General features: G+C 43.9%; 1 protein-coding gene across 1 annotated transcript; it reads right to left on the reverse strand.

Annotated features, from left to right (window-relative positions):
* Window positions 1–6,916: 6,916 nt before the first annotated feature.
* Window positions 6,917–23,181, reverse strand: GPR132 (G protein-coupled receptor 132). Its single transcript, XM_048949446.1, has 2 exons — window positions 22,616–23,181; window positions 6,917–10,769 (listed from the first exon to the last, which is right to left on the reverse strand). The coding sequence occupies exons 1-2, from the start codon at window positions 22,737–22,739 to the stop codon at window positions 9,628–9,630; spliced, it is 1,266 nt and encodes a 421-aa protein (XP_048805403.1). The 5' UTR covers window positions 22,740–23,181; the 3' UTR covers window positions 6,917–9,627.
* Window positions 23,182–72,089: the final 48,908 nt, after the last annotated feature.

Raw genomic sequence — 72,089 nt, forward strand, 5'->3', positions numbered from 1 at the left:
AGCAAATCCATTCCTAGGTAGAAATTTGTCTGCCTCAGGCCACCAGCCTCAGGCCTTAGGTTCTAATCTGTCTACAAGAAGGCATTAGGGCTGACATGAGCTAAGAAATGAGCAGAGAATGAGATAAAAAGAACTTTAGCAGGCTCTGTTAGGATAGAACAAAGGGAAATGATTTCAAACTGAAAGAGGGCAGATTTAGACTGGATATAAGGAAAAGGTTTTTTATTACTGTAAGAGTGCTGAGGCACTGGCATGGGTTGCTCATAGAGGTGGTGTATGGCCTGTCCCAGAAGCTACTCAAAGTCAGGCTGGATGGGGCTGTAGGTGTCTCTGTTCAGTGCAGAGGAGCCAGATTAGATGGCCTTTTAAGGTCCCTTCTAACTCAAATCATTCTGATTCTCTGATCTGACTAAGAAACCCTATGTGCTAAAACCTCCATGACTGTTATCAGCTAATAGCTCTCTGGAACTGATAACAAATTGTTAAGAATATGTATTAATATGTTCTGACTGCAGAAAATGAAATATAGAGGAAACAGGAGAAAGAAAAACTGTTAGGCTTGTACTAATCCACAGACTTTGTTAGCCTGCCTTTCTAACATGGTCATATTGGAGTTGAGAGCTCTTCACAGAAAACTGTAGAAGTTAGTAGCCATCAGTTTCCTCTGCTGATCAAAAAGACGAGAAAGATGGAGTGCCTTCATATTACATTACTTGTCGCTGGTCCTCAGCCACCAAGACGTCACAAAATAAAAATAAGTGTCTTCATCAAGATTTGCATCTGTCAGCTGGTTCAGAGGAAGTGATTTCAGCAGTGGGTGGTATGCAAAACTACACAGGCTGAAGGAACTACAGACTGAGATGTTCCAGCCATAAAACACAAGTAATGCATATTGTATGCAGGGGACAGCAATACTACATGCTTCATGTTGGTGGTAGAATATTTGCACTAGGAACAAAACACAGATGATAAAAGTTTTCAAAAAAAGAGACTTTTAAGGTGATATCTAGCAAGGTAGCACTACTGTGATAGAAACCTTCATGGCAAAGCTCAGTGCTTTGTATCAAACAGCAGAAGTCTCCAAGTTACGCAGTAGCAGTCAGCAAAAATGGATTTTAAAGTGCTGAATGCTGTTTGGGGTTTTATTTTAAGGCTTTTGAGCCCCCTTCTGGATTATCATGGCAGTTCTGCTCCATGTCTTTGAGGGGCAAGATTGTTTTGTTGTTGCAAACAGCAAGTAGGTGTGCTCCTCTCATAACTGGAGCAGCACACCTATTTGCTTTGTAACAGGGGTTTTATTTTAAACATGCATTTTGGAAATTTGAATTACATGTTGTCTGGTGCTGCCTAAAATATGTTCCATATCTAAGCATAAATACCATGGGGTATGACAGTTGCTATAGTAACTAAGCATCTACAATTAAATAGCACCCCAAGCTCATAAAACATGTGCAGCCTGTCACTACACAAGGTATTGCTGTCTTTGCAGCAGGCTAAGTACCGTATTTTCTTCTTGGAGTTAGTCTGATACTGATGATGTGTTTGTGCGGTGCATATGAAGGTCTTTTCTTCTTCACTAGCTCTACCTTCCTTTGAAAACTGCAGCTACTGTAGGAACAAAATAGCCTGAAGCAGTTGCAAGCTGAAGAAGTTAATGAATAATTCCTTTTTCAGATATCCTTGAACATACGTTAGAGGATGGCTTTCAGATCCTTCAGGTCAGATTTGAGGCTTGCACCTTTGCAGTTCTGCATCTTTTGATATGGCAGCGTTATTCTCTTGGACTCAGCCTTTTGGGAGGCGTTGTGCCCTTGTGAGAATTCGTGTCCCTGAAAATTACAGTGACAACAGGAAACCAATTTCTGCAGTACTGGCAAACTGGAGAGTTATAATTGAAGAGCATGGGTAGAACTAACAGAACTTTTTAGAGTATTTAGCTCAGTTTGCCTTGTTGTTTTGTGGCACTGGGCATAGTTCTGCTAGATGGGACCCCAATAAAAACCATTAACAGCAGTTGTAGTCTGACATTTTCCAAAGCAGACATAGGATTTTCCTCTGGCCAACCATTACTAAGAAGAGTAGAACTCTAGAGGTAAGAGAGCTGTGGATAAGCTGGTACAGAAGTAGTGCTTTATCTGCAAGTTAAATTGACCCTTCCCTGACTGGCAGAGTAAATGAAGGCTGTGATACATGCTCAGATTGTTTCCCAGTTTTGCTTTATAGTCTGAATTGATAGGTTAAACTGTAAAACATTCTGTATCCACAAATTATTGCCAATGTTGATTTGATGGTGGCTTATCTGAATTACAGTTTGTAAGAAAAAATACATCTTAAATTAAATACAAAGATAACAATTATAATTTAGAAAGGGTATGCAAAAATGAACATAAAATGTACGTGATCTCATGAACTAGGGCATGGAAAGTCATATTTAAAATGTAATTTTTTAGCTTTTTTTTTTTTCTTTCCTAAGGGAATGCTTGTGAATGCCTGTCTGACTTATCTGGTTAAAGGGTTAACTCAATTAGAGGCAGGAGCATGAACACAGATAAGAGGCTGTGAGTGAGTCTCTTTCTCTGCTCTGGGTCCTGTGCCTTGATGGGAATGACAGCCCTGACTTCTGTAGCAATAAAGGAACGTTAACTCACATCTCCTGCTGCTCTATCAGTAGCCAGTGACAGCCTAGCAATCATTTCAAAATGTCTTAGGTTAACAGAGTAATACATGTTTAATTGGCCTTACTTAATGTGACTAACAAACAGCTCCGAGTGCCAGTCGATGTGCAATAAAGGCACAGGAGCTGCGCGGAGCAGCAGTGCAGGGCAATGCACAGCAGTGCGGTAGGCACAGAGACAGAGGGGCCCCTGAGGCTTTGCTCACAGCATGCTGGGTGTGCAGGTACTGCAGCAGCTGGCTCCGCTGGGTGCAGATTTCCCTCTGTCCCTAACATCCTCTCCATGGGCAGAGCCTGGCAAGCCTTATCACCCTCTGTTTTTTATCGTTTGACACAAGGAAGTTGGCTCTGTTCTTTTCTTTGCATGATATTTCTTGTTTTCACTTCTGTTTTCTGCTTCTCCTTTTTCTTTCTGTACATAGCCACCATTTGAATACGGATTTGTGTTTCTGCCATAGCTGGGTGAGCACCACGAGCCTTTCTTTTTTTCTTTCACTCTGAAGTTCACCACGGGCACCAGGGCAAATAGGTGAGAGCGTGGTGCCCTCTGGTGCCTGCAGTGAGCTCCTGGAGAAACTGCAGCTGGTGCGTCGAAAGGATGTGGGTTTGAGTGCAACAGACCTGGCCGGAATAATAAAAACCAGAACTATAGAAAAGAGAATTAAATCTCGGTGTCATTTCTGAAATCAGAAACTCCTGCTGCATGGCTCGTAGCAGAGCAGTAGGCTCATGATCTGGAGTTGACTGATGTGTTGATTGTTGGAGTACGTTGGGTATAGAAGCTTCATGTTAGCAAGTTTGACCCATGATGATGAAACAATGACAAGTCAGGATTATACATTAACATGGCTTTATGTTACAATGGATACGTCCAAGCTATATTTCTACATCAAAAAGTTTTCCTCCAAATCCAGGTGGTTTAAAATTGATATGAAATGGAAAGCCAGGCCAGAAAAAAAAAAAAAAAACCCTCCAGATTTGCATTCAATTCATGGTAGGAATGCTGATTTCATACATTTGGTTTAACTTTGTGTTGATTTATTTTTAATGGTTTTTGGTATCTCCAGAGAAAACAATGCTTTTCTGGGATTTTTGCTTGTACGGTGTCATTTCTCAGCTTGGAATTTGACTAAGAGGTTCTAGTATCTGAAACTGAAAGGCAAGAAAACAAAGAGACAAAGATTTACTACAGTTTCTAGCTTTTAGTGAAGGAGGAGTATTTCTGGCTCGAAGAGTGAGTGAAGCAGACAGGGCCCACAGCTCTCCTCAGAGCAGGTGGTGCTGTAAGATCACACATCTTCAATTCTGCTTTTCTGGAGCACTGAAGTTAACCTGCTGCCCCTTCCTACCCCCTCGAATCTTTTCCATTGTTACATTATAACCTTTCCGTATCTCCTTTACAGTTCAGTGTACAAAGAAAGTTCCCCCATCCCTTTCTTTTTTTTTTGTTTTTTTTTGTTTCTGACAGGAACTTTAGGTTCATTCTTGGCTTAGCTCTGATCTTCTGCCCTTTGTTGAGAGGCCATTCCCACAGTAAGTCAAGAAAGCAAGAAGTAAGTAATATCCCTGAGATTCTGTTTTAATGTAAAGCATATTTTTCTTCCTTTTTGCACACAGCAATATGCATCCAGTCTGAGTTCAGCTTGAGAAGTATGTTTCTTATCTTTGGGATGCAGCCATTACTACAAGTAATGAAATTAAAGCACATCATTCCATCAAGAGCTATGGACTATGAGTTTTCGTAAGCTTTACTTTGTTTCAGAAAGATATGAAGAAAATAATTAGAGGTAGACAGGAACCATGCATGCAGCTAGATGGAAAATTACAGGATTTTTTTAATACCTTATCAAATGTCCTGTATATAACATATTGTGTAGTCACTGGTAAGTGGAAAGCATACAGTAATAAAACCTACCTGCAGTGGGTAGTGTCATCTCAGTTCTGTCCTCACTATATTTAAGTGAAAAAAAAGCATCCCTTATTCAACCAAATGAGTGCTTTGTCTCAAGCACATTGTTGTTAGATCGTCAGAGACACATATCAGAAATCTGTTAGGAAAGTGCTCCCCAACCTACAAAAACTTTTCTAGGAAGGAAGGAGCTTGAGAGAGGCAGAGTCCACATGGATAGATCTTAAAGCACTGAGGATTTTAAAGATTATTGCCAGCAATCTGCCATATACAGAAGGTGAAACAGCAAGTGCAGTTAGCATTACTGATGGAGAGATGCTACAAGCCTTTTGAGTGCTTGGCCTTGAGTATTTTCAGTCTGGACAACCGCTCTATGGATCCGTGCTACTAACTTTCTCTTACCTTCAGGAGACAACCAAACTCTAAACTCCAAAGCATCCTGTTAAGGAGCAATCCCTGTGAAATCCCCAAGGGCCTAGTAACCATGTCCCTAGCAGGGAGGTTAAAGTTAAATGGAAGTCCTCTCTTCTTTTTTCTTTCTTTTATTATTCTTCCCTGAAGCTTACGAATAAACAGAAGCAATTACAGAGCTTCAAAGCTGCCTCTGAAAGTGCTGACTCAGTAGAATTTGTGTTTCAGTCGCTTATAATCACCTCCGCACAGCTCACTGCCCCTCTGCAGTGAGCACTGACTACGCATACAGCACGCACCTGATCACTCTTTCTAGTATCTCATGCAAGGGGCTGTGTTTTAAGCAGGCAGACAATGCTCAGGGGAAGAAGAGTTCCATTTTACAGAAGGAGAACTGTGATTCAGACTGAAGAATTTGTAAGCAACAGATTTGAATACTTAGGTATTTGCATACTTGTTCAGAACATCTGTGACTTCAGGTTTACAAGGCTTTTCAGGACTTTGTATATCACACAGCATCCTTTTCCCACACTTCTCTTTAATTCGTCGCCTCCCTCAAGAAAGCATTTCAAGACAGACCTTTGATCAAGCAGGGGATGCTTTGTGCTCATAGGTTGTGATGTACGTGCCCCACTACAGACTGAGGCTGCCAAACAGGATGGATTGTCTAATGGTGTACTGAGAAGGCATATTCTGCGGTTGCTCGTGCAGACAATATACATATGATGTTCTGTGAAATTCTCACCACATAACTTATTGCCCCTCCTCAGCAGACTTTCTATCTGCCTACAAGGCTGTTTTTTGTTGCTTTTTTTTTTTTCTTTTTTTTTCTTTTTTTTCCTTTATTATCTCTGAGCATTTCTTACAGGATGGAGTAAGAGGGTGAGACCTTAGAATTTATCAGTGATCTGAAATACAGAGATGAGAAGTGAGTTTAGATTCCTTTCTTACTAATGGCTCTTGAGAACAGCAACTAACATCAATTACCAGGACATCAGCATTAGCCTAATTTGGGATAACAGATTTCCCTTTGTTATTCACATTCCTTTCACTTGAGAACTGCCTGTCAGGAGGTCTTACTGCATCCCTGGTGCAAACAGAATAGAAGAAGCGCCCTCTCCTGTGCAAAGCTTAATTGTGCAGGGAATGAGAAGGAACTCAGCGGTGTGTTAAGAGAATAAAAGAGACGGAGAGGCAGGCATGTATGATACCCTTATCTCTAGACACAACTTGCAGAAGCTCTGCTGGGAGATGCTGCTGCCCATACACTTCCTCTGCACACCAAAGAGGTTCCAAATGTGACTGCATTTCTCTGATACAATCCCCCTACCCTTATTAGTTCCATGAAAATAAGATAGGCAACTTTGCCTTATCTTTCTCTCGAGGACATTTCCTAGAAGACCTATCTCACAGCATGACCTGTAGTAAGGCAATCGATCTTGATGTGAAAATATAAGATTGTGAACAGCCTTGAAACCTTGGTTCTAAGTTTCGTCACTCACTACTGAACAGAACTTCGATACTGAGTTGTAAGTGATAGCAGGGACTGAATGAGAGCAGCTGCAGGTCCACCAGCTGCAGACGAAACTTTGTCATGCTTAGAGTCTGACTTTATTCATATCTGTGTTTGCCTGTTTTACAGAGGAAGAAATTGTACTTGTGAAGCAAAATTTAATACTGAGATCACTTAATTTCTTAGAGAGTAATGGAGAATTCTAAGTGAGTTATTGCCAGCAAAGATGTAATGCAGCATTTGTAGAATTGATGAATAAACAAAAAGACAAATTATCTGCAAAAACTAGTTTGTCCACCTCTAGTTGATATCCAGAAATTATTCACTTCATGCTTCACATCCATGCTTAAAACAAGCAGCAATCCACTTATATCCCATGTACACTATGAATGTCTGAGAGACACAGAAATACAGTCATCTTTTATTATCTTGGTTGACAGCAATAGGAGGTGAGGGAAAGGCATGGAGCTGTGTCAGGGAGGGTCAGCTGGGGGTTAGGGAAAGGCTGTGCCCCAGAGGGCAGTGGACATGGAACAGGCTGCCCAGGGCAGGGGCACAACCCTGAGTGCTGGAGCTCAGGGAGCTCTGGGACACCTAACCCTAATCCACGCAATCAGTTGACCTTTCAGATCTGTTCTGACCTAAGTAATGTTCTTTGGTAGGTCTCCAGCTAGTATCTCAGCGTTGAGATCCTTCCTTTCCTTTATGATATACCGTGTAACAAAACAGTGAGCTCATATGCTTCAATTTATGGCGTGGGAGCACTCAGTGTATCTGATGGGCTGCTCTGACAATGTGGGAATAGCATTTCTTGATGTCTTCACCTGGCCCCTGTAATCCCTTCAGTATACTGTCACAGGATAAGTTAGATTGGAAAGGATCTCTGGGGATTGTGTAGGTCATCTTCAAAGTTAGATCAAGTTGCAGAAGGGTTTATTTCAGAGTGTATCAGAACAACGATTCTCCAAGGACTTATATTAAGGGAAGATTCACAATGATACAGTAACTTGGAAAGGCAAGTGATTTGGACAAGGCAAAAGGATTGCTGATGTTGTGTCAGATCCTGCTAATCCCTGTCCCCTGCATCGATGGCACCGGATTCCAATATTGTTTGATTTAAATACACTTACTTTTTCTCACATGAAAAGTATCAAAGAGATTTCTAAAGTCATCAGGTTGAATGTCCCATTTGCGACCATTTCAATCAGCTCAGAAGTCTGAAGTCTGTCTCGTTGGTTTCTTCCAAATTCACTGCCATTGTTCACCGAAGTTTTACATGTAGGCTATGAAAATCCTGAGGCTGAGGCAGTTTGCATACGTGTCTTCAGAGATTAATCAGCCACCCCCTGACTGACTGGGGCTGTTCTGAGCAACGCCTGCTGCTGATTTTCTTAGCAATGGGAAGTTTGATTTTCAGCAAAGTTACAGATATTCAGCATTCTCCTTTTTACCTCAGAGTGTTTGAGCTCACGTGAAAATAGAAAATTACAATTTGTTGATTAACATCACAACACAACTTGACATTTTTCCAAGAAACAATCTTCTACTACATTCAGAATTGTGCGAACTCCCTTTGGGAGAAAAGACAAACTTTTCATAGGAAGATGTCAGAGGACTCATTAAATAATACAAACATTAAATATGTCATAAATACAATGGCTTGAGGAAATGCCATTTGGGGCACAACACTTCTTCCCCAAAGCTTTTAAGAATGAAGCATAACATGCAGAAATATCTACCACAATTTTAAAATATTAACAAATACTTAAAATAGCCTTGACTAAAGTTAGTTCAATTCAGAAATGTGGATATTAATGCCAATTTTAAACAATTACTGAAATACAACATTGCAGATAAAGCAGAATGGCACTATGGAACACTTTAGAAACTTGTACTGAAATAAACATGCAATTGGTTCAGTACTTTTGTGATGTTTTATTTTGTTTGCATAAAAATATGAGAAGGTTTTTAGATAAGTCTTGCCAGGTGGTATGGTTAGATGCTTCTTATTTGGTGATTTCTAGTTTGAAGGTACAGGATACTGCCATCAGTAGGTTATACACAACAAAAATGGAGGCAGAAACAATGAAATCTGCCCAGCACAGTCTCACTGTGCACCACCAGTGTGTCTCATCCACGAGGAGAAGGGACTGTGTTCTCCATGCTGCCATCCATTCATCCTTGGCAGGAAGGCTTCCTTGGCAAAAAGGCCAAGGATCTCTTGTATAGATCCTGCACACCAAAATCCAGATTGCTACAGAGAGAGAAGCATTATCGTAGTCAGAAATGAAACACAAGTTCAACAAATATTTGGAGATGGCATAAAAACAGTCCCTGATTCCACCTGAAAATGTCTGCAATTTCTAAACATTTCAGCGCATTCCAGAGTTAACACCAACAAAACAAGGAAAATCTACCAACTGTAAAATATCAAGCAGTAGAAGGGTACATTTTTAAGCATTTCAAGACTGTTTGGTGCCGTTTCCTGACAAATACTGTAGAAGTACTGTTTGTACACGTTACCAGGACACTGCTTTGCCCTTTATTCAGTACATGCAAGGTAGATTAAACTGCATACTGAAGCATTAGGAACATTTTCAAGGCTCATGAAAGACTTCCTCATTTTTTATATTTTCCACTGGTTAACCACAAACTTTAACAACAGGATACATGCATGAGAATCTGAACGTGTACCTCCTGAAGAGCTAGTGATTTCAACCAGAAGAATGGGCCTCATGTTGTTCTCCCAGGTTGGGTGTTTCTTTTTGTTCAGCTCAGAAGAAGAAACTGATTCTCAGTTTGTAAGAGTGCAAAAAATAAGCTTTTAAGACTTCAGTTTGAGTGAAAGTCGATTTCAAAGTTTATTCCACATGTTCTTCACCAAGCAAGGTTTTCACTAATGGTACTGATGGGCAAACCTCATAGAAGGAGAGAAACAGAAATAAGTAACATTCCTGTACTGTTTTCAAGGAGCTTCTGGCCCATGTACAGCAAAAAAAAACAAACCCACAACCCTTCCTTTGGACATCAGCATGTAAATATTTGTGTGCTGAGCTGAGCAGTCTGCAACTCACATTGAGAACTTCTTTGCTGTCAGCAGCCAGCTGCAGCTGCAAACTGCTAGCTACCACCTTCTGGGTCTTTGCTATTATGACTGCATATGGTCTCCAGCACCTGTGATGAACTTGCTATCGCTTTGTTTTCTTCCCCTAATACTCCTTCTTGTGATTCTTTCTGCATTTTCAATTTGCTACTGTCAGTCTTATGATTAATGGATGAGTTGAGCCTGGATGAGTTTGATTTCCACCTTCTCAGGCTTCTGTAGAAATCTTTCCTGACATTTTCACTAGTCAGCACATAGATGATTGGGTCAGCAATGCCATTTGCAGTTGATAAACACAGAAATACTGTAAAAACTGAATATATACTTTTTTCAAATGGACACGAGCAATCTTGATGAAACATAAAGTATATGGCTCTTATTAGGAGTACCACATGGTAGGGAGCAAAGCACATCAGGAAAATGACAATGATGGCAATTGCCAGGTACTTCACTTTGGCTTTCTGGTGACAAGTCACGCTGTCACTTATTTTTGTTCTTTGGAAGATTTTGTAGTTGGTGAAAATGAGAATTGTGAAAGGTATGACAAATCCAAATAGGAATCTGGCAAAGCTGAAAGAAGCCAGTGTTTTGTCAAGGGGTAAGGTCTCGAAGCAGTTATTGTTATGTATACTATTCATGTTAAATATTGGACTGTGGATTACTGCAACCACAGCAACAAGAAAACATACTATTATGATTGCCTTTTTGCGTCCTCTTCTGCCTCTTGATTCCAGAGCATACACCAGTGCCACATAACGATCCAGAGAAATACAGCATAAAAGCAGAATGCTGATGTATATGTTGCAGAAAAATATGAATCCTGTTAATTTGCAAACCCGTTCACCCATAGTCCACCGGTGATCGTGTTGCACGTAGATAATCCAGAGAGGCAAGGTACTTAAATACATCAGATCACACAATGACAAGCTGAAAATGTAGATGGCAATTGCATTATTCCTTCGGATTTGTACAAGTGCGAGCAGGGAAGTTAAGCAATTTGCTGGAAGACCAATGGCAAAAACAATGCTGTAAACAGCAATTAGAAGTGTCTTGCTGTCTCCGTAGGGAATGTTCGGGCAAATAGTGGAGTTATCCTTTCCAATTGTGGTACAGGCTGCATGATCCCCCATGATTACGTTTTTTCCCCAGCTGGTGTTTTCTGTGAATCAGAAGACAAGATGGAAAGTTAGTATTTCCATCAGTTCAAAGTGTGTCAGTAAAGGCTGCAGTCCCACAGATGCAAGGACATGGCGGGGTGCTTGTCTTAATCCACTAAGACAGGGGAGTTTTCCAAGACCTGCTGGTGTCCTCCCCAGGGAGCCAGGTTGCAGTTAGTTCCAGGAAAAAGGATCTTTATTCACAAGGAATTTATGGACTATACTATGCCTATCCACTAAGATGGGGACTGACCCTAACCCAGGACGCCTAAGAAATAGGACAGAGCTGCTGATCAGTTACTAAAATCACTTTGCAGAGGAAATTAAGGGCATTAATCTTACTTTTTTTTTTTTTTTCTTCCCAAACTCAATAGTAAAAAATGCAAAGTATAGAGATTTCAGAGATGGGTTTGTAGAAGAACTTAATATTTCTGATCAGGCGGGGGAACATCTGAACTGGGTGGAGGCATTTTTGTGTCAAAAACTGCCTGGCATACAGGAAGCAGAGTCTGGCTGCTGGTGTGTACTCACATATAATTCACACCTCTCTCCTCTTGATGAATAGCAGCAGATGAAGAACACAAACTTGTAGTGCTATACAACATTCACCATCGTAATTCGACAGAACTGCCTACCACACCTATTTGATAGTTCTCGGAAAAAAAAGACAGGAAATAGGGGCAGTTAAAGGAAGTAAACAAGGGAAGAACGTTTACACTTTTAAGAAATGGAGTTGAAGAAAATTAATGTTCCTTTAGCAGGAGTGGCTACTAAGAACACCACCTTTCCAAGGCAACCATGCACGAGAGAAGACCTGGCAGCTGGTTAATGTAGAGCTAGGAGAAACATTTATTGCAAAGTCACATGATGATTTCCACACTAAAATGTCCAATTGATTGAAGAGAGAAACATGGAATATGCCCCAATGGAATTGAGTTGTCTTAAAAATTGTACTTCGTTGTATTTATGAGTTGAAAGTTTCCATTGCATAACATACTTCATAAAAGCAGATCTTGTCTGGGCTAATCCTTTGGACATTCACTGATGGGGTGGACACCTACTCCAATCAGGTAACTGCCAAGAGCAGATGTGTTGATAGAAGTTGAGTCCCATCACCCTGAGGATGGGCATGTGCCTTCCTGATCCACTCTGCATGAGACATTTTTCAACCTGTGTTCATACATGGAAGAAGGTACCTTTTGTCAGCCTATGAACAGTTATTTGTTGTTTGTTTGGTCCAATTTCAAGCAGACCTAGGGGAAGCAGTCTGCTCCCAGTTCAGTGAGGACCTAGATTGTCTCATGCATCTCTGGCAGGGTAGACAAGCTGGTGGGATCTTTCTTTCCCCTCCCTGGGATGCCATAAGAAGCTCTACTCTGAATGCCTAACAGAATGCCTACCATTCAAATGTGAGGGGCATTCAGGTTCCCTGACTTAGTTTAGTTACTGTAGGATGAGTACAGTATGAGAAAACCAACGCAGGCTGCAATAGGCTGTGCAGTACTCACAGCTGTGAGATGTTAGCCATAGCCATCAGCACCAGGAGAGATTCTCCTGGTCCATGACAAGAGGTGCTCATTTGCTACAAGTACCCAAATACAGTCAGAGCCCACTCAGTGACAGCAGCTTCTGACTGAAGACTCATTCCCAATCCTGGCAAGAAGGCAGATAGGGCAGAGGCAACGGTACCTTCCATTCCCAGTACTGGTGGCAGAGAAAACTGTTTCTCAGGGTGATACTTGGAATAGAGACTCTGTATACAGAGAAACTGAGAAAGCGCTGCTGTTGTGGAAGAAGTTTATCAGAGTGTGTGGCCATGCTCTGTGACTACCTTCCTCTTATGGCAAACCACGCTCTGCTTGCTTGCTGACATGTTGATGAATTTAGCAAGTGGTTGCCTCACTAAGCTGGGCCAAAGTATCCTGTTGCTGTCAAGTGATGGAGGGCCACATCTCTCCTTGTCTGAGAGATGGGTTATCTGGTACCCAAGCGACATGCTCAGGTCCTCTCAAGGAGGATTTGAAGTTGCCCTTAGCTTCAAATGCTCCAGCTTAAGGATGACTGAAGAAGAGGATCCTCACTGCTGTGTGTGGGAAAGACGGCACAGTACTCAGCAGGGCTGTTGCAAAGTTTTTAAATTTATTTCCCTTTTTTGCTAGCAGTGAAAGAGTTCTCATAGCTAGTATCATAGCTAGTATCAATATAGAAAATTAGTAGTTGTAAGAGATGGTAGTGACATTAGGTTTTTCTGCCTCTATCACCCTTGGTCAATGAGGCCACAAACCTTACCCAGGCCACAAACCAAACAATTGCATAGAGGGATAAAAACATGTTTTGTCTTCTGGGTCAGCAGAGATTTCTGTGCCAGATCTCACCTGGCATGTGACGTACGAGAGCTTGTCCTCTGCTTGTGTCCAACCAGTATGAGAACTCCAGGAACCCATGTAACACAAAGGCTCCTTAGAGACCTTCACTTCCAAAGTGAAGCACAGCAGATGAATGAAACTGATTCGTAATGGAAATAGCAACAGTCAAGTTGGGAATGTGGCACTGCTGCATGCTGTCTCAGCTACAGACCAACAGTCCAACCTAAGAGTGTTGCACACAAAACCTTTCAGAGAGGTTGAAGGTGTGTTCTCCTCCTCTCCCTCAGGCTTCACGTGTCTCTTGGCCCACTGCTTGTATTCATGCACTCTCCTTCTTGCACTTCCTACATCTGTTCACTGCTGGTTGTGCAAAGGCCTGCTTCCCCCAGAGGTAACTTGCAGCGGCAATGGTGCAGAGCAGAAAGAGGCAGGCTTACTCCATAGACACATGGTTCCCAAAGGGGACTTATTCTGTAGACACAACTCCTATTATTTCTTTCTCTTGCCTCCTTCCTTAGCCTCCTCTCTCCCTACTCTGCTCCTCCCATTCTTCAGGTCCAGCATTCCAGGGTTCTTAGGTCTCTGGCCTCTTCCTGCATCCCTCATATATATATACACACATATATATGTATGTATGCCAGAAGAGGTCCAAGTTGGATATTAGGAAAAATTTCTTCTCAGAAAGAGTGGTTGGGCACTGGCACTGGCTGCCCAGGGAGGTGGTGGAGATACCATCTTTGGAGGTGTTCAAGAACCATGGAGATCACAGAATCATAAAATGGCTTGGAGTTGGAAGGGACCCAGAGGATCATCAAGTTCCAAAGCCCCCGCTACAGGCAGGGCCACCAACCTTCATATCTGGTACTAGCCCAGGTGATACTGAGGGACATGGTTTAGTGGGCAGTACTTATGACTGGTGGATGCTTGGACTAAATGATCTTAGAGGTCTTTTCCAACCTTAATGATTCTATAATTCTGTGAAAATTATCATTACTGTCATTATATGCATATACATATATAAAATTATCATGACTGTTATTTCACTCTTCCTGTTCCATCTTAGTAAATAGACTGTATCTCAACCCACAGGTTTTACTTCTCTTTTTTTCCTCTGATTCTCTCCTCCATCCCACGGGCAGGGTGGCACGAGGAAAAAACTGTGTTGCATTCAGCTGTATGCCAGCTTAAACCACAGCACTGCTGCTTACTCTCTGCATGGCAGTTTGCCGCAGGAAGGCCTGTGGGTGCTACTTGGGGCAGGAAGAAGCATGAAGTCTGGTCCCAACACCTCCCTTCCGCATCGGCCAGACAGCAATGGGAGGCAAGGCTCTGCCTCCAGACCACATCTCTTTCCTGTGTCTGGCACCTGCAAGTGAGCCTCAGAAAGGAGTTCTGTGTGACTTTTTAAAGTTGCCTGCATCAGGCACGCTTTTCCTTTCTTGGTTTGTCAGCATATTGGGTTGAGGAGATTGACACTCTCACCAGCCAGCTGCCAGCCACCAGGTCTTGACGAACAAAGAGCACAAATCTATGCTTACAGAGAAAAAGCATGTGCTTGGTGTTTCTGGCCAACGCCTGGGCTGTCAGTGATGAAGCCTAGATCCTTCCCAGCAGCAGTGCTTCTTACTGTAGCCCCGGGCCAGGAGGCAGGAGGGGAAGGAGGCCATTTGCTCCCCTCCCTCCCTTCCTCCTGACTCTCAGCTCCACCTGGAGCAGCCTTCCAGCCCTGAGCGACACATCCAGCTCAGTGCTGAGTCTAGCAATGCTGCTCAGCTCTCTAAGTCTGGGGAGGGGCTTCCTTCTCAAGCTAAAGATCAGAAAGCAGCACTTGGCAGGCAGTGAATGAATATTCTCCTTGTAATGTTGACTCTTATCTGCCTTGTAGCTTTCAGCTGTGCCGATCCTGTCCAAAGTAGTTGTCCTCACCTTTCTGCAACAGCAATAATTCTGCTAGGGCTCACCATCCACCAAAACGTGTTACACTGGATCATGGTTGTGTTTTGCTTCGACAGCTCAACATATATTTAGCAGCACGCTGGGGCTTCTTGCTCTCAGAGAGTCAAGAGCAAGACTCAAACCGCAGTCAGCACATGAATGTTTCTCACCTTCCTTTAAGATTTGTAAAACATCTCATCTTCCTGGTTTGTTGAAGGAACAGAGACAACATCTCTGACTTGCAAAGCATCTGAGCACAAATCACAGTAAAATAGGATAAAGCACTACAGATGACTTGCTATGCTCCTGCCCTGTATTTGCCCTCTTTCTTGGATGTCTGCGCTTGGCTAAGTTATACATTACATATAGGTTATATATATGTTAGAGCAGGTAGATCTCCTGTAGAATTTCACACCTGCTAAACAAATGGATCATTACATTTCTTACTCCTAAAATGTAGTGCCTACCTGCTCTAATGTATTGAGATCTTACATAGAGGAAATCCTAGAAGGCAGATGGAGATGCTCAAGTAAAAAGGGTGTGGACAAATAAGGCAAACTGGATGTGAAATCCCACTTTCATGAGGTGTGGTGAGAAAGCAGCAGATGTATCTTGCTGCATGCCCACTCAATGGGACAACAAAACTGTATTAGATGCTGCCTACTCTTCTTTCACTCTGTCTTTGATCCACTGCACCTTGCATTTCTCCTGGCTGGCAGCCCAGGTGTACCAGAGGGAATGGAAAGAAAAGGTTCTCAGACTTTCCTAAACAGCGGCAGATTTGAGTTCAAACACCAAATTGATTAAATTCAATCTAGGAATCAGATCTCCTGTTTTGTGGGCAAGGACGGCAGCACTGTTGTGCAGGAGATGGACACCTGTGTGGTGGTGATCTGTTCTCTTCCCTAGAGCATGAAGGAACATTAAAGTCTCCTACAGAGATGTCCCACACAACTCATGGGAGATGAGGCTGTGAATCTGGGATGCCGTGAGGATGTGGTTTCACATCATAGCCACACTAGAGTAACAGCTTGGCTCTCATTGTTTTATTCTCTGCCTTGTCCCTGACCAGTACATCGTCTGACCCTGCAGTGAATACGTGCATAGTGGTAAGCTAGCAGAAAATGTATCCCCTTTCTTATCTGGGTCAACTGACCACTGGTTTATCTTTCTGAATTGGTTGACCAAAGTCACAGCCAGCAGTAAGGCTGGCGTGAGGGGATTGGTAGTTGCAAGTGGTCAGAAGCAGAGCAGACAGAGCCAGAGGAGGTGTGTAGAGAGAACCTTAATCTGGATGTGAACTACACCCTCCACCAACCACCAGAGACTCTCCTGGTTGTCTTGTTGCTTTAGCAGATTTAAAGACCCTCACTGGATTCTGGCCCTGTATGAAACAGAAAAGGATCTTGGGAAGTGTGGAGACTTGGCCAGCTTCATTAAGGGCTGCTGCTGCACATCCAGGCTGGTTTTGTCAATATCTGATCTTCCCTCAAGAGTCTGAACTGTTTTTGCTAACACTGAGGTGTAAAGAGGGAAGTGAAAACAAGGGAGAAAGCAAAAGGCTTTCTTTTGCAGTTGTCTGATGTTTATTAGCTATTCATGTAAAGCTGTTTTGATTCCTAACAGAGAAGTTGGAGTGATAAAAATAACCACTATTAGGAAAAGAGAAAATTTCAGATAGAAGAAGAGAAAGTAGAAAAAAGCACAACAGTTGAGTAAAGCAGTGGTGGAAAGGCTCTGGATTAATTCACCTTAGGTACAGAAGGACAGAAGAGAAAAAAAGAGACAGTGAAATCTGTAATGAGCACAGGTACCTCAGCTGAGCATGATATTTATCTGTTTTTCCCTTTCTAATCATTTTCTAATCCATTATGTCAAGGATTATGGTCAGAGCTGAGAATTTTGAAAGGCTTATGTGGACATTAAGAACATAACATTACATAAGGTAATATCTCTGTTAACTAATGCTGGTTAAAATAAGCTGTAGAGCATTTGTAGACTACTGCCACTGAAAATAGCCTCAGAGAGGAAGCAGCCGGACGTTGGGATTAGTTAGACAGCCTTGGCATGTAACTTCATACTGCAGATGCAAGCAGTCTTGAAAAAAAATAGAAAATATATGTAAGAGAGAAGATATTCATCATCTGCTATTCAAAAGGACTAACTGCTCCTTTCTAGCGAGAGGAAGATGTTTGATTTACTTCATATACACTGTTCTTAGATGTGAACTCTCAGCAACTAGGTGTTTTAAATACGTGTGTGGAGGCATTTACATATACTCACATATCTACTTCCTTACGTGTACTATTTTGCCAAAATAAACTGTTGTGGGGACAATGAAGTGAAACGGTCCCATAATTCAAGTGGATGAAGGACCTGGCTTGGAATTGTGATCCTTCCATAAACAGGGCATCCTGGGCTTGTGTTACATTGCCTGGTGAGGGACCGTAGATGAAAAAACAATGTCAGGCAGATAGACATGCAAATGAAAGCTCCAGCTACAGGGTTTAAAACCACTTCATTCAAGGCAGTAGGTAAAACCATGTGCACTTCATATGAGGTGATGGGTGACTGGGTTGATAGGGGAAGCTGAAAAACAGACCTTCACTTCCCCCATACCAGTTGAGTTTTCTTCCCAGTCTTAAATCTGAGGTCATGATTAATGATTTTGGGAACTTCATAACTAGTGACTGAGAAAAGTCCTCTTTGAGAGCATCAGAGAACGGCTATTGCAGGACAGATTTACTCTACAACACCTATTAGATTATCTAGAAAATGTACCACAGGCAGAGGAATTCTGTTTGGAGAGCCATTAGAACCCCAGAAATGCTGTCATAAATTTGAGGATAAACTACAAAGCCAGTCAGGTCAAAAGGTTGAAGGAAGTTTCAAGGTTGTGGAGCAGATGTAGTGAAAGTGAACAACTGAGAACAACCCCAAAACTGCAAGTTTTGTACTTCTGATTCACACCTTCCTCCGATAAGAAACCAGCAGGCATTTGTGCCTGATGTCTCTATGAAGATAGAACAGATCTAACACATAGCCTTGGTGGCAGAGGCTATTCAAATAAGGCTTCCCTTACTTGAGAGGCTCATGTAAAAATTGAACAGGTAACACCTCCTTGCTACTTCATGCTGAAATTATCAAATCTTGGAAGAACTGAGAGAGGATTCCCATGTGCAGCTTATTTAGAACCCCCTCGAGAGCCCCTGGATGCTCAGAGCAGCAAGGTGCCTTCAAGACACTGAGGTCTTATACAAAAATGAATACTGCTCTGGGTTCTTAAAAAAACAGGCTGGTTTACCAAGGAGTTGGCACTGATGGTGTTGTGGCCATGCGAGGCCGTTGTGACTGCTACAGGCTGCCTTCAATCTTCATGCTTAAGCTTTCTATTGTGCTGCTCTGCTTTGAGGCCCAGATGGTTCATGAGGTCCATTTTCCAAACCTCAGCAGAATAATCTTTGCTCTCTCCTCCTAGCTTTTCAATGCTCTTTGCTTACATACTGGGCCTCTTTCCCATTTCTTGGATGGGTATCCAAGAGGTGATGCAAGAATGATGACAAGTATCCCACCTGCACTGTCACCTTCTTATCTTAGGATCTCAGTACTTATGGATGCCTTCCTCTTTCTTCTGAGCCTCAGTTATCTAGGCTTGAATGCAGAAGACTCCTGCCAGCACCTCCATTGCCATGCCTATGGCTTGTGGTAGCCTGTAGCTGGCACCCATCTTCTGTGCTGTTGGCCTCTCAACACTGAGCCCTGGCCAGGCTCTGTTCTCCATTGCAGATCAGGTCAGATCCTGCCAGCCTGTCATCACCTGGGTCTGTTTTTCTTTAAATATGATCTGTGCATTGCCACAGTTTGCACTTGTCTTTCACCAACTTGCTGTTGCTTTCCACACCTCTGTACCATGTTAATCAGTGATTTGCAATCCACTGCTGACCCAGGAGTCAAGCTGGTAACTTGTACCTCCTCTGTCATTCAAGCTCCCAGGGAAGCCAGAGGATGCTGACTGGCCACTGCCACCAGGCAGTGATACATGCAGGGAATACTAATTCACAACCAAAGACATCTCCTGCTCAAACTCACAAATGCACAAGCTTCCCCTCTTTCTGCACTGACATCTCCATTGTCATAGGTTGTCCCTGTATCCCATAAATGTCTGTCCCTTTCATCTCTCTGCAATTCTCCACTCTGATCACAGCAAGGTAGTGCTAAAAAGAATGAGTAGGTAGTATGACTGATCTCTGTAGGAGAACACATAGACTGTTCAGCTTACAACCTCATGATGCTGTGGGGGATTTAGTGATCTTGGCCCTGCCCTTGTGGGTCTGCACAGGAACCACTTGTGCTGCTGGTAAAAGAGGCTAAAGGGGAAAACTAGATTAAAAAGAGCCCAGAATAATTTTGTGACCTCCCAGATCTGGGGACACTGACAAATTGCTTGTCTCTGGGAATTCTAGCTAGTTTCTGCTCAAAAGTTTTTTACTTAAGCTGAAGCGAATGTGTCTCAGCAGGTGGGATTTGCAAAGCTACATGAAAACCACAGTGCTTTCTATTCTTGAAACAATGCTATTTTTAACAGAAGACTTAAAAATGGTACTCAGAGCTCAGTCACCAATATTTCCTCCTTTTCCATTTACCCTGAAACTCATTTTCTTTGTTCCTTCTTGTTCTATGGTTCACTCTCAACTAGTTGGAGAACTGCTGATTTCCCTTTTTTGCCAAATGAGTCGTCTCCTGTACAGCTAGCTCATCTACCAGTTGCAGGGTTTTCCTCTTAAGACTTTAGTTATAGCACCAAAACTGTCACGCTCAAAAATTTCTCACTGCATCCGTGTGCATCTTTGACGTGTTTGTGAGCTCATTCTTCTATCTACTAAATTTCCTACTGTGTTTTGTCCATATCCTCAGCTGCCACCTCTTCCAACCCTTTGTACATCTTGTTAATGGCTAAACCCTCGAACATCTCATCTGAGGGCTGGGACCCATAGACTTTACACTAGAATGCATGTGAAAACACCCGCCACTAAATATTCCCCACAGTGTCCTTTTTTATGGATAGGGAAATCATGCATTTTTTCCAATAAATCATGTTCTGAATTTCCCACTTCTCTTCATTCTCGTCACTCCAGTAAGACCCTACTGGCCTATGCAATAATATAACACACTTTACTTTCCATATATGAGACTCAATACCGAATGCTCTGCGTTTATGGACTTCAGGTCCACTGTGTGATATTTGGTTCCTGGAGAATATTTTTGCCATATGTTCTGCTCCACCAAAAGACATCAACAATGGCTGAACCTTAGGTGTGTCTGATAACGTGTATCTGCACTGCATACCCTGCTATAAAAATGGTCATAATTCATGAAATTGGATAAGATTCTATCAAACCTCGTGTGCTTTATAGAAGGCATCTGTAAAGATGACAGTATTTCTGCCAACATGATGAGATCCTTGACTACTTCCTCCTCCAATGCTTTGATATATTTCCAGCACAGGAGACATTGTTAAGAAAAATAGTGTCCCTTATGTACACAGTCCCCAAAGTTGATTTAAAGCAGTGATTTTTCATATAGTGAGGCACATTCATGGAGGAGGCAGTAACATGTGATAGAGGGACATGAGCAGGTGTCCAATCTGCTAAATGCAACCACAGGAACCTTAGAGACAGGGGCAATGTGGAGATATTCAGATGCTTTTGGATAGGTTACCAAGTCTGCACAGGGAAGGAAAAGGGCTTAAGTCAGGTGGGAATGGAACAACAACATGTATTAGTTTCAGCACAGAACTGCTCATTGCTTTAGCTAACTACACCCCGTAACACACTGAAAACACAAAGAGTATAAAGAGAAGGCAAACAAAACTGGAGCTTGTCTGAGCTCAGGCAGTCATGAACATCAGCCACAGAAATTTGTCCTCATGCTGCTGCAGCTGTCACTCCAGCCATGCTGTGCTGCACCGGCACCAAAACTGCTAACATGATCCCCACAAATCATGGCTGAGTTTTGCCACTGCAGCCAGAGAGAGCTGAAACACTGCCCAATGCTACCTGTGTGCTCATGATAAGGCTCTAAATTCAGCATCCCCCTAAGAGGCGTGGAAAATGCAGAACCTGAAAGAGTCATCTGCAGTTTCAGGCAGAAACCTCTACAGAAGAGGTGCTCAATTCATACTCTATTTGTTTAAATGTAGTGTCATTTGCACAGACTATGGAAAATTCCTCAGTAGAAAACAAGCCTTGCCTATTAGCTGTGAAAGAGCAGGAAAAGGGTCTTTTTTTTCTTCAGATGAAGTTATTGGAAGCTGAGGAACTGCTTGTGTGGATGTGGTGTCTGGTCTAAATAGGATCACAGGAAAAATAAGTTAAAACTGAGTCTACATGCACATTGGTCTTTGGCAGAGTATCAAGCTTTACATCAAAACTTCTGTGAGAGCCAGTATCCATAACTTGTGGTGTTTTCTCTTGCAACATAAAGGAAAAGAATACCTGGGGAGAGTTACCAGAGAGATGAAAAGCAACCAAGAATATCCTATGAGAAACTAAATCTGGGAAACAAACTTCAGTTTGATCTAGCATGGCTCTTTTAGGATGCTTACCCTTTGCTAAATGCAATTTGGCATAGGAAAGATCCACCCTGACTTCAGAATCTCTCAGAGCAAAACTAAGTTCCCTTCAAGTCTTAGAGGGAGGAGCTCAAACTGATTCATTTTGCCCACATGCCAACGTGGTGCCAACTGTTACCAACCTGTGACTCAATCACAAAATTTGTTTTCTCCTTAATGCTGCAGCTTCACTAAATGCAATGGCAGAGCAGCTTTCATTTCAATGCAAGAGAACAACACTGAGCTTGATCAGCATTTTTAATGCCTCCGAAAAACAAGGCAAATCTCAAAATGTTTATTGGAAAAAGAATTATCTCAACTTAGTCTTGATATTCCTCTATGCCAGTGATTAGCAGAACTGTGTGAATAAGAGATGGAGAAAAGAAAGGAAGTTTGTATACCTGATCAGTCACTATACATCAGCAAATAAACACGATAAAATGCCTGTCTTGCTTTTCTGTCTGTGAAAGAATGAGTGGAAGGTCTGGGTGTGAATTCTCATTATGGTCTACCAAAAGAAGCCCAGCAATGACGATGGTGCTATTGGCATTTCTAAAGTAATTCAGAATGTATGCCTCATGCACTGCAGTGACCAAATCAAATCCCAGCAGCCTGGATCCTACCACAATATTTCAGTCTTACTTATCACTTATTTCTGATTGGAACTAATTCTTTTTGTACGAAAGGACTGTGTTTTGTTTAGGAAAGGAAATCTGTAAGAATAACAGGTAGCAAAGACTCCATAACTGCAGTGAACTCTAATACAAAAACCCAACAGCACTTTATCATAGCAATCACATGGAGTTTTAGGCTGTGAAACATCAATGAAGTCTACATCTCTGAAACACAAATGCACAGTATGGAGAAGCAGCAACAAAGCAAAGAAAGCAAAACGCTGCTGAGCAGAAACCTTGTCGCAGTGCCAGCAATCACTTACTTCTTTTCTGTTCCTGGCTTTCACAGAGAAGATGGTAAGGCGCTCTGACCCGAGCCGTACTCACAGGCTGCTCTGTAGGGACTTCAGGAAGTTGCCTACGATACTGCGTAGTCATAAGAGTCATGGGCTTAAAGAAAGTACACTGCTGACGACTTCATCAGGGTGCAAGTGTCACTTGTAGCTAGGTGCATGGTTACAGACGGGAGAGTGAGTGGAATCCCCTAGCCTTTAGAGTCTTGGTTCTGTCATTACTTGAGGTCGTTGTAAAGAGGCATCTACAGTAACTGCATTGGGAAGTTCTGCTCCTGAGAATATCCTGAAAGACAAGAGGTAGAAGAATGTATTTACTACTTACTGTAAGTAGAGGACACTCAGAAAGGGGAAAATACAAAAGGTCAGGACAGAAAAATGTGGCATTGGTGGGAAGTTAGAGGAATAAATAGCATGGTGCTTGTGGGTCTGTGTCAGCACAGCCCCCAGACTGAGGGCTGTGACATTTCTACTGATCAGAGCACACAGATTATGGGAGTTTCTACAACACTGCTGCAAATTCAGAGGTTTCAAAAAGTCCTCTGAAGCAGTCTGTTCCATTGGATGTCCTCTGCATTGCCTTTAGACACCAAGCAGTGCCCACACACACTGCTGCCCTTCCACCAGGGGCTCTTGCATGCACAAGATCTGTTCTGCATGGCTGCTGCTTTTTACCAGCTAGCAGCTCAGAAACCACAGCTGCATTTTAGTAGTGAGTCTGTGAGAAGGGCACAACTTCCTGCCCTGCTGTGATGAATGAGGCAGCACAGCCTTCTTTGGAGGTGTTTGAGCTGTTGCTCTTTGGCTCCAACCTCCATTTAATACATCCTTGTTATGTCAGGCAACCTTGGGCTCTGCTGGGAACATGTGGCTGTGTCATGAAGAGCTGATGGCTAATGAAGGAAGCAGAGACCAACCCATGCAGTCAGGAGAGAAGCTAGGAGAAAAGAAACAAATTTTACACAAAACAAACATTAATTCCTTAACAAAGGAATTAATTTCTTTCAAATTCAGCCATTTGTACGGTGGTGGGAAAATGTAGGTTTAGCTCTTGTAACTGCTAGGCTTCATTTGTGACTAGGAACATCATTTCTTGGACCCTGTCCTTGGTGTATACCCAACATGCCATGGACAATACAGTGTTGGGCTCTCAGGCTCTGGCAGAGAAACAGGCTAACTGCAATAGGCTCTCATTTCTTATATGTATGGTGGAGATAATACATATCCTGGGTGTCACAAGTCCATTCAGCTGTATACATACGAAAAAAGTTAGGTATTTAATTGGATGAGAAGCCCAACAGAAGAGGGTGGTGATATGAAGAAAAAGCTATTCTGTTTCCAGTGATGCTAGAATGGATTATGCCACCAGATGCTTACTGACTCCCACTGACATAGATGTGAGGATATCCAAATAAAAACACATACGCATTTGCCAGCAAGATATTTTGGTGACACAATGAAAGTTGTGTGGTTGTCCATAGAGAAATGGAAGACAACACCTCTCTGTGCTCTTAAATATTCCATATGGACTTAAAAAACATTACTGCTTAGAATCACTGCTTCTTCATGTATGGCCCAAATCAACATTACCCACAATTATTGCCCTAGCAAGTTGAGGTCAGATGTCAAGATTTCACATTCAAGATACTTTCAAAAGCTTTTGACATGATCTTCAGTGACTGGAGATGAGAACAGAGACATGGGTGGCAAAAACAAACCAAACATTTCAAGTAAGTTTAGTCTGTGTTCCACAGAGATAACACAAGCAGTACAGCAATATAAATTTTGGCCTCAGATGTATTGTACTGCTGTCGTGTTCAGGCAGAATAAAGATCTGATAAAGAACCATTTATAGCAGAAAGCAGAAACCCTCTGGCCTCCATCTAAATTCAACTGAAGTAAATGGAAACATTTCTTTGCACTTTGATGAGTTTAGATAGGTCACTTTGAGCTTATTTCTTTCTGCCTTTTAATTCCTGGGTGCTATTAAGACAGGCACTATGTTTACACAGGTTGAACTTCATATAAGGTGTCTTCATATCATCTTCCTATTGGTGTACCAAGGCTATCCAAAGTATAGGAAAAGAGTCCAGCCTTTGTTAGCTCACTGCTGCGTAGCATAGAACTTTCTTGAGAGTTTTGCAGTACTACATTAGAGAAAACGATTGTGCATCGTTGATCAGAAAACAGAAATAACTACGTGAGACTGGTGGGGTTCAGTGTCTTTGAAGGACTTTCAGGCTGAGTTATTCTCTCCCCATTTTCGTTCAGAAACTCCTGAGTAGTTTCTGGTAGAATATTTGACATTTCTCTGTTCCACTGCAGATGAAAATGCTCATTGTTAGTGTTATCTTCCCCTCATCGTGACCTAAATTAAAAATAGCAAGAACCTACGAATGAAAAAGACCTCAGATTCCCTCTCTGTTCTACCTCCCCATGAACCACACCAGGATAGCAACGGCCAAAGTGAGGCTCAGAAGCACAGAGAGCTGCTGAGCTCTGTGTCTCTCTGACCAAGCACAAGGTGGAGATGTCTCAGTGAACAAGTCTCCCTGCACAGATATGACACACCTATTGTACCAATGAAGAGCCTCAGCAGCACCAGATCTGAACACAGTTTGGATGTGACAATGGCTGTGATGTCACTGGGCATCACAACCTGTCACAGGAACAAAACCTAGGAATGCAGGTTTTTTTGCGCCTGATATCAAGATTGATCACACGTAAGATCCCTCAAGCAAGATACTGTGGGATGGGCAGGGCAGCTCCACTCCACCTTGTCAATCAGGCCAGATAAGTGGCAAAAGAAGTGGTGTGCCTTTTCTGGTTTCTTAGGCACATGCACACAGAAACCCTCCTTTAGTGCTGATGGATATGAAACACAGAAGTGTCAGCTGCTGAGATTTCTAATGCACTGATTTTTTTTTCTAAGTGTGATGTGTGCAGTGCTGCCATAAGGTGGGATGACATTGATGAATTGCTTTTGCTTTGTCAATCTGCATAAATGCCTGCCTCCCACACCTGTGCTTTAAAGCTCCACTGATTTTGACTCACCTACTTCTGTAAATTGTAGAAATCTGCCCTTCCTCAGCCTGCACTGATGTGGCAATGTATGCCTGGGGGGTGGAAATCTGTAAGTCCTGTGCCTGATCATGACCTCCTCAAGCAAAAGTCTCACCCTGAACAGCAAAGCCCTGTTTGGTTTGGCAGTCCTACGTCTGCAGGCACTGGGATTAATGTATGCCATGGCAAAACTCCCTGGCAGTGTGCAGTTAATTGTCACGCAATGCGTTTTGGAGACCTTTAGCTTTACTTTTGGCTTTACTTACTTTTCCAGGGAAATAAGAGGTTTGCCTTTCGCACAGTCAGAGTAAAGAGGTCTCTATGTGTCCATGGGGTTCTCAGGAGGAGATAAGATGCACTACTACCTTACAGTAGGTAGTACAGTAGGTACAGCAGCCTCACAAGGAGACACTACTGCAGCCTAAGCTGAAGTCAGTGAATGTGCTGCAGCAAGAATGGGTTTGGCTGCACATTCCCAGACCTTACAACCCACCCATGTCATTATTTCCTATGGTTTGAAGTGCCATTAAAAAAAAAAAAGAAAAGGAAAAAAAAAGAAGGCAGCTGAAAACTATAAATAGATGTAGATAGCAAGTGGGGACTGCAGCCCGAACTGCTGAGCATGATGTTGGTGCTGCTGCTGTGCTTCCAGGTGGGCTGGAGCCCTCTGACAGATACGTTTGGGTTGTTTTTTTCTTGTTGTTTTGATTAAACACCTTCTTATTCTAAGAAATGATAACACCCCCAGGGTGAAAAAGGTTACTGCTGTCTGTGTTGTGCTGCAAAAGTGGCTCAAAGCACAGGCATTTCTGTTTTTTTACAAAGTCAGAGAAGCAGAGCCTGAATTCTGCTCAGCCCTGGCAGACAGAGGGAAGAATCAATTGAATGTCTATGACACGGTCTGATCTGAGCAACCAAGTTTATCCTGTGGTGTAAATATAGAGAAATTCAAGCTGCTTTTGCACCTTCTATACACTGTGTTGTAATTTCAAATCTGTGTTCCTCTTTTTTTGTGTGTGTTTGTTTTGTTTCTCCTTGGAAGGCATCTAAGAAAGAGTGAAATGATGAACCTGCAGTATGTGAGTACCACTCAAGGGAATGGTTTATGAGGAGGCTGGACGTTTTCATGTGGCTACCCAAAGCTCCTCTGTGGTCCTTTTATATTTGTCTGCTATATCTTAGGTTATAGAGAAGCTATATTTCAACCATGAAATTGGTATCATCAAACTTGTCTACTGGTTTGAAAACTCCAGGGAGGTGAACAGCCCAAGGACACGCAGAAGGGATCTGGGATCAGCGACTCAAAGACCTCAGCTGTATATCCCAGTGGATTTTCCCTCCTGTTGCTGATTTGCAGCAAGGCTTGGCAAATTATAGACACTTGATCACCTCTTCCTTGTGTGCTCAGGGAGCATCCCTGCAGGCTATCTATGGCAAAGACCCCATCAGACCAGCTCAGAGGGCTGTTCTATGGACTCTGAGGGTGAGTGGCTTTTAGGAAGATTGTCAGGGAAATTGCTCCTGAGCTGACCTGCACTGGCAGGCTCCCCTGGCACAGATGTGTTGGGTCTTCACTGCTGAGGGGCACCTTGGAGAAATGCAGCAGGCATTTTGCAGGGCAGAGATAACACTGAAAATAGTAACCTACAAATGGTTTGATTTACCAGTTAGCATGTGCAGGAGCTGGAGTGTAAGTGTCACAGGAAAAGGATGGAGGAGAAGTGGGAGGAAAAGGGCATGGGGACAACAGATCTGTGGATTTCATTGGGCATAGGGCTTCCTGTCCTGGATTTTCTCCTGAGCATGATGCATTGTGGACCTCTCTGATCACATATGAACGCTGAGGATGCAAGTGCTTTGCTTGAAAGGAAATGTTCTTATTTATTTACCAAGAAGGGCAATTTGCATCATTTCGGTGTTCCACTACACTAGGAACTCCCTTGTGCATCTATATGGTTGGAAATACAGTGGGTATGCTAGCTCTTATCTAAAGCAAACAATTCCCTGAGCTGAAAATCCGAACTTCAGCAGCTCCATGTAGTGGAGAAGTGGTTGCAGAGCAGGCACATGGAGTTGTTCCCCTTGTGTTCCATTTCTCAGACTTTCTCAACAGCTCCTTTTGCACGAAGACCTCAGATGTCTCTGTGACTTTCCTGCAAGGCAATCCCTCCAATAATGTCAGCCTTAGGAGGCAAGAGGGGACATATCTCTGCCAGCAGCATGTAGCTCCATAAGAACACCATGGGGAACCTGCCATGGGAGAAACCCTTGCATGTACAGAGTCCATACAGGGAGCTGGCAGCAATGAACAGATATATATGAAACATGGATGTGGCTGAGGAGGGTTCAGCCATCCCAGAAACCTGGTGTATGCAAGAAGAAAGTGTCAGAGCACTTGTCACAGCACAGTGTCTTGAATCATAGGATCATAGAATCATTTGAGTTGGAAGGGACCATTAAAGGCCATCATGTCCAACCTCTCTGCAATGAACAGGGACACCCACAGCTCCATCAGGTGCTCAGAGCCCCATCCATCCTTACCTTGAGGGATGGGTAGATGGGAGAGGCCCCTTCCAGCTGCTGCTGCTGAGCTATTACAAGCAATTTACTGCTCTGAAGAAAGAAAAGAGCCTGACTAAGCCAGAAAAGTCCCAGATAGTGTCAGAAATAACAAGTATGGACTGCCTTGAGATTTCTAGGTATGCATGCACACTGAGGAAAAAAATCAAAGCTTTTCCCTTCCTTTCCAAACAGCTTTTCAGTTCCTTTTAACATCATAAAGACAGAACAGAAAAATTCACTGGAAATCACCCTTAAAAATGCTGACTTTTGGGCTCTGTTACTTTTTTTTTTTAGTATAAATAATTCTTCTCTTAAATTCAACTTCCTGAAGACACTTAGGCTTGTGTTCAGCAGTTTCCATTCACTTAAACAATGAATTTATAGCCTTCCTAACATGATTTCCACAGCCTACTTGGTGCTGGGATCTTATTTCTTTGAATAAGCAACCATGTTATGTGGAAAGACTCTTTAACATTGCAAAGCATCCATTCCATCACCTTTTCTCCTGAGGTTCTAAGAACTATCTAGCTATCTAAGGTTCTCCTAAGCTTCAGTCACTTTGCAAATAGAGAATATAAGGAACAATAAATGGTAAATACTATACTATAAATGGTAAAATGATAAATACCAAATAATGGTGTAACTTCACATTATGCTGGGATGGTACAGGTGTATTTCAATGCATGGTGCTGGAAAAGAGGAAATCTGGCTGCCCTACAACCTGCAATGCACAGAAGTGACATCTGAGTTTGCTTTCTTAGAGTGAGCTTGCAAAGTGGAAGCAAAGCTCTTTGCACTCCAGGCACAGGATGCTTTTGCATTAAACTGCGCAGCCTCAATGTGTGGAGAAATGCAAATATCTGATAATTTTCCATCAGCTCTGGTACAGTATGTGACCAGAAAATGAGAAGGAAACAGATACAACTGAGTGCTGAACTGATCTTGTGGGCTCTTTTCACTGGTCTCATCTTTGCATCAGCTGTGTTAACTGCTTACACTGAAGATATTTTGAGATGAAGTGGCAAAAACCCACTGTATGAAACTCAGATTATTGCTGCATATTAAAAAATATAGAGATATCTACCTTTAACAAGCATGCAGAGAACTCTCAAAACTCTGCAGGAATCAAAAGCAGGGCTCCAGCTGACTTGGCTGGGGGAAGTCAGTCACAGTGTGCTGCCAGTGTTGCTCAGATCCCAGCAAATAGAATCTCTTGTAAGAGAAAGGCAGCTTGCACTCCAGCTGCAGAAATGGATCAAAATAACTCATATCAGGCTTCCAAGTGCCAGGTACCAAAGAAAACAGTAATACAGGCATACCCACCAAAGTCTGATTTTCTTTTTGCTACAGAGGACCCCTCATGCCTCATTACCTCAGGTCACAGAATCACAGAATTGTAGGGGATGGAAGGGACATCTGGGTATCATCCGCTAAATCAGGTTCCCTACAGTAAGTTGCACAGGAAAGTGTCCAGGTAGGTTCTGAATATCTCCAGAGGAGATTCCACGACCTTGTTCCAGTGCTCTGTCACCCACAGAGTAAGGAATTTCACACAGAGGGTGGTGAAGAACTGGAACAGGTTGCCCAAGGAGGCTGTGGATGCCCCATCCCTGGAGGCATGCAAAGCCAGGCTGGATGTGGCTCTGGGCAGCCTGGTCTGCTGGTTGGCAACCCTGCACATAGCAGGGGGTTGAAACTAGATGACCATTGTGGTCTTTTCAACCCAGGCCATTCTATGATTCTATGATTCTATGAATTTCTTTCTCGAGTTCCCATGTTCCAGTTTATGCCTGTTGCCCCTTGTCCAATTCCTAGGCACCACCAAAAGAGCCTGACCCCATCCACCTGGCTTCTGTCCCTTAGATATTTACATTTATAATGATAAGAAGTTTTCAGGTGCCCTGAAGAAATCTGACTTTGCATGACTGCAGCCAGGCAGTGCCTTTCCTCAAATCTTCTTTAAAGACCAAAGAAACCAGCAGATGCAGCAGAAGCATAAGCCACCAGCCTCCAGTTTCCCCACCATGTGTGATTTCTGTTATCAACCTTTCACTTTATGTGTAAGCTGATATCTGTGGTCTCAGCCTGCTGCCTGGTAGACTTAGTGAGACATACACCTATCCTTGTGGTTTCCAGTATTATTTGTAGTGTTGCAGTTCATGCCCTGCTGTATGGATCTGATGCCCCTTGCTATGGGCTATGTGTAAAACTAACATAGAGGGACACCAGGATGCTGCAGGCTTCAGTTTAACATAGCACCTAAATGTTAGTGGGCACAGCTCCAGGAGGAGGGGTATTCTGACATCAGTCTTGTTCCAAAGGAGAAGGCTTAGCTCTTTAAAAAGTAAACAACAGGACAATTTTCTGCCATTTCAGTGAGAAGAATTGGCCCAAGCAAGGGTCTGACTAATGCCAGAGCTGGCATAAAGTCTGTGGCAGAAATCTGCTCTTCTGGCTCAGCTGCCTCCAGCTTAGGTCAGGCTGAATCACGTGCTTAAAACATTTTGTGACTTTGTGACTAATCGCAATGCCATTAGATCTGAGCCACTTTAGCAAGTAGACCTCTGTTAGAACAGTGGGATCCCTAGTGGCTATTGCTGTTAGCACCTGGTAGTGCAGTTTCAAAAAATCTGCTTTCTTGATTTGCTGCTTGATGGAATGGCAGCCTGGGGTGCTTCTGCTAATTTTGTTACTTTGAAATTTTAATGCATAGGATCATAGGATCATTTGAGTTGGGAGGAACCCTTAAAGGCCATCTGGTCCAACCCCCCTGCAGTGAGCAGGGACACCCACAGCTCCATCAGGTGCTCAGAGCCACATCCAGCCTGACCTTGGCTGTCTCCAGGGACGGAGCATCCACCACCTCTCTGGGCAATGTGTGCCAGTGCCTCACCACCTCTATTGTATAGTGGATACCTGACCTAGAATTTTTCCTCCCACTAGAGCAGGTTGCTTTGAATGCCTCCAGGAAGGGAGCATCCACATCCACACACATTATGTCACGATGATCTAAAATTTTTGCACTTACTCCTACCAAAAATATTTCCTCCCATGACACCTTCTTTTACCTCCCTGTTAGAGAGAGGCCTTAATAGAAACATCAGTGGACAACAAAACATTAAATAATCATTGAATTACGCCAAAATCCTTTTGAAAAATACTAGCAGCTTGGTGGTATTTACTCTTCAAAGTCTAATCCATTATTTCAGAGTGAAGAGAAGCAACCTATTGTAGCTAAGAAACTTACTGAGCTCAATCACAAAATTGCTTGAAAGGCAGCATACATTATAAGGTGAATTATTTCTTAATCCAATAAGTAATTTATAATAGCCTAAAATGAAAAATCAGATTCAATCTGCTGTTGGCCTTTTTTGGTAACCACCAGTTTACAAATAGCCCCTACTTCCAAAAGACTATTCCGTGTCTGACGCTAAATTTCAGTTCACTTTATTTTGGCATATCTGGGAGGAGTTTGTTTATTGTAAAACTGCAGGGAATTTCCAGATGGAAAGGAGGAGTCAGTACTTACAAAGCTGAACTCTGAGCTTTTCTGCTTAGCCTTGTTTTTTTCTGAGAAGAAAAAAAAAGGAAAACAACAGTTCCCTTCTACTGGTGCTTTTCATCTGGCTGTGTAGGTGGTATGTTCACGTAATAGTCTGATGGAGATTAAAGGAAGTGAGAGTGCTACATATCTTTTATCAGCAGGGGGAATCCCAGCTCCTTAAAGAGCGTGTGCAACTAGACGTGAGTAGCATCATTACGGGGTTCAAAAGATAAAACCAGCCCAAACAACCTCCTTCTCCCCAGACCTTCTCTAGAACTCCAGCAGGCATAAAACTGGGGCAGGTCCTTGACTGGGGATGTTGATGCTGGCTTTGGAGTGTGGTCTCTGTGCCTCACAAGCTGCTTGCTTCGCTCCGTTGCTCTTTGTTGAGTTCAAAGACATCCTGCTGGGTTGAAGCATCTCTCACAGAGAACTGCATGGCATCACTTTGGAGACATAAAGAATGAAGACCACCAGTCCATGGTGCATCTGGCCACTTCCCATGGTGTTTTGTCCCAGTTATCAAAGACTGTCCCTGAGAAGGGCCTCCTTTATTATAGTCAGTGTGTCTGGATTCCGCAGAAGAGTCTGACTCCACACCATTCATATGTAAGGAGTACACCTGTCTCATACCAAAGGAACACACCTATTTCAGCCTTCTCACCTAACGTAAAGAAGTTTTTAGCTCCTGGTATTTTCTTCACAAGTGAACTCCAGGTATAACCCTTAGAATGCTTTCTCAGTAGAGACACAGACAGCTAACATGGACCCACCTTTTGCAGAGCCCACATCTAAATCACACAATTTCCTTAGAAATCATGCTTTTTGGGGGGTTGGACTCAATGATCTCTACAGGTCCCTTCCAACCCCTACAATTCTGTGATTCTTTTCAACATCTGAGATTCAGGAAATGAGAAACCTTCAGCTAAACCCCTGATTGTCATCTTTTTCTTCAGCATGTAGCTATCCTACCACTGTAGTTCTTGTCCTCCCATCCAGTGGGGAGTATCCAATTGTGCCTTCTGGTTCCTATGAGGTTTTGGGTTGTTCTGGAAAAGGTGTGGTGAAGGGATAGGGGAGTGTAAGAAGGTGAGGTTTGTGCCTCTTCCATCCAAAGCAAGGCCAAGTGTATGGAAAATGTATTTATAAATCAGAATGAAAGTGGCTGGGGAACTGACCCAGCAAGTGGGGAACTTAGAGCTCAGCTGGAAGTCCCAGACGTGGTGCTGGGGCTATTTTTGTCCCTTGGTGTGCCAGATCTAACAGAGAATGAGTCCTGGCAGTGGGGCCCAAAGCACAACCGCTGCCTGCACACCCACCAAAGGCTAATGGCCATGCTGGACTGTTAGCAAAGGATGCAAGAAACAAGTCTTTTTTGTGTGTGCAAATATTTGTGCAATCAGCCTGCACACACACACAGTCACAGAGGGCCGAGCGGTGATTTAGCAGTGATGAACAAAGACTAAAGCACATAAAAGGCTGAAGAGCAGTGCAAGCCCTGAGCCTCGCACGGGTGGCTGTTTGCTCTGGCCTCTGAGCTGCAGGTAGCTCATGGATTCCCTTCATCAGATTGTTCTGAAGGATGCACGGAAGAACCGTGGAGATGTGGCACTGAGGGATGTGGTCAGTGGGCTGGGATTGCACTAAACAATCTTAAACATCTTTTCCAACCTTAATGATTCTATGAAATTTCTCCCTTCTTCAGCCCTCATAGCACTTATGGGAAACCTTCAGTGTTTTACAGGATACTGGGTTGTTCCATGGAACAGCACACAATGCCTTTGGAAACAGATTCCACCACTTCTAGTCCAGTATCATAAAGGTTGGAATCAGTTTGGTAAATGAATAGTTTGGTTCTTCAAAAGATGCTGATGACCATTTTCTGCATTCCCGTTCTTAGCTCACAGGTATGTGCATCTGTCACTTCTGTTTGCCTGTACTTGCACAGTTCATTCTCTTTACACTTTTGGAGTATTGATACATTATGAGCATTTCTTCCTTCTTTCCTCCTCTTCTTCTTCTTCTTCTTTTTTTTATTAATGTCACTATTAATTTTACTGCATCCTCCTAATGATATCCCTGCAAAAGCTTTAACTTTCTTCACAGACATTAAAATATAATCTTTCTTTGCTCCATTCTGTTTCCAGATAGTTTTAATTTCACTGGCCATTTCTTACATTCAGTTGCTTCTATTTTATATTGATTGGCTCATTTATCCCTTCTACATGTGATAGATTGTTTTTCTATTTCATATCTATTCCTTCACCTCATTCTGAACCAGGATGAAATTTTCAGCATGTTCCGTGTGCACTGTTGACTTGGAAATCCTGATTTTTTGACCACGTGATAAACTCTTTATCAAAGGATTCAACTTGAATTCATATTTTTCTGCCCATATTTCTTTCTGTTAGTGAATCTGGATAATAACTTTCCTTGAGTTGGAGAACTTAACTTCTTAACCTTGAGTGATTAGAGCATCCAGTGCAGCAAACAGTCAGGTCACAATCACGGTGGCTGATATTTGGAGGGCATCAAACTTTCCATCCAGCAATTAAGGTCATGATAATGAATGATCTCACCAGGGATTTAGTACCTGCTCTGTTAGAAATTTCACCTGTATCACCTAAATGCTGTTTTTCTATTGGCTGCATGCATCTTTGGTATACATCCCACTCTGAAGCCCTCTATGCATACAGGATTTGTACTTCCACAAACTGGACAAGAATTCAATGAATTATGGGTTTAAGGAATAATTCTTCTTGATCTTCTTCCCTTGCCTGACATCTGTAGCAGATTTTTCTCTAGATGTTCTTCCTCTTCTACACAACTTCTTATAAACCTGATTTAGCAGCAACTCACAAGCTGATAGCTATGATATAGAAAACCACTACTCTCTCTGCCCTTCCTTATGAACAATTTTATTACTAAAATTGGGGAAGTCACTTCACCACCTCTCAAAGGCATCAATTGCATCAAATGCTTTCACAAGTAATGGAACTTCTTATTTGTCTCAGCATGTATCAGCTTTCTAGCATTGATATAAATGAGTAAAAGTTCTCATTTTTGTCCTCACTTGGTCCAGCTGAGTTGCTGTCTGCATGCAACGTTGTGTGACAGCCACCTTCTCAGTCACTGTCTCTAGTGCAGCTCTGTATTTGCTCTGCTGAAAACAGGTAGGTATGTGACAGCCATTTCTTTTTCTATTCCTGATGTAACTCTTCTTCCTAAAGAATAAAAGACAAGCAAAACAAAACCAGATTGCCTCATACCTAATGTGCTGGCTGCCTACTGCTTATTCCCAAGTCATTCTGCTTTGCCTTCATGTATCAAGCTAGCACTCAAAATCACCACCTCTTTTTTTTGTTCATGCTGTTATTTCCTATCAGTTCCAGGTGTGAGAACAAAAAAGATCTGAATGCTTATGTGAGAATAGCTAGTTTTAGGAATTTTCAGGATGAATTTTGCTGATCTGTAGGCATTCACATGAATACCTACAAGTAGACTGACTCTAAAATGCTCACGAGTCACATTGCTGTTACAGTAATAAAAAATTAAGTGTCAGCTATAATATCTGGGTCAAGGGAAGGTGCTTGTGAGACAAGCTGTGGTTTTGAGAGTGCCTTACAAGAAGGTAAGAGGAAAGGGAGGGCATGCCACTAACAGTGATTGAACATGGAATTGAGAAAGGGAGAAATACAATAAGCCAACAAGCATCCCACTGTGGTGGCCAACAGCATAGCTCTGGATGCCAAGTCCTGGCTCTCATTTTGTAACAGGATGGTCAAGAGAAGTCGGGACTTGACCACATTGAGAGAATGACCTTTCTGTGGTTGCAGAGGACAGTACAGGATGGAAGAATGTAAAAATTGAGAATACAGTCATCATCTGCATGAAGGCAAAAGGCTACCCAGCCAAGTGGCTGCTGCAATCCCATGACTCACAGCAGGGACACTGCATTGGATGGAATTAGAGGGAGGCACCTGGGAGCAGTAGGAACTTAAAGACTGAGAAGTCATTGCTGCATCTCTTCTAAGAAGTCAGGGTAAGACTTGAAGGTGTTACAATCAGACAAGGTGCAAAAAGACAAGACAGGAAAAGTGGAGGAGGCAAAGGGACTTCTTTAGTGGTGGTATTTTGGGTAGGTAGTCCAAAAGGAGAAGAGGAATAGTAAAGGTTGGTGGAGATAAAGAAGGTGTAAATAGGAGATTTTACTGTGAGAATAATGAGAAGAGTCCTAGAGTTTGGCAAGCGGTTGGAGAAGTTTATGGATATGAAAACTCCACAACCTAGGGAGTTCAGCATCACAAAGTTGCACATCCTTAGACAAACTTCACACAAACTGCTGCCCATGTGTGCCAGCTGTTCAGCCTAGGGATCCCATATTTTGGAACTAAGCAGGGACCTGGATGTTGTACTAAAGAGGACCTTTTCAAGACAAAGGTTTGGAACAGGTTGCCCAGTGAGGTAGTGGATGCCTCAGCCCTAGAGACATCCAAGGTCAAGCTGGATGGGGCTCTGAGCACCTGATGGAGCTGTAGATGTCCCTGCTCACTGCAGGGGGTTGGACTGGATGGCCTTCAAAGTCACTTCCAACTCAAACAATTCTGCGATTACACGATTCCATAAGACAGTGTATATCTACTTTTCTCAACAGCAAGGAGCATTGTGTGATGGCTCCTACAAGAAACACAAAACTCTCTGCACCCACTCTCCCTTGAATCCTCCACAGCCTGAAGTGAGGAAGGAGAGCATTAGTGATGGCCAAGAGAGCTGCGGGGGCTTTCCCTCCACCACTTGGTTTGGTGGCACCCTGTGGCCTTCCCAATGACTCAGAAAATTTCCTGTGCTGAAAGTCCTGTCTTTGCAGACCTCAAAATTTGAACCACACAAGGAGAGTTTCAAAATGAAAATGAAGCTTTCTAGCTTTTTTCTGCCTGACTGGGAAATAGCGTAAGTCACTGGGAAAGCACGTGTCAGAGGGGAACCCATCATCGGTCTGTGTCAGCCCCTCTGTTCTCAGGCATGGCCCCATGACTTATTGGAGAGACTGCACCAGTCTGGCCTGCCAGGGTCACCAGGTCCAAAAAGGGCACACAGCCCTGTTTGTGACAGAAAAGACAATTTTTACTTCTTAACCTGGAATGGTAGATAACCACGGCAGCCCTTCTTAGGGCAGACGCCTGTGCTCCCCTTGGTTTCCATGGCTGAGAAGTGCAGCCGAGCCCATGAGGCCCCAGGGAAGGAGGTCTCACACTGGGCCAGAAGCAGCTCAACAGAGCTCCCTGCTGCTGATAGCAAGCTGCTTTTAATTTTCTACTTGTCTGTTTAATGAAGAGGCCCTGGAGCTGCGGTGAGGAGCCTGTGCATGCTCCGTGTGCGAGCACCAAGGCGGTGCTCATTTACATTTCGCCCACATTGTACTCGATAAGCATCTCCAAATGCTTGTTACTTGTGCAGAGCTATTCTTGCTCCTGCATGGCTGAAGGGAGCTCGTGCCTCCTCAAGCAGAGGACTCAGAGGTGGCACAGAAAGGCCGTCACAGTCTGCTGATCTGATGGGAACCTTTCGAATCACGCACGCTCAGGGAGAGCTGCTGCTTCTTTCTTTCTTTTTCTTTTTTAGTTATTATTTTTGTTTTTAGGCCATTCTTTGTAAAGCTATTCGAGTTACTCAAGGGTAGAGAAAATTCTCAGAGTTTGAGAGAGGCAAATTCAGACATGTCTGGGCTTTGCAGGCTGTACCTCAAACCTCTTATTTGCATGGAAGGAATTTAGTTGCTTCCATGTTGGAAAAAAAACAATGTGACTAAGATATAGCGCATCTGAATAGCAAAGAAACCTAGTTTGTGCCCCACTGAGTGCTAAAAGCAAGACTCAGCTCACAATAAGTGGTTTTGAAGTATCTTCTACTTGAAAGATCAATTCGATCATTTATCATCTAGCTGATAGATGACTTTTGCTATGAACGTCTCAAACCAAAGGAATTTAGGACCGCACATAATGGTCCTGCAGATAGAATGTCATCCTGAAGATATGTCCTTTGACAAATCTCCTGCTATGCCATGTCCAGAAGAAACCATCTCTGTAGGACAGGAGGAAAACTGTCCCACCCACCATTGGCCAAGGGAGTGGGGAAATGAGAACTCACAAGAGATGATGGTTCAGGTTCTGCAGAGCACACGGTCCCTGTTGAGCACTGTGGACATTTCATAACATGGTTTGAGTGCTACTGCCATAACAGGAATAACAAGGAATTCCTCTATGAAATTGGCTATGAAAGGCAGAGCACCATTTGGTTTTTAGAGTCTAACCTGTCCTGCTGGTTGAAACAACATAAGCATGAGGCTTCAATCTTTGCCCTTTCTCCACTCCCCATAGTTGTAGATCCCCTTAGTCTTGGAAACTGCCCCATTCTGTCAAGGAAGATGTCTGAGATGGATCACTTGTGAGTATTACACCATGAAAAGCGTGACACAGAGAAAGGTTTCACATATCTCCATGGTTATCATCTGAGCTAATGAGAAGAAAAAGTTGTGACAAGCACTGCCAGCATTTAGACTTGGAAGACATTTGATGCTCTCCTCTGATGCACTGAAAATGATCATTGCTTGGGCTGTTCATACCTTTCATTAACATTTTGGTGACTACTGAAATATAATGAATACAGACTTAATGGGGGAAAAACAGCAAAGTTGTGAATGACTGTAGGGGGCCACTTTAAGCTGCCATTAAAAAGCTTTTGGACAGATGTTCAGCACTCCCTGGAGAGCAGCGCTCCATCTGAGCAATTGTCACTGCTTGTACCAGTGTGGGCTGGTAGGGACTCCATCTCAAAGACTGGAAACTGCTTCCATGGCCCATGGACAAGCTTAACATCACAATCATGCATAATCTTGCTATGATTTGTCCTAGGAATTTTGATACAGAGCTGGTAGGTGCTGTCATCCCACTTAAGATTTTGTAGAGACTTTTTTTTCCCCTACTCAACCAATGTATTTTCCCCAAACCAGCAGCACTGCCAATGTGAAAAAAATAAAGAATCCTGAATCCTAAAAGCAAACCAGCTTTTCAGGGTGCTTCCTAAGTAAAACATCTCTCAGCAGTGACATTTAAGAGACTGTGGCTCAGCTACTTTGCAGTGTCATGAAAATTTCATGCTCACTTGGCAAGGAAGTTGGTGAGTCAGGCGGATGAGCTCTTGTGCTGTCTCCCTGACCTGGATAGCAGCATGCACGGCTTCAGATTACTGTTATGGGTGTTCAGCTCAGAGAAACAGAGTATGAAGTGCTTTTAGACCTTCAGCATCTGAGGAGACTGAGTTTGAGATACGCAACTGCACCTTTAAGGACTTTTGCTAATTCCATCCCTGGTTCCCCTAAAATACACCACTTTTACAGCTGAATTCTTGGCTTCCAAATGCAAAGGTTTAAGTCAACACAGAGCATTCATTCAGGAGCCACTGTTTTGCACTGGCAGGGACTTGCTATTGTTTCCCAGCCAGCAGCCCTGTCCCACAGCTGTGTGATCATTTCCACTTCTCTGCTCAGCTGCTGCCAGCCCAGGGATGCTCAGCCTTGCACTGGAGGCCCCATTCCACCTCTCACCAGACGATGTCATGCTAAGCCTGCAGATGCCCCACAGCCCAAGCCGCAAGCATTGCAGCACAGGCTGCCTTTTGCTTGTTGCACTCCTGGTTTGACAGGATCTCCTTTTTATACCGATCAGGCAATCCAGAAGATACCATTAAGGCTTTAAAGTTTAATGAGCTCTAATAAAATCTCTTCCTGCAATATGCAACCTAAGCAAAGGCTGTGCTGCAGGAAAGCTGTACTTCTGGTAGCATGCATATACTTTTACATCTTTGTGTTAACTATATATTCCCAATCAGTTGGATAGCATTTCTACAGCTTAGTGATATGCTCTTACTGTGGAATAACTCCATAAATGCAGGTAGGTATCTTAACTGTTGCTTTGAGACTAACTCTACATAGGGGTACCTGCCTGCATTTCTGACATGTTTCTATAGGCAAAGCAGCCCAAATCTTGGCTTGGGTGGGTTGATTTTGCCTAAATCTGAGTGATGACTTCCTGTAAACAAATAGGAAGCCTGGCTTCTCTTCTGATGTGCCTAAGATGTAATCATCCAAATTTATAGGGCCCATGAAGATCTACAGATGGCTGGATCACATAAGCATTTTCGAACTCATCAATAATTTACACCAAACACAGATGACACTGGTTTCCACCTTCTTCCAGCTTGGAAAACTAGACTGAACCTCCACATGATGGTTCTCAGTTCACAGATTATCTCAGTGCTCTTCTCCAACCTTAATGATTCTGTGATTTCTATGGTTCCCATGTCCTGAAAAAATGAGCACACATCCAACTGATAGATTGTCTGGAGTTTGGTCTCAAAGTCTCCTGCAGAAGCTGTACCATGTTGTATAAATAGTTAAACATTCACTGGACCATAGAGAAAAAGTGAAAGATGGACTCTCCAGCCCCAAAGCCAGGACACCCATGTGTGCGATGTGGGAAAGCCTGGTTATAGGTTCCTGCTCCAGTGAACAGCTAACTAGCAGCACAAACTGGACCAGCTCCAACAGGAGAGGCTGAGAGCCCCCTTCTCAGCTCTTGCAGAACCTGCTTGTTTGGGCATGTCCCTGAAACAGGAGAGAAAGGACACCAAGGGCCACCTGCAAAGTCTGCAAGCATCTTAACTGCTGACACAAGAGCTGAGATGTCCACGGGGAAAGACTAGAACTACCTCACATGAAGCCTGAAACATGAGCTGGGTCAGAAGGCACCATCCAGTCCCATGTCTGCCTCCAGCCTTGGCCTCTGGGATATCTTTTTCTGTAGTCTTAGATTGGGTCTGACCTATTTGGTAAAAGAACAGGGGAAAAGAAAAAGCCTCTGAATAGTTAACTTCCATGCTCCATCAAAGAATCTCTTAATTCCACACTCTACTTAATTCTGCACTAATTTTAAAGTGGAGTCAAGGGGTAGAAAGAGAGTCAGTACAGTTTATTAGTGCCTCCAGTTTATTTGGACAGAAAAAAAAGCACCCAGACCTTGGCTGGTCTGAAATAGAAATCAAGGCTAAGTTTGGGAGCTGCTATTTGAGACTTGAAAAATAGTGGGAGTCTCTGAATTTGTCTAGGTCAGAGCTATTGAAAAGTATTTCTATGTAGACCTTTCCCAAAAAGTATCCTCAGACCACCTCAGCTGTAGTGAGACCCAACTGATGCAAGAGGAGCTGCATAGATGGTAAAACAGTAATGGAGAGAATGCCAAAATTTTGATGAAGGCTTCTCATTAGGAACATTTTTAAGGATCTTTAGACATGTTTGCAGATCCCCTGACTTCATGTCAAGCTCTGTACTTAACACATTAAAAGGCAGAATGACTTAGCTTTGGAAACCCTAGAGACTTCAGGGAGAAGTTGTTTGACCTCCTTGTGTCTCAATCCATCCAGAAAATGAGAGCAAAAAATAAACAGCACCTCATTAAAAAAGAAATAGATAGTGTGACTGACCTGAGTTTGCCTTGGTAAATAAATTACGAAGCCATAAAACTGCTTGAGGAGATGCTTTGTTCATCTGAAACAACACCCACTCGAGACACTCTCTAAACACATCATGCTGGGGGTGACACGGAGTAATCGCAGAGGAGCTGTTATCATTACCTACCTGTCAAGCTCCCATACATTCTCCCTGAGCTTGTATCTGAGCTAAGGAGAAAGTACAAACCAATGACAAGAGGTCCTGATAAACACCAGAAGAGAAGGATTTACCCATGACTGTTCCCAGCTGGTCTTTCCACACGAGAGTGGCCCAAACTCAAATTTATTCCCGCTTTCTTTTCCAGGCTCACGATGACTATTCTGATGTTGCTACCAATGCTGCTTACTGGGATGACCCTCATTTCATTGGAAGTAGTTTTTTTCTGTGGGGACCTAGCAAGAGTAAACTACAAAACAGGCAGAAACTGCTGGGTGAAGTGTCAGAGGGGTGATCTGGGACCCTGAAGATTAAAACAACTGGGCAAGCAAACAATTCTGGTGCTAGTATGTGTTGATTTAAAAATGGAGATGACAGGCTCTGAGAAGAAGGCACTGCCTTACTTCCTGCACCAGGTCTGACAATGGAGAAGTCCCATGCCTGCAAAAGCAAAATTTGCCTCTAGAAAGGGAGTCCAGGGAAAGTTAAAAGTCTTTCTAGTACTTATGAGTAATATCCTGTCTCCTGAGAAAAATGGGAAAGCCTTTCTCTGGATTCCCACAAAGCCAAGATTTCATCAGAGGTCTTTGCAGTAGACCTGCTACACGCGCTCGGTCATTTTATCCCTAAACAGTTCCATGGGATGTCACATAAGAGACCTGCTTGGAATTGGCATCATTTTATAGTAGATAACAGATGGTGATATGTACAAATGTAACAGGATTCCAAGTAGGGAAAAGATCCACACATCACTTGGCCAGATGCAGCATAATTCCCAACCACCACACCCGCTTCAGCAGACTGAATGCACAGAATCCAGTCAAACCAAGAAAACATTCTGCCCCTACCCCCATCCTGTGTGGAACTGAAACCCTCACCCCTCCATAGCCTCTGTCTTTGGGAACATGACCTGCAGTGGGTCACACTAAAGCCTTACTGTGGTCTAGATACAAGCTGTATTAATGTGTCCCCACGCTTTGCCCCATGGATAGGTTAGGGTGGAAACAGAGTTTCCTCCTGAATGTAAAGAGAAACCTCCTCGACAGACCATGGTCTCTTTGAAGAGAAAATGCAAACTTGCTTTTGAGTAGTTGCAGAATCAGTGCTTAACTAACACAGAACTGGTAAAGAAGAGTAGAGTTTCTTGGCATGGCCTTTCTACGCTGCCTTTAAATTCTTGTTTAATTAAAAAGAAGCAAGGAAAAATGCCCAAACCACAACAAGCACCACTTTTTATTTCTCCCCTAGTGCTTAACAAAGTCCTAAGGATTAGGGAACTATAAAGACAAGACCATTGAGCATGGCACACCAGAGCTTATGGGCTGCATCCAGCCCACTGCTGATACTGAGCAAAGACGACCACAGCATACAGCTGCAAGAGAGCTTTAAGTAATTCAGGTCACTTACTCTTCACGACTGCAAGGCTTTTGTACAGCCAATGGAGAAAAACAACTGTGGCGCTTACATTAGGCACCCAAACGCTCCTGTTTTTTGAGCAGGAGGTGTGATTTTATGGGTCAAGTCAGCTCTTCTCCCTCCTGCTTAGCTGAGTGAAAGCTCCATTGCCATCAAACATTGTGAGATGAGGACAGAATTTTGCCTTCGTTATAAAATAGCTCAGCAAAGCAGTGAAGTGGTATCTTCACTAGGCAGGATCATTCAAGGGGAATCACGCTATTTAATCTTACTATTTAGCATTGCATAACGTGGTTTGTCTTGTGGAGGAGATTTGTTGAGAGAAGTACGTTAAGAAAAGCGCAGCACACCAGAGAGAGGATCACTTCCATCTCCGTGGTATAAATAAATACCCTAATCCTTCCAGCTCAGAGGAAGGCACTGGTTACTCAAGATGAGATGCAGCTCTGTGCTGGCCTCCTGTCCTGGCAGCTCTTCTGAGGCTAGACCCAACAGGGTTTCTTGATGCTATCAGTGGCAGCATATCTGCAAATGCCTTGGGGCCACAGACTTCGTTGGCCAAGCCACCCTTGGAGTTACCCTGACATGCACTATTCTGAGCAATCTGGATGACTTTATGGGCAGATTCCCTCAGGCTTATACATGCTCAGCTCTGATTACCTAATGGGACATCTCAGAGAGCAAGAGGCTATTCTGTGCAAGTGGGAGCTCAGCACTGGCCGTGACTGGGGAACATTGCATCCAGTTAAGCTCTGCACACTCCAGTGCTGTAGTTAATGCAGTTAAAGTCAATGGGCTGTGTTAATTTACCTCAGCTGAAGTGCTCAGTGCCTGCATTTCACATGGCTTTCCAGGGCTTTCTTTAAACTCCATTAATTCTAATGTTTAATTGCAAACAAACCGGCTGATGGATCAGTTAAAGAAAAATCAACTGTGAAGGGTCAAGGATTTAACCTGTCCTATCTCTATTACTCCCACACAGATCTCTCAGACCAGTTATTTGCATATGTTAAAATCTAATTTGAGTTGTTCATCACATAGAACTAGGTAAGCTTTTTTTATATATAATGAGAGATGTAACTTCAGGGCACTATTAAATTCTAATTAAAAATCAGTAGAAAGCACCCCTCTCTTAGTGTTTGCGCCTGCAGCAACACTTCCACTGTGGTATCAAAAGCTCAGTTCATTACTTCTTAATTAATTTTGCCTTGAGAAGCTCTAAGTTCTCAGAGGACCTGTAGGATTTTCAGAGCGTTGCCTACATAGCATCGGCTTGTAGGCAGCAACCACAGCCAAATGACATTGAGATCAGGAATTCTTCCCCATGTAATCCAATTTGGTACATTGGCTGCAGCCTTTGGGAAGCTGAAAGACCCTTGAAGCCCACAGCACAGAGAATATCCTGCCTGGAGTTCCTGATCTGGTAGGGATTTTCCCACCTCCCTGTTCCCAGTGTGCACATTTTGCAGTGGAAATGATTGATATTATGGGTTATTTGGCTTTTTTTTTTTTTTTTTTTTTTTTTTTTTTTGTGAAGAAGATGCTGATGAATAAGAAACCAGACTTGTTTCTGACCCCCCAGAAAATCTTATTTTCAAATGCCTAAGCTGTCCAAGGTTTCTTTTGCTCTGCCAGGCTCTGTGTAGCTCCTGAAGATTTGCACGTTCATGTTCAAGATAAGAATCCTACAGTCGTGATCACCCATTACAAATGATTCATTTCCTTTCTTGGCCTGGCTGTGTGTGCACGTGTGCGAGGGTGGTGAACCAGGGGCTGACCACTGCCCTGGAACAAAGAGAGGAAAAGAGGGGAAAGGGGTGGAGGAGAATAATCTACCCAGCCTCTCAAGGGAATAATTCTTACTGATCTAGGGCTTTTCACCTGAATGAGTTCTGCAATGAGCAGAGTGTTAAGGGGCCCCAGGTGGCACGAACATCCATGCTCTACACAAAGTTCACAAGATGGGTTTGATGAGAGAGCATGAACTTGCCAGTATCCTTCTGAGCTGAGGCTAGAGCTGCTTTTCAAGCTAGGAGAGGCTTGAATTGTATAAACCTTTATTAGAAGCTGTTTTATTGTGCCTGGGATTTCACAGCCCCTAGTAGCAGGAGCTACTGCTCCAGAGCAGAGCATGAAGAGCCCATAGGTCATATAGTAAACGAATGCGAGCAGGCACTGTAGGAGGGGAAGGTGCCTTACTCTTGTTAAGTATAAATAGGTTGACTTACTGCTTTGTGCCTTCCTGGATTGACTGCTTCCCCTCTGCACTCAGTGCTGATGAAAGGAGAAATGTCTGCTCAGGGAGTCTTGCAAGTATTTGCCAGAATGCCGGATGCGAGGTGAGCAAGGCTGCAGGCCAGTTTTAGCAGGAATCCCCTATATATTGGAACTTGCTTCTCTTTTCCTATCAAGAAGATCTGTCTGCAGGGCTCTCGCAGTTGCAAACTGCGAGAGCTCCTGGCAGGGAAAGCAAGTCACTTGTGAAGGACTTCCTATGGGAAATGCTTACATCCAGCGAGCTTTAACATATTGGAAAATGTACAAAAAGGAAAAATTCCTACATTAGACAGAAGATGGCCTAGATAAGATAAGCAATCTTATCAGGCTCTGAAAGTCTAACTACTTACTTACACCACCCCGCACTGAGTATCCTTCCAGCCCACACCTCCCAACATATATCAACTATCAAGAAGCCTGATCGGTGTGGTGGTCCTTCCCCATCCATCACACTCTCATTCCCTCCTCTAGCATCCTGGCAACACCTCCTGCAGCTGGCATCAGGCAGAGTGTGGCCCTCGGAGTACGTGCCTCTGACCACTTTGCCTTGAAGCATTTTCAAAGCCACGCACTTCTATGCTCTGGGATTGCCAGTGAGTTTCTAAGGAATTCATTTGTCATTACTTGCAAAATAAATGGAGCCTGATAAGAATCTACATTCTGTTTCCATAAAAACCTATAGGTGCTGGATCTGGTGTCTAAATAGTTTCTCACAAGAACGCACAAGTCACTCATTCTTCTCCATAAAAGCCGGAAAGCACTGCCTGGATCAGCTGTTGTAGTTAATGGTTGGGAGGGAGGCCTTTGCGCTCTCATTATCAGCAGTCACCATGAAATGTTGGACAGGGAGGGCTCAGCAGCACAGCAGGAAAAGGGTTTCGTATCTGGAAATAATCTTGCAGAAGTCTCTCCTAAGGCTGAAATTCTTGGCAGGAGCCTTTCATCCAAATCCCCTGGGACTGCAAGGCAGCGGGCTCTTGTCCTTTAGTAAAACTTGGCAGCTTTCATGTTTTTGAAAAGCAAATTCAAATCTTTAAAAAGAATCCCAATGGCAGGTACTGTACCAATATAAAATGATACAAAAAAATCTAGCCTTTTTTTTTTTTCTTTTTATGATGAACATAAACCAACATATTCCACAAGTGACATTTGGCACAGATCTCACTCACACATCCTGAGAGGTCAGACCTTCAGGTGCTCAGTAGTTGCTGAAGCCACTGTGATTTACGTGGTCACTTAAACACTTTTTTTTTCCAAATTAAGCCTACTTCAAAGGCTGGCAATTAGGGGCATGTAACTCACAATCAGATTTTCTGAAGAACTTGGTCTAAATCACAATACTGAAAACCTCATCCTTGCAATTGGCCCCAGTTTTTGGAGGGGACTCATAATGGCATTCACATCTATGCCTCCAGACCTGGGCTTCACAGGACAAAGCAGGCAGAAGCTAGAACTCATTACCTCCAGTTGCCTTTTAGTTTTCTATTATTATCTGTATTTTTTCCATTATAAAAGCATCAGACACAGGGAGGGCTGGGTGGGAGAGACTTTTGTGCTTCAAATAGGGCTTCACAAAAGGGCTAAATACAAAATCCACAGAACATCCAAGATAGCATTGTCATCTGTAATATTAGTAGCGTGCCCAAAATGGAAAGCATACTTAGTTTGAAACCCTCTTGTTGCTGTTTTGTTTGCTCCTTGTTAAGAGTTAATAAATGGAACTGTTTGGGTTAATTTTGTCATGTGTACTACGAGTTGCTAAGTAACGTGGCTCCACTCTGCCTGAAGTCTGTGTAGCGAGACAACCAAGAGAGGCATTAAAGTGCTATAAAATAAATGGGATGGATCATGTTAGAATGAACCAGCCCCTGCCTTGGCATGTGGAGTGTGATTTTTCTCTCTCTCTCTCTGCCTGAGATAGAGGAAAAACTGAAGATACAGAGTCCACCTGGTGCTCAAAGGGCAAAGGAGAGGCTGTGCTTTTGGCAGGAACGAGGCTGGACAGAGCTGCCCAGGAGGTGATGCCTTCAGGTTGGACCCAATTTAAGGAGCGGGGCTTGGAGAAGAGAAAAAGCTGTATTGAGTGGTGGTAAAGCAAGGTGCTCAGAGCAGAAAGCTGTCTGCCTTTGAGAGATGGGGAAAAGGCAGTGATTTTATCGCAGCTTTCAGACAAATGGACTCCTCTTCAAACCGGTGCCTAAAACTGTCATATGAATGTAAATTGAGAATTACTTTCTGCAGACAAGTACAAAAAGAGGTACTGTGTGTAAGGTCTGATTTCATACTGAAAGCAACAAGTAGACAACGAGATACTTTTAATAGTAATAGAGACAAAGCATGTTGCCAGGCTGGGAATTACTGGGGAACATGCTGAAAATTTTATCAGATCTGCTTTGTTCTAGCTCGCAAGCATTGTTTGGCTTTTGAAGAAACCCTAATTTGGATATGAGGGATTTCAGTCTTTCAAAGGAGTGTTCTCAGCAGCATAGTCAGCCTCTGTTTCAGCCTCCTCCAGGGGCAGGCTGTTAGAGAAAGGGGATTTTCTATGTGGGGTAAGGATACTGAAGGAAGTATTACAGCTGCGTTCTTAGACATCTCTGTTACAGACTGTAGGTGCAGTCTGATTAAAGCAAATATCATGGAAAAAAAAAAAATCTTATATTTATCCATTTGTATTGTGAGCCACAACTTCCAGGGCATGTCAGCTTTGGGAATGCTTACTTTGGTGTGAAGAATAGTGGTTTCAGTGTACAATTTTTCAAGTGTCAAATTTTCTCTCGAATTCAGTGACCAAAACTAGTGGAAATGATGCTGCAAATCAAGTAGGCCTTAGGGGAGAGAGAAGAAAAAAAATAAAAAATGAAATCTCTGAACACTGATCAGCCAATGGCAGATGTTAGGGGAAAACATGAACAGTGCAAGTCTCAAACTTCCAGAGCTTCCCAGATTTCTCAAAGCAGAAGTACTACTTGTCATGGTGGGAGGAAAAACAAAAACAAAAAAACAGCTTTTCGGTCTTGATGAAGTGTGGGCTGGGTTTAGCACTTGATGGATCTCTTCTAGGACATACTAAAAGCCATTTCTGTCCATCAGCCAGCCTCCCATCCTCCAAGCGCCTGCAGACATGCAAAGAGTGCTCCCAGCACTGTCTGAGGTCGCAGTTAGAAGCACCAGGCTGGTCATTGCCAAGATTCTACCAAGAATGTCCTAAAGGATAGGCAGAGCTCATTTATGGCTTCTTCAATCAACAGGAGGGCAGGGTGCATTTCATATGGCTTACGTGTAGAACACATATAGATCATGCATACACAGCCTACTTTCTTTTGCCTGCAGTGCCTGACATAACACTGTCTGACAATGAATCATGCAGATTCAAAGAGTTCACAGTGTGCCACAGATTTAAACATGTAAGTGCCATTTCCTATTGTCCCCAGTCCAAGGAGTTGGTGGAACATCATGTTAGAATAATAGGGCTGCTATTAATAAAGCCATTAGAGTCTGTATTTAGCACTGCTACATGACAAAACACATCAGAGAGGCAGAGGTTCCCATCTGCTGATATAGTATTGAACAAAAAGCTGAACCCAGCCTGCTGACATGCTTCTCAGTTTCACTGGAGGCCCTGTAGAAATCTTGAGACAAATAAGAGCAGAACAATACTGAATCACTTCTTACCAATGCTGTCCTGTGCATTCCTGCTGATGGAAGGTAGTCTAACTTTCTGGCAGTATTTCAGCAGGTCACCTTATTTGTATTAAGCTGTGCCAAATGAACACTGTCCCCAGAGAGAGCATGGAGAACTTCTTCAAACCTCAAGAAGAAGGGAGATGGGGGACACCTACTTCAAACAGGAGTATCTTGCAAAAGCAGCAATCCCAGCAGGTTGAGACAGTGTCAGAGCACGGACAGAGACCTGCTATCTCGACAGGAGCTGAAGGTGTGAGTGACAAAATGCAGCACAGCTGAAGGGTCATTTGAACTTCATTAGTCAACTAAAAGGTGTCAGGTGGATTATAGATATTCCATACTGCACATTGTAGAAGTCTATTATAATTGATTATATCTGACTGGAAGGGATGCTTGGTACCACAGATCATGTTTGCAAGGCTGGGCTTCACCTGAGGAAATGTAGAAGCTGTCTAAGGAGAGCTTCCCCTTCAGGGAAACCCATCTCTTCCCTAGCATTGACTTTCTTCCATGTTCCTACCCACCTTCCACCCAAACACTGCTTTTTGGTCATAGAACCCTAGTATTGTAGAATCATTAAGCTTGGAAAAGGCCACTATGTTCATTTAGTCCAACCATCATTATGATGCTTTCTAAACTACATTCTTCAACACCCAGCCCTACTCTCTAGAATACAGGAATAGTAATATCAGATCTCTGAAACCAGCATTTCAAGATTAGTTCTTTCCCTCCCCATCCATGTGAGAAAAAGCCAGCAGCTTCTATACTGCTCTAATTATTTGCTTACCAAAAAATATAGCTATAATACTATAACACAATGGAAAGCACAGCAATGACAGCACAGTAGCAAAGTCCTAGGCTGCAGCAAGTGAGGATATGCTCAAACACAGTGGACATAAAAACAATAGAAAGAATCTGTTTACCTTTGTAAGGTCTCAAGTACACAGAAATCTCCAACAAGATACCCTTACCTCAACTGCCAACCCTTAAATGAGCTCTGGGAAGGGGTGGATCCTTGCTTCATCCCTTCCATTTACTCTGGTGCATTGCTTGCACCTGAGCTTCCCTGGGTGAATCCTGCTTTCCCATCAGGTGCTCAGTCACTGGCTCAAGCCATGACTTTGCATTTCTGCTATAGTAGGCAATCTGCAATCATTGTCGGTCTGACTGTCTGCTCTGTCCTCATCTTGCCATCCTATTACAGGTGCTCATAGAATCACAGAATATCTTAGGTTGGAAGAGACCTTAAATCCCACCTGTCTCCAACACCCTGCCACGTGCTGGTTGCCCCCACCAGATTAGGCTGCCCGTTGCTGTTCTGCAGATAGGTCACATAGGCACAAGCCTATTTAATTAGGGATTGAACAATATAGTAAGAGGCATGTGGGCCTCTCAGGGGCCCATCTGAATTTCAGTTCATTGAGAGAGAAGCTTCTGAGAAAACAAGAGAGAATTGAATGGGGCTGTACTCTACATGTACATGCTACATGGCAGTTAGGTTGATATGGCAACAAAGGTTCTAAAAATGATGAAACACAAATGATATTCCCAGCTATATAAGTAGCTGTGTCAAGTTGTTATGGAAACTGTCAAGTAAACTGGGTTAAGGAGGGCTACTTTCTCTGCTCTCTCTAGCCAAGGATCTCTGAAATAGTTTGTACCAACACTCTTCATGAACAAGGACCTATGAAAACCAACGAAGCGCTGATCAAAGAGGCCTTAAACATGAAGTGGGACCACAGTGCAGCCTCTGTGTGCCTGGGAGGCTAGGACTCAAGGTCAGGCCAGACAGGGCTCTGAGTACCTGATGGAGATGTAGTTGTTGCTGTTCTTTGCAGGAGAGTCAGTCTGGATGGCCTTTATAGGTCTCTTCCAACTCAAACGGTCCTATGATTCTGTGACTTCACGAGAAATGCTGTACAAGAAAAGCTCCATTCCCTATTGCACAGTGGTGGAAGTTGTAACATGCTCTCATAAGAGTCCCCTTCTCAGGGCATGGTGATCTGGGGAGACACTGCCATCGTTCAAGGCACATCTAGGTAGATTTTATTTTTCTGAAGATGTAGAGCAAACACTCAGTGGGTGAATGCCAGGTGGAGTGGCAGTTGCAGGTGTGAAGTTCTTAGGGCAGACAGGTGGAAGAAGTTTCTATCATGCCTCAAAGTAATTCTACCAGCTTTGAAACCAATGTGCCAGCTGTGGGTTGAAGAGAGATTCAGGTGCCTTTGATGGGAATATGAAAAAATAGAAATCAAAGCAAAAATGTTGAATTGCACCTTAGGCACAAATCTTTTGTCTTAAAGGTATAGCAAGAGCAGATAGACCCAAAACATTGAAAACTTCTTGGAATTATCATTCTGTTTTTCAGCAGAGGAATTACTTTGACGTCCTGTTTTCAACCCAACCCCTTTTGTGAAGTCCACAAAGGCACCACTTAAATTAACTTCTTCTTGTGAGATGCCCACTGTGTTGTATTGTCAGACAGAAGATTCTGAGATAATGCACTTGTTCTTGATTAGGAATTTTCCAGCAATGAAATGCAACTTGATCTCTTTGAAAGATACCAGGCAGGTAATTTAACCACTCACTCTATTAACACTGTCCTGTTATTGTCACTGTGTCTGTCTTAGAACATAATTCAGGCAATGTAACTGTTGATGGGATGCATATCCTTCTTATCTTTGTTTCCACCAATGCATTCATCTGGCACCTATCCTTCTCAACATGATGTAGATTGGAGTCAGAGGGAATGAGGCTGTTGAAAGATTTTCCTTTCATATTTCTGAAGATATGATAGCAAAGAGAATTTTAACAGGCTATTACTGTGCTGAGATACAGTGGGTATTCGATCCTTATAAAACCTCTCTGTCATAGATTTGATTCACCTTTCTTGGGCTTTAGTGAACAGGATGTTAAGACACGGTGATGTTTCTCTGGAGCTGCGTGGAAAAAAAACCCCCCATAAAATTCACAAATCTGTAGGAAAGAAAGGAAAAACACAGCGAGTTGGCTTAGTGCCACAAAAGGGCAGTAAAAAGGATGGGAAAAGTTCCCCTTTTTGCCTTTATCCCTTCAGTGAAGAAAAACGGCTGTTTGCTTTGCGAAAGAATGGTGTGTGTGCACAATGGGGAAAGGCTGCGACCCAAAGGTCAAATGGTAAAAACTGCTCTGCAAATCATTTTTGAAAGCTGAATGAGTTGTAGTGTGCTCATGCTGGGATGCAGCTCCTGCGGAAGATCTGACCCTGCAGCAGGGCAGGAGGACAGTGCTGCTGGGTGGGTCGGCAGGGAAAGGGCTCCTCTTGCTTCTCCTGCTTGTGAAGTGAAATGTTCTGAGATTGCTTAGTCTGTAGGAAGCTCATAGGAGACTTGATCACCCTCTACAACCCCCTGAAAGGAGGTTGTAACGAGTTGGGGTTGGCCTCTTCTTGTAGGTAACAGTGATAGGATGAGGGGCAATAGCCTGAAGTTGCACCAGGGGAGTTGCAGGTTGCACATTGGGAAACGTGTATTCTCAGAAGGAGTGGTTATGCACTGGCACAGGCTGCCCAGGGAAGTGGTGGAGTCACCACTCCTGGAGATGTTCAAGAACTGTGAGCACTGAGGAGCATGCTCAGTGGGCGTTGTGGGGATGGATTGAGGTTGGACTAGATAATCTTAGTGATCTTTTTCAACCTTACTGACTGTGATTCTGTGGTACTGTCAGTGTCGTGCTCCATCACTTAACAGTCAGGGGCGAGGATGACGCTGGTGTGGTGCAGATGAGGAGTGCAGGCATGTATGTTGATCCCTCTGCATGCCAGTTCTCCATCTGCCATTGCAGTCATCAAGTCCTCAGGTGATGGGCTGTTTCTCCCTGCAGTGTGTTTCTGGTAGAGATTTGAGGCCAGTGCTGTGTAAATTAGGGGTAAGTAATAAAGAGAAAAGTGATAAGGAAGAAGATCAGGTGCTACATAGATGGGCAGCAGTAAAAAAGACCGGAGATAGATTAGTAATGCAAATATTTCTGCTGAGGGGTAAATGCTTCAGAAGGAAGAAGTAGAAGATAAAACAGAAAATGAATCAAGCACACAACTGGGAGAATGCAAGGCTCCTGGTGAATGGCTCCCAGCCAAGAGAATGTGCAGGCAGAGAAAGGAAGGGAGCAGTGCAAGGTGTTTTGAGGTGGCTTTTATGAGATAGAATTAGTGACCTAAGGAAACCCAGAGAGGAAATATCATTCTTTGCATTGCTTGCCCTCCTCAGGGAGCTACAGCCCTGACAGGGAGTAGGGAAATTACCTATGTGCCATGCCTGGGAGGCTCACATCTCCCCAGCATGGATTCCAGAGGCAGGTTGCTGTCCCCTGTCTCTTGTGTCCATAGGGAACTGACAGATAAGATCTGGATGGTCTTATGCCCCTGAGATGTAATGAACCAGGACTGACTGCATGATGTTTTAAACAGTGGAAATGCTCTCAGAAATAAGCTGTTCTCACTGTTGGAAGTACCTGTAGGATTGTGTCCAAATGATGGACTCTCATAAGCTCTGTATAACAAGGTTACAAGTTTCTATTCTGAAGGAGTCTCACAATGTTGGAGTCCATCAAAACTGGAAGTCTTAGCATTCATGACACATCTCCAAATGGAGACAAGTGCAAAGCAGAAGAAGAGTTGAACCAAACAGCCCCACTTTCCCTGTCATTTTTCAGATCATTTTAGGAGAGACCACAGTGGAAGGGGCACTTGGTGACAAATCCTTAGAAGTCACTTAGTTCTAAAGAACTCCAGAGGAAAAGAAACAAACAAAACTCCCTCTGCATCTCAAGGTGCTTTGCAGTGATTTTCCAGCCCTTTTCCAATTGCTTCACAGCACGTGGGCTGAGCAGTGATTGGAAGCTCGTACATTTTAATGCCAAGTTTTAGAAAGATCTTTCTCAATGTCTACTCCACCTTTGTTTCCTCTTTTCTTTGTGGTTTGGGTCCACCCAGACTCAGAAGCCAAAGAAAAGTGGATGGACTGACTTACTAGACTTTGCACTTAACAGCTTCAAACGTTTTCCACTCATTCCAACCCTCCTTGGAGGTATTCATAACATTTTTGCTACTTTTTTTCCACAGCCTTGCATGTATATACATTACACCAGATTTCCACTATCAGATAGGGTAATAACCAGCATTAAAAGAGTGTGCTCATTCACGTCTTCTGGGTGATGCAGGACAGAAAAGTAGCCCTCAGCTCAGCTCCCTTCAGCTCTGCAGCTTCTCACATTGCCCATGACAACACCTCTCTTCCCAACAACAAGAAGACCCAACCTAGTAAAACATCTATTTGATAGCTTGTTGTATCTTAATGCCAGGTTCTTCCATTGTTTCTCCTTGAGATCAGGATGCACATCCCAACTTTCTGCTGCTTTTATTCCCACTCAGTGCATCTCAGTTTAGATTTTTACTTCTGAACCGAAGCTGTTATTGGGTATGTTCTCAAGCATACTTTGTGGTCCTCACAGGGAATGTGGTCTGAGCTCTTACAAGGCTAGAGAAAGTTGGCTCTAGAGGACAGATCCACAATGACTTCTGTTTTCTTGCCTGGTGGGAGCTAAAAATTCCTTGTAAAATCCTCCTGGGAGATACAATACCTTTCAAGATTCTCCTCCCTTTCTTTCTTCTTCCCAACAGTGGAAATGCTTTACATACTTTGCAGATGTGTAAGGCTGTTACGTAAAACATCACATGAAGGCAAGGACTCTTGCAAATAATAAAACTGCAGGCTAGTTGAAACCAGCCCCCTTTTTTCATTTTCCTTAACGAAATGTAAATCTACACCCACACAAACTATGCACGCTCGGAGCAAAACAGTATTCCACATTCTGCAGCAGGGAGGGAGCCATCTTCCTGGAGGGGCAGCTGCCTGGCCACGCTCCTTCTCCACTGGGCTTGTGCTTGGTTTCCACATGAGATCTGATCAATGTGTTCATTGATCCAGGTGCCAGTGGGGACACTGAGATGAGGAAGAGGGCTGCTGGTTCATAACCCATGGGGCAGTTTTCCTGGAGCATCTGCCCACCCCTGTGGGTTTTGCAGGATATGAGCTGGAAAGCACTCGGCCTGTTTTCCTTCAGGCACTCTTCCACATGTCCAGGCAAACTTCCTGCTGGATGCACTGCTGCTGGCCTGGGCACGAGTACAGGGAATAAGAGAGGGACCTCTGTCCAGCTGATATGCAGGCTGCCCATTTCCATTTAACAGCATGGACTTTCTGACCTCTTCCCTCCTGGTTCTCAGTGGAGGTAGAATCAGAGAATCATTTGAGTTGGAAGGAACCCTTAAAAGTTATTTAGATCAACTGCCCTTCAAAGAATGGGGACATCTACAACTCAATCAGGTGCTCAAAGCCTCATCCAGCCTCACCTTGGGTGTTTCCAAGGATGGGGGTTGTCCCACTGTCACACCAGCTTTCTTTCACGCTGCCCCTGGCTCTGGTTTAACTATGGAATAATGACAACAACTCTACCACCTCTCTAACATCCAAAACAAGAAAGGACCTGGCAATGCAGGAGGAAAACATCAGTGGGCATCTCCAAACGACTGTGGAAGAAATAACTGAGTCACAGGGCAACCTGCATCATTAGACATTTTTTAGTATGATATCCTAAGAAACATGACTAGCTTCAAATTAATTGCATATTATTCAATTAAAAATAAGAAGAAACAAAACCTTATTTAATTTATTTCTGTCACCAATCTATGTAATCTCCAGTATAACTAATCTGATGGTCTGCCTTCACATGAATAAAGAATTTTTCCTCAGGCCACCTATTCCAGTCATCACTGGGGGATGGGGAAATCTCAGATCCATTAACAAAGGAGAAGTCCAAGGATGCTGCTCTGCAGATGGGACAGGACAATTCCCTGTTGCTATTAAAGTGCCCTAACTGGAAAAGGCACATTTTGGCTTGCAGAGGGATTTTCTAAGAGCAATGACTTCCTTTTCTTATATATTTATAAAAAAGTGTTTCCCCTCCTCTTCCCAGAGGTGTTTTATATGCAGTTTTTTTGTCATTCTCTGCTAAGGAACTGTAACATGGACAAAAAACCTTGTGAAGAATTCCTTCCTCTGAGCATCAATGCCCTGACACGCTTTGCCTGCTGTAAACCCCTGCCCAGAACATGGGCCATCCTGCAGCAGAGACTTGTTGGGCCAAAAGAGTGATCCTAAACCTTCAGGATGCTGAAGTGGAGCTGCAGCACTGACAGAGTCCCTGACAACGGCAGCCTTTGCGGGGATCTGTGCTCTCTCCTCCCTTCCTTAGCCTTATATAATGTTACTGCTCAGCTGCAGCTCATGTGACACCGCATCCTTTGTGCGATTGTAAGGCTTTTGCACATCAGCCAAAATGCAATGCTAAACCAATCAGGATAATAAGCGTCCGGCTGTTAGCATGTGGTTTCCAAAAGGGAGGTTGTGTAATATTTCATTTGTTGCTTAGAGAGCCAGGGAAAGGCTCTGCCCAACAGGGCGGTGGGCATAGAACGGGTTGCCCAGGGCAGTGGGCACAGCCCCGAGCTGCTGGAGCTCAGGTACTGTTGGGGAACTGCTCTCAGTCATATGGTCTGATTTTTGGGTGGTCCTGTGTGGGCCAGGAGTTGGGCTCAATGATCCTTATGGGTCCATTCCAGCTTGGGATGTTCTATGTTCCTGTTGCATTTTTAGCACAAGTCCATGAGGGCCATAGAAGGAGCAGTTTTTCTTATCTCCGACCCAAAAATAAAACAGAAATGAGGCAGAACAAAAAAATAAACAAAGAAATAACTGAGACGAGGAGGGATTGCTTGTGAGGCCAAGTTCCAAGCCTGAGAAGTGAGGTTAGAGCACACAATCAGAAATTTGGGGAGCAGATGACAAACTGACCAATAGTCCTTTAAATCAATGTCCTGCTCCCAGCCAGCCCCCAGGCACCCAAAGCTCTGTGCAAATATAGATAATGTAACACAGCATCCTGTTGGGAAGCTCACTAATTGTTTGGGGATCAGTGGGGATGAAATGCTGCGAGATGGATTTGGGGCTGGGGAGGCCACCAGCAAAAGCCCTGCAGCTGTGGGGCTGTGGCTGCCATTGCTCAGTATGTGGGATTTGGCTGCTGTTGGGTGGGCACCTGGGCCTGCCTGGATGTGTGCTGCATGGCCAAAGGGAGGCACAAATACACCACGGGGGCTTGGGGTGACTGCAGGATGCAGTCATCTGACTGCTATAATGTTGGCCTAAAGCATATGATACTGGTTATCTTCTCTGAATTAAGCCAAATACTGAAAATTAAACATTTTTCTGTACAGCCTAGAAAAACATGTTCCTGACTGGCTATGGCTTGGCACCTACTTTTGTCTCCTAGTTTTCCCAGTGGGAAATGTACATTGCCAGTAAGCCAGCATGACATATCAAATTCTGCTCCCTGAATACAGCATATTAAAATGCAATTTTTACTTCCCTAATTATATTGAATTATACAGTCAGTTACAATTTTGACAGTAACACTGAACAGAACACATTTCATATGCTAAGTAAAACAGGTTTTTTTTTGCTAATTTGCTGGAAAAAACGTTCTAGTATATCACAGAATCACAGAATCGTAGGGGTTGGAAGGGACCTCCAGAGATCATCGAATCCAACCCCCCCTATTCAGGATATAACGTTTCTGGGAGTGAAAAGAACCTCAGCAGCAGGTATGTGGTCTGTGATCTTTGCTTTGGGTACTGGTGGTAATCACACACACTTCTCCAGATGAAGTGACAGATGCTTCACCTGGTATTATTAAACCACCCCACTTCATGTAACACATTGACAAACTTCAAGAATTTACACATAACTCTGTGAAAATATTAGCTTACCTAGCTTTCAACAGCAAAGTGCAGTACAGTAGATCAAAGAAGTGACCCTACTTTGTACAAGAAGCAGTGGTGCATTCCTACATGGCCAATGGCATGCAGGGGGTATCACACATGCAGCAGTGCTCAGAGGGCACTGAAGCCCCATGTCCCCTCTATCCATGCTTAGCAGAGGAGTCCAGAGGCTCCCAGTCCACAGCCCATCTGCAGCTCTAAATTCATTTTGGCACGTGTCAGGCCAGCGATGCACAATAAGAGATAACTAGTGATTAAATTGCAATCTTTTATCTTGGAAAATGATGTTTACTTCCTCGTAGGCTACCTACAATGGGTGTTCAGGACAAGGTGAACAAATACATTTGCTTCGATCCCCAACAAAGCTCTGCAGAAGCAGCTTCCCTCTCCTGAGGCGGCTCCTGTTCTGCAGCCCTCAGGATGCTCCCAGTGGAAGATTTGCAGTAGATGGATGTGCACCCGACTATCTGCTAGAACGGGGCTGTGCAGCAGCAGAGGGCAGCAGCTCAACACGATGCTTCCTCCACCACAGGCAACTACTTCTCATCTCCCATCAGCTTTTCCTACCGCTTTTTGCAGACACTAGGTAACTACGTGTGCTATCAGTGTCAAAAGACACCATTTTAAAGTAATCCAAATGTCCTCCGTGGGGAAGGAAGAGTGCTTGCCTGCACCCCCAGCCCCTTGGGAGGCATCTACGGGTGGTAGGGTGCATACAGGTGACACTGCAGTGGGTGGCTCAGTGCTTCCCCATCAGCTCAGGAGGTGGCACCTGAGGCTTAGGGCACTCTGTGGGCTGTGTAGGATGCAGTGAGCACCCTGGGAACGAAGTGGGTTGCTGGGCTCTCCTTTTGTGATGAGTTTGGACCTCATAGGAGAGGTCTGAAGAATGCAAAGTAGGCTTTCAGCAAAACCTACATACTGGCCATAAGACCTCAGCCAGTGCTGGCTTCTGCAGTGACCTGGGTGTCAGTCTTTGGAAACAAAGCCAGTTCCTATGCTATTCAAGTTCTGATCTAGCACAGAGCACCCAGACCTTGCCTCAGCAGTATTAAAAAAAAACACAGTCTTCTTTCTTGTGGATACTACAGTGACCTTAATGCCAAAGGTACTTCAGACAGAGCCTCACCTAGAAAAACAGGCAGAGGCACAAAAATATGATTCCCTCTATCAGTACAAAAAGCCTCTTCAGAGGCTTCAGAAACCCCAGCAAAGAGAGGGGAAATAAATCATGGAAACCTCTAACGAACCCCACCCTGAACATACCAGCATGCCAATAAAGCCAAGGCACATGCAGCAACATGGCAGGCAGGCGCTCACCACCACATTTTACACAATCCAGTGCAGGTATGCGAATTATTGCCTAGTGCCCTCCTTCCTCTCCGAGACATTCACAGAGCTGCACAAACATGTTGAGGGAGCTGCGGGTTATATCTTTACCTGCTTTGGCAAGCTCTGCTCAGCCACGTGCTGGGTGAAAGCTTTGCCCCACAGCAGGTCCTGAGAGCTGCAGCCCTGGGATGTGCATGCTGGCATGAGGACTTGTTTCCCAGTGCAGCTCTGCAAGCTGCAGCTCTCCTCGAGACAAGGGGGAATGGCTTTGAGCTAAAAGAGGGAAATGTATCGGTTAGATGTTAGGAAGAAATCCTTCACTCAGAGGGTGGTGAGGCCCTGGCACTGCTGCTCAGAGAGCTGTGGTGCCCCATTCCTGGAGGTGCCCAAGGCCAGGCTGGATGGGGCCCTGGGCAGCCTGAGCTGGTGGAAGGGAATCAGCCCACGGCATAGGGTTGGAGCTCAGTGATCTTTAAGATCCCTTCCAACTCAAACTGTTCTGTGATTCTATCATTCTATGGATAGCCTACAAACATCTTCACTTTGATGCCGTTTGGTGCTCTGCAGTTCAGACACTTTGCATCCAGATTTTCCATCTTCGGCCACTTGTACTATGTACAGAAATGCAGCATTTATTTTTAACCCAAAGGGAGTCACCCAGGATAGAGTTTCACATAGGGACCTCAGAGCATTCAGGCTGTATCAGATTTTTTAAAATGTTAGCACATTATAAATCAATACATTCCCAGTCTGCTTTCCTCACCTCTACTAAAAGAAAAGATCCAGCCAGTGCCATGAGGTTCCAGACAGAGTTTAAATACCATCAGGATTTGTTAAAATATGTTTTTTTGCAATGTCTGAAAAAAAAAGAAGTAAATGGGTTCCCATCAACTTGATTGTCTCTAGGGGGTTCTTTCTACTGCCTGGTCTGCAAACACAGACAGTACATCCTTGTGCACTTTGTGTCCAGAGACCACTAAACTGGCATGGACAAGATGTAGCTCCAAACACTGAACCCTAAACCCAGTGAAAGCAAGTTTTAGGGTGATCCCAAGCTATTTTTTCCTTTGCAGGAGAACATCATTACTCCTCTCTGCCTCAGAGGACTACTGAAGTTAAGCAACATGACAGAGGGTATGCAGCCACTCGGTGGCAGGGACAGAGAGATTTCCTGTCTGTCACACTGGAAGTGCTGATGTACACAGAAATGTCTCTGAACAGGTCACTGCTCACAGTTGAGGAGTATTTCAGAACCTGATGTACCAGGCTGAGAGAAGCAGGGCCATATCCCAGCCCAGTGGCTGAAAGGGCTGTGAGAGGACACTCAGATAGCACCATAGTAACAGTGAAGGTCATTAGCAGAATTCTGATGTTTACCTCTCAGCCCTTCAGCTATGTCAAAGCCAGCTCCTGAGGACTGTGGCATAGGCTGCACAATGCAATCCAGGTTGCCAACGCTGCGGTGATGGCTTCAAGGACAGTCTTGGGAGAGAAAACCAGCAGACCCAGCTGCCACCAGTGCTTATCAGAGCTGGAGAAGGCACCGATCATAAGGATTTAAAGAGGAGGATTTGGAATTAACCGTCTGTTAATAATCCCCAGGCATTACCTGTTGCTTGCTCTGTAGATGGCAGCACAAGGAAGCCAACCAACTTGGGGAAGGCAGGGCAAGGCGAGAGCGTGGATCTGTCATTAACAGGGTCAGCCTAGGGAGTTATTTCACCTGGGACTTGAACCACTTTCAATTTTTAACAGCAGTGGGTTAGGAAAACAAGAAAGAAGCCACAGCTGCAAACAAGTAGTAAAATTAACTTGAAAAGCAAGCAAGGTCCCATGTCACGCAGAGATAGCTTTGAGCTCACAAAACCCCCAATGGTTACCACATAACTTCAGATCAAGAAAGCCACCTGAATGGATTTGCTAAGAGCCTACTTTCTTTTGGGCACAAACCTGACCTTTAAGCTGTGTTTGAATAGCAAATAGGGACTTGTTGTCTCAATCCCCAAATGTCTCTGCAAAAAAGGCTGGTGTGGCAAAATTTATCAAAACACAACATGTTCAGAGGAGCTTGGAATTTCCATTTGAAAAATGTGGGTAGCTAATAGTCTCCAATCACCTCCACCGTGTATCTACCCTGCAATCTTTTGTTTGCATTGTGATAAAGCTCAGCTTTGCAATTTACAAGCAAAATATGCCCTCCTGAAGGGCTTTGTTTTCCCTTCCATGGGGCGTGTTGGAGAAGGAGCCTGGAGGGACCTTCATCTGGTGAACTCCCAGGGCTGCTATTTCTGAGCATCGATTTCCTACTTGGGATGTAGATCTTGACCTCTGTGCCCCAAGCCGACCGGTTTGCATAAACAAAACAGCATCGCAAAGAAGTCAAAGCCGGATGTACCTACAGCAAATAAATCTCTTCCTCTCTGACAAACACAGAATGAATTGACCTCTTGCACGTCATGTCTGCTTGTCTGACCAAAACTGTCAGTCACAGCCTTCCCTCTGGAAGCCATGGCTGAGACAAGGGATGAAAGGGACGTAAGTGGCATCAGTAAAACCAAAGCAAAGAATGATAGGATTTCCTTTACCATCTCCATTACTTGATTCCTACAAGTTTTCCAATCACTGCTGGTCAGATCCCGGCCGGTGCCTGTGTGCGTTTGATTCATCTGAAGCGAATGAACAAACACCGCCTGTCGCTCCCTCTGTGTGACCCAGCCCCATTTTTGCATTCGCTTTTCTGGAAGTAGTCCAGCAAACAAGTTCTCCAGCAAGAACATATGGGTCGGAGTGAATTTTAAAGCAAACATCTGTGATCTCTGCAAACAGGAAATCCACCACACTTACGGGCTGGAAACATTTCTAGCTGAAAACTGGGTTCTCTCTGTGCTTGGGCCATGAGATCTTTGGAAGACACCCTGTACTCCCCACACCCAATCAAGCCCTTGCAGTTCTCCTCAAATTTCAGATGGTGAATCCTAGAAGCACAACGTGAGGAGACATACCACAAATTACGACAGGAATTACTGTATCATGAGTCATGGGAAATTAATCTGTGAGTGCTGGACATTGCTCCTGGGTAATTTGGTGATGTCTGGGCTATGGGGGATGCAAGCTTCCCCTATGGGGCACCAAGCTTCCTCTCTGGCATCACAGATGGGATTCTCCCCATGGGCATCAGGGTCTTGTGCCTTCGTCCCCATACAGAGGAGCACAGTCATGAGTCCCATGCTAACTCTGTGAGCAGCAGTGCAGCTGCATTCATTCCCTAGACTACTTAGCACAAGTTATTTGCTCAGCTTTGCAATGAAACACACTACAAAAGGTTGCAGACAATTCCCACCCAGGAGGATTTTTAGCCCCACTCACACAGAGACATATCCTCTGGTCTACACCAGCTGACCTATTGGACGTGCACGTATTTATGGTACCTAAACTCTGGCCCAGTAATCTCAGTAAGCTATGTATATAAAGATGGATCGTAAAGCAGTTAGGGAGGCTGAAGGTCCAATAGACAGGGCAACCCATACTGAGAGGCATGCATTAATCATGAAATGGAAGTGTAGGGAGAGAGAGAATTTCCACATCGCACTGAATACAAGTGCTGCCCTTTAGATGGCAGTGGGATCAACTCCTGACCTTCCAGGAACTGGTGAGATATGGAATTACCAGATAACCTCCTCCCCATGGACGTACCATGGGACTAACAATCCCTTGCCAAAGCCTCCTTTCAGCCTGGAATGGGGAAACTGAGGCAGTGGCTGTTACCACAGAGAGGAGAATGGTGACATGGTCCTGCTTTGGGCCCTGCTGAGGCACGAGGTGCAGAGATGTGGGACCAGGCTCCTGGGCATATGCTGAGCTCAGTTCTCATGTCTGGGCTGACCGATTACACTGGTGTAAATCTAGGCTAATTTGGGCAGTTTGTGTGGGAATATTGCTTGGAATGCACATCTGTATCTTTTTTTTTTTTTTTTTTTAAAGCCCTGTCAGATTCCAGGCTTGTGAAGAAATGGCATGTCAGGCAGGAAAGCTTGGCAACCTTTGGCCAAAACAGAGAGGGGAAGCTGCATTGAGAGATGCTGAATTACCTTTGTTTTTTTTGAGTGGAGCTCAGCCTGGAAACAGGGGCCCTTTTCTCAGAGCCCAGAAATTAAGCTGGGAACTCCTGGCTGAAGCTCCTCAGCTCTCATCTGGAATCACCTAGATGGGTGCCTCTGGATGTGCCTTTCCATGTAGAAAGGAACTGGTCGTTCCAGTTGCTTTGCCTCCAAAAAATGCTATTTACAAAATTATTTCCACTCTTCCCTTTCTCCTCATGCTTCAAGAGCTAAAACCTTTCCTTTGGGAATGTGTGTAAATGAAAACAGGGCTGCAGTTCTGGGATGCCCAACTTATTTCTCCAGGACATTTGAAGGAGAAGGGGACATGTTGGGGCTGATGGGGAGCAGAGCCAGGTGCTGTGTGCAGTGGCCATGGGCCATGGAATGCTCTCTGAATGGTCCTAGTGCATCCCTAGAGCTAAATTCTGGTCTCACAGCTGTCCTCCAGCCCTGCTATTACTTGCTGGAATGGGGGGGGGGGGGGTTGCAGGGAAGAGGAGGATGAAGGCAAAAACCTGAAGGAATGATGAAGGCTCCACCCTCATTCCAGCTCAACTGCGTCATCATTCTTCCGTTTTTATGGATCTTGAATATAAAAACTTCTTCCACCATAATGGAGGCTTCTGATGTGATACAGAAATAGTTTCCTCATTCCCATTACTTCAGTGCAGTGCTCCCAAGAAATCTTCCTCTGGCAGTTGTGAGCACTGCTTCAGGTGGCAAGGAAGTGTTTCATTTATTTGCTCATTAATTTGGATGTTGTTCTGCTGCCCTAGAGGCAAAATCCCTGTACCAGCCTCAGCTTTATGCTGCCAGAAGTGCTTGCAGTGCACACCCTTGGGCACCCCATATTTTTCTACACAATGTGTTTGTGGGAAGGGAAGTGGTGTTAGTCCCTGAAGAACCCCAAAAGGACTTGGACAAAAATTAAAGGGAGGTGAGGACCAGGACTGTGTGACTTTCCCAAGGGTGGCACAGGTAAGGACGTGGATCTGGGAGCCTGGAGGTCCCTGCAGATGTCAGACCCCAAGGACAGCAAGCTGGCATGCAGGCTGAGTGCTCACCCTGTATCTGAGGATGCAGCTCAGTTGTATCATATCAGGCCAGGCTAGAAATCACATTTTCTTGCTGAGTTCCCAAGATAAAGCTGCATATAATATCTCAGTAATTTTCCATCCATCCATTCAGTCTCATACACTCAGCATTTACTATCAACTTTACTGTCTCTTCCAATGCAAACAGCCCCACAGCGCAGCACTTATCTCCACCTCCTTATCTCCAGGCTTCCAGGCTGGGGGAGCCCTCTGGAAAAAGTGAGATTTTTCTCAAAGAGCAACATGATTTCAGGCAGTTCATTCCAGATAGTCCCTACTGCTTCTTTCTCTTGTAGTGGGGAGGCATGCACATTGGGATCCCATTATTTAAGTGTAATACTTACACAGCTGGGAAAAAAAGCATGTTGGAAGGGTGGGAGATTCGCATGACTCCAGCCAGCAGAAACTGGGGAGAAAATGTGTCATTCTTTGCATTGGTCGGTGTTTATTCTGAGTGGGACTTTCTGATAAGGCTTTTTGCTGATCAGATGCTGTTTTCCTGACTGTGCTATGCACTCCCAACAGCCAGGACATGAGAGAACACCTTGCGTTTTTTCCAGATAAAATGAGACACCAGAGCACATGGGGCTAAGAAATATTGCTGGAAGATGTGTGGAAGTGGAGCAGAGCCTCCTCTCACGGTGGCTGTGGCAATGAGGGCTTGGGGAGGATGCAAGGCACTGCTTGGAGGAGGTTCTCTGGGCATGATGCTCACAGTGCAGAGCCTGTGGGCCCTACGTGCTGGAGATAGTATCAAGCACTATATCCACCGAGTGGATTCCACTTTTTCTTTAAAAAGTCATCACAGGTATTTGGAGGAGCTGAAAGAAGCCTTGACTTGAAAAAGGAAGTGTGGATTGAAATCCTAAATGCCTTCAATGCACTAAGTCCACATGTGAAGCCTGATTTAAACTGAGATATGTGTTGCCTAACTCAGATGCTTGTAGGGACAGTTACATTAACCTCTTTGGCACCAGACAGAAGATCACATCCCACCAATACCAATGCTAAACAACAAAACACACACCAGTAGAAACATTGACACGCAACTGGCATGATCTCTGTTTTCAGTCTGGGCTGTGCCAAGATACTCTTTCTTTACAAAGATTTGATCCAGCTCAATTTAGCAAAAATAAATAAATATATCAGTTCCCCAAGTCTGAATCCCAGCCCTTGGCATGTTGCAGACTGGCAGGCACACTTCTCTAAGCAGGACATGTCTTGTTCACTGGAAAAGCTTAAAAACCAACACCTCAGGCTGCATTATTGCAGGAACTTTTCAGCACAAGGGAGCAGTTTCCTGAAGCACACGGAGAAAAGGGGTGCGGGAAGGCACGGAGCTTTTCGTCAGTTGTACTCTGGTGGAGCAGTCTCCTGCAGAATCCAGGTTACTTGCTCACAGGCTAAACTTGTGTTGCACCGCTCTTGTTCTTACGAGCATGCAACATTGTGACATAGCACTGAGGAAGTGAGCCACTCGGTACCCTGCTGGGAAGGATGATTTGACCAGCTCTTTTTTTTTTGAAAGAATCATAGAACAGAATAATAGAATCACAGAATGGTTGGGTTGCAAGGGGACTGAAAGCCCATCCAGTCCCAAACCAACCCTTTCTGTAGGCTGGTTACCCCCACCAGATCAGACTGTCCAGGGCCTCATCCAACCTGGCCTTGAGCACCTCCAGAGATGGAACATCCAGAAAGACAGACAATTCAGCAGAGTCCGAAGGCTGAGAACATCCCCACGGTCTGCAGAGTGGTGGGACCTCAAGAATCAGATCCTGCGGAAGCAGAGCTGCCACAATACATGCTGAGAGGTGCTATATAAATATGCCATTTCCAGTGATTCACTCTTCCCACAGATTCTAGTCTGTGCCATGTTTCTATTAGTGTTATAAGCAATTTGTGGGTGAGATGGTGTTTTACCAAGGACAGTATCTGTGATTCAACACTTTCTTCCATCCTGGCAGTTGTAGAGCTTGCGGAAGAGACTTTGGGATATGAGACACAACTTACAGTTCCTCCATATGCTGGATGGAGTGACTGCTGAATTCTCACTTTCCCGACCCAAACCTTTTTGCTTATTTGTATCATGACTGTGCCTAAATGCTCCACAAAGCTCAGGCGGTGCACACACAAATATTCCCCATATCTTGCCCTGCAGGAGCAGGAACTGGCTGAATGCATGTTTGAAAACTCCTCTTCCTATCATGCCCCCTCTCTGCCCTCCCTCCCCACTTCTTTGAGGTGGAAATGTCCCCACAGCTTGTCCTTCACTCCCAAAGCAGAACTATTGATACTGCCTGAAATGAAGCTGTTGCTCTGAACAAGTATGGACAGATAGAGATTGCCATAGCAACAGAAGTTATGTGTGAAAACCTTGGGAACTGTTCCTCCTCCCCCATCCATTCAGTCTGCTTTTCAGATTTCTTTTTTTTCTTTTTTTTCTTTCTTTTAAGGTGCTTTCATTCCTGCTGCCGAGCACCTGGGGAGGTTCTTTGAGAACAGCCCATCAGGTTACAACAGCATGCCACCGGTTTCTGGGTCCAGGCCATCTTTGTGGAGCACTGCATTGGAAAAATGTATCCTGCCGGGTCCAGGGAAGATCTTAATAAGGTGAACTGAAAGAGAGCAGATAGAGGGAGGGTGGCTTCCTGCATATAGGACCTCAAGGGCATATTCCAAATTTGGTCCTGATCAAATCTGCACTGAACTATTTACTTTTCGAGGTGCTCAGTCAACAGATTTGCATCAGAACAAATTACAACCATTTAACATCAAGCTGCTAATGGCTGGAACCACACAAAATAATGCAGGTTATTAACCCCATAATAAGGAGCTCATTAAAATGTGAATTACCGATTAGGTTACCAAGGAGAAACACAAGCAACAGAAAAACCACTGACAGTTTGCCAACTGCTATGCGTAACCCCCAGTGAAGACCAGTGGCCAAGGAGAAGGTCCCAGCTGGTGCAAACAGGCAGAACTGCCAAGGGCTGCAACACAGCCCAACTGTCTTAAACTGGGGAAGGACTGAGTTCAAATGTCTCATGGACTCATCCTGACCTCGAGGAGGAGCATATTATGGAGGAGGTGCTGGGAGGTTCATTGGTTCTGAGTGATGCAGAAACCATTGCTGCCATTCATGCTGTGAGACATTTACTTTCACTTGGGTATCAATGCTCCCCTTGGTCAAAAGGGTATATTAAATGCATTAAATGCTCCCTGAACACTATGTTCGGCCCTAAACTTACCAAAAGCTCTTCATGCAGTAGGCTCTGGCCAGAGGGATATTGAATGGGATGGCTAACTGCAGCATGACCTTGCATGCTGGCATCCCCAGTCTGCTTTGGAGAAGAGTTTTACTGTTCAGGCCTGTGTTTCATGCAGCTCAGGGGTTTTAACTTATTCTCTTCAGGTACTATCAATTTTATGTGTAGGGAACTGGCATCCTCCCAGATCTTGCTTTGCTTTGTATATATGTGTAAAAATATATTTTCTCCAACATACTCAAAATGGCATGCAGAGAGGAGACATCTAAGCTTTATTTTTTCCTGCTTAAAAGTGGCAGAGAAACATGTTCATGTTGAGATCACCACTTCCCAAATGGCTTCCTTCTTGTTTTCCCCACTCACGCCTCAGTCAGTGTCAGATATCTCAGGAGAATATGAAAACAGCAAGCGCCTGGCAGGCGAGCTGAGTGTGTATAAAGATTGAGACAGAAACGTGTATCAGTTGCTCTGTTTCCATCAAAAATTTAACTCAGAAATCCTAAATTTTTTTGAGAAGAAAGAAGATGGCTAAGAGAGTATAAGAAGTGGTGCACTCTTTCATCTCCCTCATACCTATATCCTTATTCTGAAGGCTGTAGTTGGCCACCCCAGAGTAGCAAGCACTTCTCAGATGGAAGAAGAAAGAAGGAAGATGGGAAGATGCCCCAGAGAAAGCTAGATGGTGCCTGCGTGCATGAGGAGGGGGCTGGGAGGACAACAGATGCGAAAAATCCCTTTTGTTGCACAGCTAAAGCATCTCAGTCTCACACAACAGGGACCCAACCACCCCAGGACATTCACTGCAGTCAACAAAATGACTGATGTTTCTGGAGGAGGTCCATCTGGTCAGGGAAAAACCTCTTCTCAGGAAGAGTAGTGATGCAGTGGCACAGGATGCCTAGGGAGGTGGTGGAGTCACTGTCCCTGGAGGCATCCAAGAACCATGTGGATGTAGAACTGAAGGACATGGTTAATGTGCACGGTGAGGGTGGGTTGGGGTTGGACTAGATGATCCTAGTGATCTTTTCTAACCTTAATGATTCTATGATTCTATGATATATCCCATCCTGAACTGCTGCAAGTTTATACCATGCTGCCTAGCACCAAGAGGAGTTCAGCTGGGAAAATGCCTTCTGCTGTGCTGCTCCCACAACTGGTACACACTGCTGGGATTTGGAAGCTTGGGTTCTGCCTCTGCTTGGAGCAGCTTGCAATCCCCACTGGGAGCCCTGCTCACGATGGCCATGGCTTTCATTCATGGTATCCAGCAGCTGTCCCAAATACACTTTGCAAAAATGGACCCAAGGTGGGAGAGGACACACTAGGGTTTGGTAGCTGCCCCATCCCAAGTGTTCCTGACAAACCCCTACAATGTCCTGTGTGCAACATCAGGGTAAGTAGAGATCACATGAGGGATCGCCAGTGACTGGTGGCTTCAGGCGAGTACTAAGCTTGGCTGATGCAGTAATTTGCATGAGGATAGGAGAACACTGTGTGTGTACTTCTTTTTTATATAGTTAGACTGGCACTTCGGGGGAAGGAATTATGTGAGCTTATCAGTAATATCCTCACGCAATCCAAGGTGAACACTTGGAAGTCATTTAATAGACAGAGCTTCTTTGAACAGGCAGCAAATCAGGATAATCTCATTCAGCAAAATCACAAAGAACAGCAGAAGCATTAAATCAGTCGAGTCATGTGTTTACAGTGAATAATTTAAACAGCAGCATTGTTGAGGCCAGAAAGATTTGTTTCAACACTTTGAATTTAGCTCTGTTTTCAGAACCACATAAAAATGGTAAATTATGATCTTCTGTTCCACTGGTCTGAATGAAAATTAGTCTCTCCCACTGTGACTTTGCAAAGGATTTGCATCAGAGATTGAGTAGGGGCAGGTCCCGTTCTCTTTCATCCTCCTCAAGATGCTGACTTTTACCTGTATGTTTTAAAGAGGACAGAAACTTAGATAAAACAGGCAACTTTACTAGCATTGTTCAGGAATGAATTATAGAGATGTGAAGTATATATTAAACTAGAACTGTGCTGTAATCTCAGCTGGTATAGACTGACATATTTCCTAAGGTATAATGGACCGATGCCAATTTGCATCAGCTGATTACAGCAGAAGATATTGAAACCAATTGGAAAAACTCATCTGATATTTAAAAGCAGCAGATGGGAGCAGAAGAGACTCTGTGAAGACATTTGTATATTCTACTATGATGTGGAAAGAGGTGTATTAATGTGTATTGATCTGAATCTGTATTCTGTTGAATGTCATTTCAATTTAAATCTCATGCATATCTCTTCATGTTTTAACATTCCTTGTCACGGCTTTTGTGACACGAGGGGAAAGTGAATGGTACATCACTGCATGTGCCTGGGGAGTCAAGTAGTGAATGTGCTCAGCACACCTATGCTCAGCAAAGCAACCTCAGCAGGACTTGAGGACAACCCAGAGAACTTTGCTCAGCCAGGGTTTGCCTTGCCCTTGGTTTATATGAGAGTTCAACCTGCACGTTTGTCAATGATCCACTACACAACCCGTGCTGTTTGTAGAACACACACTACGAGAAGATGACACAAATATGGGAAAAGCATCTGTTTTCTCACTCTCCTTGGCAGCAGGTTTAAGAGCACAGTGCATGTTTTGTAGTGATTCAGCATTTGAATACTTAAAAAAAATCAGTATTTCCAACTCTGTTCCCCTTATGTCCTTTTATTCTTTAAAGACGTTGCAGTAATGAGAGCCTCGCCGTAAAGACCAGAGTAATCTACAAATGCAGTGTAAAATTGTGAATTTTGATATGAAATTTGAGCTTGTTATTGCTGCAGAGTTTCGAAAGAGGAAAAAGTCAGTCTCAGTGAAAAACTTAGAGCATAATGTTAAAAGGTATTTTATCAATGGAAATACAGCTGAAGAAGCTCAGAATTTGTCATGGCTTCCCAGCCTGACTGAAAACCTCATGCTTTATCAATACACCCAACAATTCTACCCAGTGAGCTCATCACAGAACTGATCCGAACCACATGGGCCTCAGTGTGCTCTGTCTTAGGTCACCTATGACTGCTAAGAACTGGAGCGGGAAGCAACATGTATCAGATACAAGTGGAAGTGGCAAATCGGCATTGCCAAGAACCCCTGGTTTAAAGACACTTCAACCTTCTTTTCCATCCCATTTACTAAAATAAATGTTTCCTGGTACAGGTAAGCAAACACTGAAATCACAAAGTTTTAAATTTTTTCCTCTCTTTATCTTGCAGGAAGCAATGGGGGAGAATTACTCGCAGAAATATCTGCAACTTAGACCCTGCAGAAGGCTCAGTACAAGGACATAGGATGTAGTTCAAGCTTCTGTGTATGGACTTGCAAGCTATTTATGGCCCTATGGGGATGGCCTGAGTGGAAGGACTTAGATCCCTATCAGGCTATTTCCTTGTAAGTGTATGAGCACCAGAACAGCTGATAGATGCCCTGAACCTGATGGGTGCAGGAGCAGTTATGTGTGAACCCTTCTACTCCCTGACGGAGTTCTTTCCCTATCAAATTGTCACATCGTGAAAAGCTCTTCTCCAAGAAGGGTTAATTTCCCACAAGCACAATTGCTCTGCAGAGTTGTCTCTCCGATGGCCGTGGAGCTGAATATAGATTAAGTTCCTGACTTTCAGGCATCTGGTATTGTATGAGATGACTTCTGGCCTGGATGTGGCACTAAGTATCCTCGGATGCTTTGGAGAGCAACCCAAAGAAAGCTAGCAAGGCAGCAGAGCCTTCTCACCACCACCAGCACTGACTCAGTCCCATGGCATAAGAACACTGTATTCTTAGCCTCAGATAAGAGGCTGAGAATTGTCATAAAATTGTCAAACAGAAAACCATATGCTTTATGTACAACAAAGTGTCTGTTTTATACCATTATGTTTTTATTTCCTCAGGAAAACTAGGACAATTAAAGGCAGGAAGGAAGATCATAAATTTGAAAGATGACAAGGGGATAACCGCTCACCTGAATTGGAAGTTGCAAATAGTCTATCACTGACTCTGGGCTCCTCAGTTCAAGAAGGACAGAGAACTTCTAGAAAGTCCAGAGGAGGGCTGCAGAGATGACTGAGCCCTGGAGCATCTCCCTTATGAGGAAAGGCTGAGAACCTTGGGGCTGTTGAGCCTGGAGAAGAGAAAACTTAGAGGGGATTTCATCAGTGCTTAGAAATATCTGCAGGGCAGGAGTCAAGTGGATGGGGCCAAGTTCTTCTCATTCTTCCCAGTGACAGGACAAGGGGCAATGGGCACAAATTAGAACACAGGAAGTTCCATATGAGTGTGAGGAACTTCTTTACTTTAAGGGTTACAAAGCAGTGGAACAGGCTGCCAGGAGAGGTGGTGCAGTCCTCTTCTCTGCAGATATCAAAACCTTGCTGAATGCTTTCCTGTGCAACCTACTGTTGGGAACTGCTTTAGCAGAGGGTTGGGCTGTGAAATGTCCAGAGGTCCCTTCCAACCCTA

This window comes from Lagopus muta, chromosome 6, assembly GCF_023343835.1.
Source record: "Lagopus muta isolate bLagMut1 chromosome 6, bLagMut1 primary, whole genome shotgun sequence".
Lineage (NCBI taxonomy): Eukaryota > Metazoa > Chordata > Aves > Galliformes > Phasianidae > Lagopus > Lagopus muta.

Bases quoted from the DNA above. Each gene is read 5' to 3' on its own strand.
- GPR132 (XM_048949446.1), bottom strand. From the start codon at position 22,739: ATGACTCTTATGACTACGCAGTATCGTAGGCAACTTCCTGAAGTCCCT. The intron at 10,770-22,615 runs GTAAGTGATTGC...TCTGATTCACAG, and splicing joins AAGCCAGGAACAGAAAAGAA to AAAACACCAGCTGGGGAAAA.